The sequence below is a fragment of the Lutra lutra genome, chromosome 2, assembly GCF_902655055.1.
Source record: "Lutra lutra chromosome 2, mLutLut1.2, whole genome shotgun sequence".
In the NCBI taxonomy this organism is placed as follows: Eukaryota; Metazoa; Chordata; class Mammalia; order Carnivora; family Mustelidae; genus Lutra; species Lutra lutra.
The window spans coordinates 60,841,532-60,913,620 of NC_062279.1; positions in this window are offsets into that span (position 1 = coordinate 60,841,532).

Below are 72,089 nucleotides of genomic sequence, written 5' to 3' on the forward strand. Positions count from 1 at the left end.
TCTCATTCCTGTGGTAAAGGTAACGATGGTAATAATAATTATGCTAAGAATGAGGGGGGGTGAGGAAGGAAGGCGGGGAAGAGAAGGAGGAGGAAGAGGAAAAAGAGAAAGAATAAGGAAGAAGAGAATGGGGAAGAGGTGCCCAAGGGATCGCCCATCCTCACTTTCACCTTGAGGACAAAAATCTCAGAATTTATGCTGCATGAGAACTCCCTGAGAGCTGTCTTTCTAAAATGAAGATTTCTCTGTTCCACCCCCAGATATTCTGATACAGCATGTCTGAAGTGGGGCCTGGGAATCTGCACTTAAAATATAAGTGCTTGGGTCTATGGACACCCTCTTGAGAAATGCGGCTCTGCAATTTTAGAAAATGAGAGAGTCCTGTCTCAAGTCTACTCCTAGAGGCAGCCTCTGACAGCTGTCTGCACTTCTGACTCTGCTGACGGCCACCACTTACCTCATGACCACGGGCCACCCGCCATGCTGCGCTCCTTCTCTTCATGGCATTGGTGCACGGGCACATGTGCAGCTGTGCACATATTCTCTTCCTGCTCACTGTTGTGCATTTCCCCTTACCACACACCACTAATGTGGGGTAGGGAAGCATCCCAGACTTCAGGGAAGGGCTGAAGTCCACTAAGGGAAACAAAGACACAGGTTGTAAACACAAAGTATGTGGTTTCTAAGCTGCCTGGTAGCTCTTTTCCAAGAGAAGAGAACACGTGTCAAAATTAACCCTCTCTCAAGCATACCCTTGTAGACAGACCCCGGTTCCCAGCGACTGTCCTTCAGACTTGCCCCAAACGTCCCTGGACATTTCTTTTTTTCTTTTTTTTTTTTTTAAAGATTTTACTTATTTATTTGACAGAGAGACAGAGATCACAAGTAGGCAGGGAGGCAGGCAGAGAGAGAGGGGAAAGCAGGCTCCCCACTGAGCAGAGAGCCTGATGCGGGGCTCGATCCCAAGACTTTGGGATCATGACCTGAGCTGAAGGCAGAGGCTTTAAGCCACTGAGCCACCCAGGCGCCCCCCGTCCACCCCCCCCATTCTTCTTAAGGACACATCCACACCTCTCCCACAAGTATATTGTTGTCTGATGACTCATTCCTCTCCCTTTATCTAGCGCTCCCAAAGTACAGTGTCCCCAGAAGAGCATCCTTGGTTTCTGAAACTGGAGTACAGCAGTTTAGCCTCACTGGCAGAGTGTGGATGAGGAGGAATAGTGACTTCCTACAGCAGGCGAATGCAAGGTCAGCTTGGACACTTCAGGTCCTGGCTCCTTAAAAAGGTCCCAAAGCAGTTATAGGTGGAGCATGATGAATGTATCTAGTCATTTCTAGTCATTTGGAGCATGCTTACACACCACAGACACCACACAGGCTCAGGCACACACAGCTCACAAAAAGAAACACCTGAATTCACACAGACATTGCAAGCTAGACTCTAGATCCATCTGAAGAAAGCAAACAAATCCCTGTGAGTAATATGACCTGCACAAGACCACCACCTAGGGTGTGACCAGTCGGGTAATGCCAGTCCTCTTTTTGATTAGGCTTTATGGGGGGCATGACAAGTATATAAGAATTGGTGCTCATTCCTGAACTGTCTACTCACAGACACTAACATCCAGATACAGTGGAAACTTTCAGATTACACATCAGGACACATTTCTAGGTTTGCTGTGAGCAGAAGAGATGCAATATGATTTGTGACCTTCCTGTAGAGAGCAGTTCCTCAGGGTTTGAAATCTGGTTTAGCTTATAGTTCCAGTTTTAGTTACTAAAGCTTTACATGCCTTCAGTGTTTTTGACTTATTATTTATAATATTATATATTATATATTGTATACTATTATTTTAATATTATTTTTACATTAACATACAGCAAAATTAACCTTTATTTTTGGTTTTAATTTCTATGGATTTTAACACATGGATGGATTGTGTAACCATTAACAAAACGGGATCCAGAGCAGGTCCATGACCTCCAAATCCTCCTCATGCTACATCTCTGTAGTCACACCCTCCTTCTCACCCAACCCCTGACTGCCACTGATCTATTCTATGTCATGTGATTTTGTCCCTTTGAGAGTGTCACACAAATAGAATGATGTAGTATATACTCCTTTGAGACAGGTTCTTTCAGAAAATGCTTTGAGAGACACTCAGGTTTTTGCTTGTATCACTGATTTGCTTTTTTACTGCTGAATAAACTTCTATTGTATGGACAAACCACTTATGAAGGACATTTGAGTCATTTCCACATTTTAGCTATTATGAATAGAGCGGCCATAAGTACCCATGTATAGGTTTTTGTTTGAATACAAATTGTCATTTCTTTTAAGTAAATATGTAGGAGTTGGGCTGCAGAGTGACATGGGAAGTGTATGTTTAAATTTATGAGAAACTGCCAAATTGTTTTCCAGAATGGCTTGTACGTTATACTTTCCCACCAGCTTTGTCTGAGAGTTCCATACTCCCCTTGTGATCTCTAGGTACCATCAGTATTTTTCTTTTTAGCACCTCTAATAGGTATATTAGAGGTATCTAACCTATCTAGTAATATAGCTAGGGATATATTAGTGTTATCTCACCATCATTTTAATTTGCATCATTTCCCTAGTGGCTACAGATGTCATTCTTTTCTTCTTTTGAATATAGCTTTCTTTGCAACTCTTGCATTTTCCATTTTAGGAACACCACTCAAGGATGAATGAGGTGCTGGGCATAGAGGGATGAATTAGGGGATGAAGGCCGAGTTCCTGCTCCCAGGAAACTCACAATATGGTGGTAAGTACAAATCCGGATCATGATACCATAGATTTGTACACAATGTAAATTAAGAACAAAATTATGAAAAGATGACTAAATAATTGTAAGATTTTTCCTAAAGAGTTAAAAAAATATTGATGCTTCTCTCTGCTGTCTATTAACACACATATATATATAATTATTGTTGTTTACAGATAGTAAAGAAAGAAGGAGTAATGAGGGGAAGGGGAAACAGAAGGGGAGGAAGGGAGAGAGAGAGAGAGAGAGCTTGCATACGTTTAAAAAGTACTTGAATAATAACAATGGAATCGTATGGGAAATACCTGTAGAAAAGGAGAAGGGGAAGAAAGGGAAAATCTCAAGCTATGACCTGTTGTTGTCATAATTTCCTCTCCTTACTCCATTTCTCAGTGTGTGACTCCTGTCCTGTAGCAATCCTCTCCCCTATCAGAATATCTAACCTGCCTCTTCACCGCCCTGCTCCATGTAGAGCTCTAAGACTGATCATGACATAACAGAAGTGGTGGATAGGATTTGGGAATTGATGGAGACAAGAAAGGAAAACAAAGAGAAGGGAAAGCTACTTCTTTCATAAACTCCTGGAATTCCTTTCAATGTATGTGTATTTCATCTGCCGATAAATCCTCCTCCAGATCAAAATTGTTCAACGGGTAGTTAAATTTGGAGGGAATGACACCCTCTTCCAATTCCATGCCATGCTGCTGTTTGACACATTTGGCAAGATCTCATGCCAAAGAATCTCCTGATCTTCTCTCCTGCCCATCAGCATTTGAACAATATCCATCCTGTTATCTCAGAGCTCTTTGTATTCTCAGCTTTCACTTAAGCCACAGTCTAGGAAAGAATGCTTTGTTAATGTGTTCCAGAAACTATTCTGCCTAAGGTCACCAATGATCTTTCTTAATATCAGAATCATTTTATGTTATTTTTTCCAGCCCTACTTTATTTTTTTTAAACTAGAGTATAATTTACCTACAGTATAGTGTATAGAACTGAGGAGTTGGATCAAATTTGACACATACAAAGGTAACCTATATCCTATCAAGATACAGAATGGTTCTATCATTTCAGAAGGTTCCATTGTGTCCCTCTCAATCTCCCTTGCAGAAGCAACCATGGTTCTGGTTTTTATCATCATCAATTGTTCTCTATTACCTATTTTAGAACTTCATGTAAACAGAATCATACACCACGTATACTTTTTGTGCCTGGCTTCTTTTACTCAGTATTTTGTGTTTTGAGATTTAATATTTATTGAATACTCAGTAGTTCATTCTTTTTGTTGCTAAGTAATAGGCCATAATATGAACATTCCATAGTTTATTAATTCTCCTGTTGATAGACACCTGGGCATACAGTTTTTCAGTTATGAATAAAGCAGGTATGAAAATTTATTTAGAAGGTTTCTGTGAACATATGTTTTCATTGTTCTTTCTTTATTTTAAAAGACTTTATTTGTTTATTAGAGAGAGAATGAGAGCACAAGCCAGGGGTAGAGACAAAGGGAGAGGGAGAAGCAGGCTCCTCATTCAGCAGGAGCCCAGTGTGGGGCTGGATCCTAGGACCTAGAGCTCATGACATGAGCTGAAGGTAGATGATTGACTGAGCCACCCAAGCACCCCTTCATTTTTCTTGATAAACAAATAGGAGTGGGATGTTGGGTCATAGGATAGAGATATGTTTCACTGCTCAAGAAACTGGCAAACAGTTTTACAAAGCAGTTTTAACATTTTACCCCCAAACCAGCAATATATAAGAGTTCCAGATGGTCTGCATACAAAGACAGTATTGCCCGTCTTTCTCAACTGGTTATTACTTGATGTAAAATGCTATCTTGTCATTTGAATTTAGTTTTCTGACAAGTAATTATGTTGATTCCATTTTCATAAACTTATTAGGTATTTGTGTACTTTTTTTTGGTCAGTATTTCTCCTTTGCTCTTTTTTTCTTTTATAAAAAGACTTTATTAGGGATGAAGGGAAATGGCAGATATACAGACTCCCAATTATGGAATGAATAAGTTATGGGAATAAAAGGCACAATATAAAGAATAAAGTCAATGATATTGTAACAGTGTTGTATGATGTAACAGTGTTGTATGTTGTATGATGACAGATGTTAGCTACACCTGTGGTAAGTGTAGCATAATGTTTAAACTTGTAGAACCACGAGGTTGTATACCTGAAAGTAATATAATGTTGTGTGTCAACTATACTCAAATAAAAAATAAATTAAAAAATAAATAACTAAAATATTTTTTCCCATTAAAAAAAAATGTGTTTTTTTTGTTTTTTGTTTTTTTGTTTTTTGTTTATTTTTTGCTTTTTATTGTCAAGTTTAGTTCTTTACATATTCTGGCTGCAAGTCTTTTGTCAGATACATGTTGCAAATATTTTCTCCCACTCAGTGGTTTTTGTGGTTTCTTCTAATAACCAAAAGTTTTAAATTTTGATGAACTTAAATTTAATAATTATATCTTATATATTTAGTATTTTCTATATTCTTTTTAAGAAATTTTCAGATTCCCAAGACCATGAAAGTAATATCTTATATATGTAATGCTTTCTGTATTCTTTTTAAGAAATTATCACTGATTCCCAAGGCCATTACAGTTCTAGCTCTTAACATTTAAGTATGTGATCCTTTTAGAATTAATTTTATGTATGGTATGAGGAAAAGGATTAAGTTACTTTTCCACGTAAATATTTAGGTATTCCAGTACCATTTGTTGAAATTTGCTTTTTTTCATTGACTTGCTTTGGTAGCCTTGTAAAAATAATTTCACCTAGGACTTACTAGATACTTTTCTCGGTTCTCTTTTTTCTTCTATTAGTCTACTTGTCTGTCTGTTCACCAATACCACAGTGTCTTGATTACTGCAGCTTTATCCTAGGTTTTGAAACCATGCAGTATAGGTCTTCTGACTGTTCTTTTTCAATGTTGTTTGTAAATTCTAGTTCCTTTGCATTTCTATATTAGTTTGAAGTTGTCACTTTCTTTAAAAAAAAAAGGCTACTTCAATTTTTATGGGGATTGCATTAGATCTATAGAATAATTTAGGGAAAATTGATCTGAACATATTGACTCTTCCATTCCATGAACATGGTATATGTATGTTATGGATTAAATTGTGTTCCCAAACAAGATGTGTTAACTCCTAATTCCAGTACCTTAGAATATAACCTTCTTTGGAAATAGGGTCATTGTAGGTGTAAATACTTAAGATGAGATCACACTGGAATAGAGAGAGCCCTTAATCCAAGCTGTAACTGATGTCCTTGCGAGAAAAGGAAATAGACACCTGGGGCTCTGTGTGATGACAGACAAAAATTAAAGCACTGCAGTTGCAAGTCATAGAATGTCAATGATTGTTGGCCAACCATCAGAAGTTAGGAAGAGACAAGAAAAGATTCCCCCTTCCAGATTTCAAGGGAAGCATGGCCCTGCAGTCACTTTGATTATGGACTTCAGGCCTCACATTCCCAAAATGTTTATCTTTTTCTGTTATTTTCTACTCCCCTTTTCAAACCCTGTCGATTTTCCCTTTTTGTGCTATCAATTCTTATTAGAAAACACTTAGCTCAAATAATTTATTTGATTAACATTGCTTCTTGATTTATTTTTCTTCTTCAGCTTGATATTTTAGTTGGCAATTTGTTATTCATATATATCCATGATGCTATTCATCTGGTCAATCGTGTTTTTAAATTACAAATTTAGCAATTACATTTTTCACTTTTGTAACTGTTAATTCTTCTTTCTTGGATTAAGGTAATATCTACCTTTTCCTACCCCAAAATATTACCTATATTTATTTAAAGTCCAATTTTGGACCCTCCATTAACTGAGGTGTAAATTCTCCTGTTTGTTTCTTTCTTTGATGGTATTGATCATAAATGATATACCACATACACATTAAAAATGGCTTTCTCGGGCGCCTGGGTGGCTCAGTGGGTTAAGCTGCTGCCTTCAGCTCAGGTCATGATCTCAGGGTCCTGGAATCGAGTCCCGCATCGGGCTCTCTGCTCAGCAAGAAGCCTGCTTCCCTCTCTCTCTCTCTCTCTGCCTGCTTCTCCGTCTACTTGTGATCTCTCTCTGTCAAATAAATAAATAAAATCTTTAAAAAAAAATGGCTTTCTCCCTGAAATCAGTGAAAAGACTCCTCAACTTTGTGACTGAAATTTTCTACTACATGGTCAGCTCCCTCTCCTTAACCAGCCTGTCTAGGAGGAGTGGTAAAAGAAACTGCTTGCCAGAGCTTTGGTTCTTTGCTATTTTTTGATGAAAGAGAAGAACTGATGAGAGATATGCTGCATAATGAAGAGCCTTTGCAGGTGTTTTTCTGTGCTAAACTGAAACTGTTCCTTCCTAGTGTTATCAGCCTCCAGGTCACTGCTTTGCAACTTGCCTTATGCACCTTGACCACTGGAAGGTAGATATTCCTGTTGCAGCTTCTCAGTCTACAGGGTTGTCAGTACAAAATGGCTTGGCTGATACCATTATGGTTCTCCAATTCATCCTTTTTAATTTGCTCCTCAGCCTCTTTTTCTCTCTTCTTCTGCCATGCTCAGGACAAATTTCCCTTGATGTTGCCATTCTACAGCAGGGACTTGGCCTGTCGTCTCCTAAATCATTCCCAGTTCTCTAAGTTTTATCTCTCTCTCCTTTTTTTTTTTTTGACTATGTAATCACTTGAGAAATGTTCTCTATCATATCTTGAGTTTTGTATAAGGAGGGAGACAGTACTGTATTCTTTTTATCATCTAGAAACTAAAAGACTACTTCTGAACTCTCTGAATTTTACCCAAGTTAGAGACTTAGAGGTCATCCAAAAAAAAAAAAAAAAAACTCAAAGGCTAAAAAAATTTAGCAAACAATAATTTTGTTCTATGCACACTTCTAAGATATGAATATAAATTGATTGAAGTACAATATAACTTGGAGGAAATCGGGATATTATAATAAATGTTAGGCATATAAAAACTGCTTTATATTTATTTTTGTATATACAAATATTATATACCATGTTAATGAACATGAATTAATCATTTATTTCTAAGAGATAATGCATAAAAGCATTTTATAAAATAAAAATGCTGACTGTAATGATTTTTTATATTAATGGTAATTTAAGATCTTATTTTCATAAAAAATAAATTTAACAAAATTTTGAAAGGTTTAACTACAGATGTTTTTGAAAGTTCTTGCTTCATCTAAACTGATTGGTACCCAATCTACTTTCAGACTTTTCCTAGTGTTTTCTTTTCTGCCTTCTACTCAACATGCTCCTATTATTTGATCTTTTAATTCTTTTCTTTCTGCTAGGTCAGCTTGCCATTTTGGTAACAGCATTATTCAATTTTATTTTTCTGAAGATCCTATTATATTACATCATCACAGCAATCATCATAGTCAATACTCATTGAACACTTACTGTTTAAAACTGCACAGGCTAACAGTAAGAATTATGATAATAATAGCACATTTATTTACAGAATGTTTACTACTGTACTAAGCACTTCTCATGTAACATCTGATTGAATTCTCACAAAGATAGAAACTAAGGCTAGAAGGTTTATATTGACTTGCCTAAATTTATAAAGATAAGAATGGCAGAAGAGGATTTGAACCCGAATCTTTTTTACTTCATCACCTTGCACATAGTCGATGATTATTTGGTTTCTTTTTATTTCTCATTATTTTTCTTTCTTTATCACCTAAGTTCCATTTTTATTCTAAATGTCTGTTATCATGTTAATGTAAGTTTCACTTGTGAGTTTTCTTCCTGGCAAATTTAATTCCAAAAAGCAGAGCTTAATCTCACAAAATTTCAAATTAAACACTTTTGCTAACAATCATGCTAACACAAGTTTAAGTTACACCCTTGATTTTCTTTCTAACTCTTTAAATGATAAATAAGTAAATAAATTTAAATAAGATTTAACTATGTAGGATAAAATTATACATCTGTGAGAAAACTTATGGGTAGCTCTTAAAGGACAAACTTCTTGGTTGACATAATATTTATATTGTTTCCACTGCATTTTCATTTATATTCTTTCTCTGAAACTAAATTGTGTAATACTCAGGGGGGTTAAATAACCTGTCCAGAAGCACAGAGTAGGAAGCAATAGACCCTGTGAGTGGACCACAGATCTTCCTACTTTCTTCCCAGTTCTGAATGCTTTTCTGTGCACCATTATCACTCTGCCCTGTGGGCTTGCTCCAGAGGCTCATGCTGAGCACACTGATCTGTCTTCTCTGAACCACTTCAGAGCACTTTGATATAAGAAATTGCTTTACCTATGCCATTATTCATATCCATCCTCTTTTTGCTAAAATATGGGTAGGCTGTTTTGTGCTATTAGTAGTTCCAAAGAGTTTATAGGGTCAACAAGTGTGTCCAATATATATGTTCTCCTTACCATCATTTGCTACTTTGAGGTCCTGTTTGGTGATGTCTGTGTTCTCAATTTATCACAGGTTCTTGTAGATCTTACATTACTCTCTATACTTCCTCCACAGAAGGCTTAGGTGACATTAGAAGGGAGGTGACCCAGGAGAGTTACAAACTTATCACCCTAATTAAAGAGTAGTTATCAAACATATGGTGTTTTTCACCATAAATAAATGTAGAAGATACTTACTGACTTGCATTTATTTGCCCTTGTATATCTTGGGTGGATTTGTCTGCGATAGATAATGAAGTAAAATATGTGACTACAGTAAGACACTAACTTTCTTCCCGCCCCCCCCTTTTAACATAGTAATAATCATGACCTCTTCTCATTAATATTCCTACAAACTTCAAACATACACTAAGATTTTGTTCCACTTCATCAATTTTTCTACATATGAAATGGTCTTTGAAGTTAGTTGAAACCCTCCATATTGAAGTGAGGTGAGGGTACACAGTGGGGTCCACCACAGAACTTGTGATAATTTCCTTCGCAGGACCAGTCATGTTCTAATCACTGTCCAGAGAGCTGTGCATGCAAGAGAGGCCTGAGGGGCAATATATTACAGACACAACTGGGTGCAGTGGGTAAGTACAATGATCCAAATATGAAAAACAGACCCTTTTGTTTCTCTGATGAGTGTAATACCACTAAATAGTTGACCTGGATGTAGAAAGAAATCGGACAAATCATATTCATTTTTAAGCTAACAAATAGATGATACACATTAGAGCAGTGGTTTATAGTTATAAATTATCAATCATTCCATCTACCCATGTCTAAACTAAATATCCATACAACTAAATATTATGACACATCCTTTGAGGAAATATAGTAGCCTCTGACTACGAGAATATCTTTCTAATTAAATCTTTTGCTCTGCTTATTGATCAGTAGTTTGTTACATGGACTAAGTTGTTTGGTTCTAAAACAAGAAGGTTTCTTTCAGCTTGTGAAATTTATTTATTAATTCTTCAACAATAATTTATTAAGCATATAATATGTGTTGAACATGGCATTAGTCACTTGGTATTCAATAGGAACAAAGTAGAAATGGAGCTTGTAGTCTGTCTCCTTGAATGAAGTCGATTAATGGCTATATTTTGGTTCAGAAGTTATGTTGTAGCAATTTTTAGTGATAAAAATGTGTTATCTAACACTTGAATTATTAAGATCCAATTTATTATTTTATTATTATTCATTTCTAGTACATCTTATGGCAAAGAATCTTCCTCACATTATCTCATTTAATTCTTTGAACAATACTCAGTCACTCAGGCACCCACAGGTACCGGATAGGTAAGGGAAATCCCAGTAGAAATTTCACCTTTGAATGTTTCCTTATTGATATTCTGTTTCCTTGCTCTTCATCTTACTCTGAAATCTCTGTGAGTTTGAGGCCAGGATGGTTCTGTTGTCCTAAGTCTGGTGCCAAACATAGTATCTCTTATGTACCGGGGCTTAATAAATATCTACTGGATAAGTAAATCATTAGGACAAAGAGACTAATAAAATATTTTTGTGTCTTATTTAGGTTTAAAAGATTGCACAGGGGAATGAAAGATACACCATGAAGAATATGGCCAGTGGTATTGTAACAGCATAGTGTGGTGGCAGATGGTAGCTACATTTGTGAAGAATGGAGCATCATGTCGAAAGTCATTTAGTCTCTATGTTGTACACCTGAAACTAATGTAACATTATTTGTCAACCATACTTCAATTAAAAAAAAATTCTGAAGCATGGGAACTATTAGAGTCATTGAGTGCATGCCAAGTGCCATGCCACATACTTGTGTATATCATCTAATTCAATCAGTACAACAGCTGAAAGAGTAGTTATTTTTGTCCCTATTTTACACACAGGGAAACAGATTGGGATAGATCACATAGCTAGAAAATACTAGAACCATTCTTCCTATTGAGGCCTGTGTGTGTACTGAGACCATGCTGACCCTCGTGCAGTCCAGTCTCTCACACATTGTTTGATCAAGAGGTGCCTGATAATTATGTTGATTTAAAAATTTAAAACATCAGTGGGGCATCTGGGTGACTCAGTTGGTTAAGCATCTGCCTTCAGCTCAGGTCATGATCTCTGGGTGCTAGGATTGAGCCCAGCCTGGAGTCTGCTCTTCCCTCTTCTTCTGTCCCTCCCCACTACCTCCCACTCATGCTCCTGATCTTTCTCTCTCTCAAATGAATAAATAAAATCTTTAAAAAAAAAAAAGACTTCAAGTTTTGAAACTGGACTAGATTATTTAGGAGGTATAATCACTAGACTTCCAACCAACCCAGTGAACTAAGGTTTGCCTAATTTTCTTTCAACTATCATAGTCTCTCACAGTACATCCAGCATCCTCCTTCACTTGGTAGTCAGGGAAACAACCCCAAGTTCTATAGAGACAGTCCCATTTTGTGTCTATTGTCCTGGTGAGATTATAAATAGCACCCTCTTTCACTCTCAAAAGTGTTGTATTTAATTTTTTAATATATTTTCTATTTTTTTAAGTAAGAGACACCACACCCAATACAGAGCCGAACTCAGGACTTGAACTCACAACTGTGAGATCAAGAATTGAGCTGAGATCAAGATTCAGATGCTCAACTGACTGAGCCACCCAAGTGCCCCAAAGTGTTGCATTTTATTTCCCGGAGTCCATAGTCTCTCATGGTTCATCTCCCACTCCGATCCAGAGCCCCCTTCATTTTTCCCTTCCTTCTCCTAATGTACTGTAGACTAACATAACATAATAAATAAACAAATAAATAAGTGTATGATGGGGAGAGGTGTTGCATTTTAGATGTGTATCTCACCTTTCATGGTCTCTTGAACTCTACCTTCTCAGGATCCAATGTGGTTGCATTGCTTGGGGCCCAAACTATGATATCACTTGCTAGGAACTTTGACGTGCATCATGCTCTTTATCAAAGCTACTTGCCCCAGAAAAGCACTTCCCTCAGGCCTTACTCTCTATTGCCAGCTATTCTCTATTACCATGCTCTGCTTAACTTAAAGTTCCACCCTTCTCAGAGGACACCAGTATAACATAAATAGAGCTTCTTAGATACACAGATATATATATTTTTAAAACCCAAAGTAAGTCAGCCCTTCTAATTACACTATGTTATAGCGGCTGCCTTAATTAATCTACTTTAACATGAAAGCTGCTTTGAACATGTCTCCAATGTTCAGCAATTCTGGGTTTTCTGCACCTAATACTAAAGCTTCATAAGCAGTTTTCTCTTAGGGAAAAGAGTTATATTTTCTCTCTACCAATATGATCACTTTCTTTGGAGCGCCTTTCATTTTAGGCTTTCTATAATCTTATAAAAGCCATAAGCAAAAAATGCCTTGGTAAACCCAGCTTAGGGTGAAGTGTTACCCCAGTTCCAGAAGAATGAGTCAGATCAGCATGTCTCATTTGTGCCTCTTTCCCACTGACGCTATATTGTACTCTTTTCTTCCAGAGTTCAGCTCAATTTTAAATGACTCAAATGAACAATCCTTCACAATTTCTTGTGACATAGCAACTCATATGATCCATAAATCTACTATTATTTTATTCAGCGTTTTCAGAAAATCTAAGTAATACAGTTAATTTGTTAGAATCTTAGAAATGTTTTGTCAAAATTAAAATGCCCTTTTTTTAAAAAGATTTTTTTATTTACTTATTTGACAAAGAGAGACACACAGAGAGAGGGAATACAAACAGGCCTCCTGCCAAACAGGGAGCCCGATACGGGGCTCAATCTCATGACTCTAGGATCATGACCTGAGCTGAAGGGAGATGCCTAGTAACCAAGTCACCCAGGTTGCCCACCTTTATTATTTTTAAGAGAAAATTATGCATCCAGTGATACAATTAGTTCTCAAAATAGAGTTCATTGTTGTATGAAATAAAACTATAATGAGTTTATACTTTGAAAAAATTAATATTTAAAATATAATCAAAATTCTCTGTTACTTCAAAGGACATATTGTTTTCCTTACTGGGACTCTTATAGTTATCATGATAAATAACAATGATGCAAAGAATTCTTTTTATCATAAATTAGCTAGTATTTTTTCTTCCTTTCCCCAAGACAAATATGAGGATTTTTAAAATTAAATTAACACCTTTTAACTGAAGTCACTTTTCAAAATGGATCTTAAAATTTCTTCCTTTAAAAAAAAAAAAAATCCATCTATTCCTTTAAAAAAAAAAAAAAGGCAAAAATTATCTATTCAGGTTTCTCTGCTCCAAAAAGATGGTTCAGAGACAAGTGGGACACTTGGGACACAAGAGGGACACACAGGACAGAGAGGAATTGGTACCATTTTAAAAAGTAGTATTAAGTCTAACATCTGGGCCTGCATCCTATCTTACAAATTCAGAAGTGTGCCCCTTACTCTTTGTTAATTGTAAAACAATAACCAATATAGTCCAGGTCAAGAGTTTTTCAACATCACCAGAATCACCCAGGAACTTGTTAGAAATGCCAATTAGTAGGTCCTACCCTTGACCAACTGAAACAGAAACTCTATGGGTGGGACTTAGCAACCCATGCTGTAACAAGCCCCCAGGGGATTCTGACATACCTCAAGTCTGAGGATTGTTGTTCCAGAATAAAGCTTCCAAAGTAGATGCGGTAGACAGGCAAGAATGTAAAAATAACTGCTATTCTCAAAGAACTTACCATCTGGTTGGGAAAAAAAAAAAAACACACAAAAAACGCCAACTGGGTGGAAAGATCATTCATGATTCCAACACAGCTAAATACTATCTCCCAGTCTGTGCAGGACCAGAGATAGACATCCTGTCTGGCTGGGTGATGGGAAACTTGAGATTTGACATGGGTTTGTGTGGCTGAGACTACTAGCTGTTCACAAAAACCCTGTTTCCTTTCTTCCTTGGCACATAGCAGGGCCATATTCCCACTTTCCTTTACTGTTACTGTAGCCAAAAGATCAATTTTTCTCAGTGTAACACGAGAAGACGTGATATGTGCTGCCTTTGAGCCACAGCTTTTCAGAAGTGTTGTTTTCCGTCTATGGGCTCTCTCTTTTTCTTTCTGTAGGCTGCAAACAAGTGCAAATGTCAAGACTCTAGGAATGGTGGATTCGCACATGGAAGAGATTGGGTTTCTTGACTTATTACATCTTTGTATGATTATGTGCATAAGAAGTAAACCTCTAAGGAATTTAAGCAATTATATTTTTTGAGTCTATTTAATACAGAAGCTTAGTCTACCCTAATAGATAGGATTATAGTACAATACTGGAAGTGAAAAAAATTGTTCTTCCACTGAGAGAGAAAATATTAGTAAAATCGTGGAGGTATCACCAGGGATGGCAAATAGTTAGGAGTAACTATAACATCAGTAGGGCCTATGTGGATAAAATTACTGGTTTTAGAGGATGGAACAGGGAAGATTGAGCAGATTGTGGAATGCTATATAAATTAAGATGCTTTGGTTGCAAGTGACAGAGAACTGATATTGGATTTTTTTTAAAAGACAGCTTATTATCTAATACATCAAGGAATTCTGAGGAATCAAGCAAGCTCTGAGTATATTTACTAAGCCTTCGTGTAATGGAGTCTCTTATCTCTTTCATCGTCCATGTGTTGACTTCACCCTCAGGTTTGAAATGAGAGGGCTGTAGTAGTTCAGGGTAAGATATCCAGATCTAACAGCATCCAGGGGCCAAAAAGATCATTTCCTCCTTATCCAGTATTTTGAGTGAGGGAAATTCTCCTAGAATCATGTTCCCACATATGTAGACTTCTCCTAGTGTCTCATTAGGATGTCCTGCCGTATAATATTGGCAAGAGGAAATGAGTTCACTGTAGGTGGCATAGATCACAAGTCTCAATCCTGTTTTTCCATGTTAGACCCTCCAGAGAGCTCACCTAAAAAGCTGATGCTCAACAACAACCAATGATTAATGGTCTGGCTTCAGCAATGGTCCTCCCTAAGATATTCTAGGGTGCCCCCAGAAATGAGAAATGCTAACTTCGATGGATAGAGTTGGAATAGGTGTTGGGAAGTAAATGACAGAAAACACTACAAATTCCTTATTTTAGTTTGAATCTTTACCTTATTTTCTAGGCCAAGGGAAGCCATGACTGAGGCTGCATAATCAAAAGGTAACTGTGAGCTCTGAGCCTCATCACCTAGCAGTGAGCCTGTCCAAGCCCTCAGGAGATATTCAATCAACAATCACTAGATGATTGAATGGATGGAGGATGATGGGGACAAGGACACTGGTTTGAAGGTTTAGCCCTTGCATCCACAGAGCATGTGAAACAGAACAAATGAAAGATCCCCCAGATATTCTGTTTTTATGTCCATTATAAGCAAACCTATGACTGTTCTGGAAATCTGGATACATAATCAGATATTTCATTTTTAGATAATTATTTTATGTCCTTAAATGCAGATTTTGGGTCTTTTTAAGCTACAGGCCTATCTCGTTTTATTGAGCTTTGCATATATTACATATTTTACAAATCAAAGTTTTGTGGCATTTTGTGTTAAGTGAGACAATCAGTGTTGTTTTTTCCAATGACATCTGCTTACTTCATGTCTCTGTGTCACATTTCAGTAATTCTTGAAATATTTCAAACATTTTCATTATTATTACATTTGTTAGGGTTATCTTTAATAACCCTATTTTAATTGTTTTGGGGTGCCATGACATTCACATTAATATAAGGCAGTGAACTTAAACAATAAATGTGTGTGTGTGTTCTGACTGCTCCAGTGAACAGCCATTCCTCCATCTTTCTCCTCTCCTCAGGCCATCTTGTTCCCTGAGACATAACAGTCTTGAAGTTAGGTCAGTTAATAACCATATAATAGCCTCTAAGTGTTCAAGTAAGAGGAATAGTTGCATAGCCCTCACTTCAGATCAAAAACTAGAAATGATTACACTTAGTGAGGAAGACAAAATAAAGTCAGGACAGGCCAAAATTTGAGCTTATTATGTCAAACAACCAAATTGAGAGTGCAAAAGAAAAGTTCTTGAAGGACATAAAAAGTGCTACTCTAGTGAATGCGAATGCTAGGAAAGTGAAACTGCCTTATTGCTGATATGGAGCGAGTTTGAGTGGTCTGGATAGAAGGTCAAACCAGCCACATCACTCCCTTGTGCCAATGCCTGATCCAGAGCAAGGCCCTAACACTCCTCAATTCTGTGAGGACTGAGAGAGGTGAGGAAGCTGCAGAAGAAAAGTTTGGAGCAAGCAGAGGTTGGGTCATGAGGTTTAAAGAAAGAAACTGTTTCCAAAACATCAAAGTGCAAGGTGAAGCAGCAGGTGCAGATGTAGAAGCGACCGCAAGTTCTCTTGAAGATCCAGCTAGAATAATTAATGAAGGTGGCTATACTAAACAACAAATTTTCAGTGTAGACAAAACAATCTTATATTGGAAGTAAATGCCACCTAGGACTTTCCAGCTAGACAGGAGAAATCAATGCCTGGCTTTAAAGCTTCAAAGTTCAAAGACAGCCTGACTTTCTTGTTAAGGGTTAATGTAGCTGGTGACTTTTGGGTGAAGCCAGTGCTCACCTACCATTCTGAAAATCCTAGGGCCCTTAAAAATTATGTTAACTCTACTCTCCCTGTGCTTTATCAATGGAACAACAAAGCCTGGAGGACAGTGCATCTATTTATAACATAATTTACTGAATATTATAAGCCAACTGTTGAGACCTACTGCTCAGAAAAAGGATCCCTTTCAAAATATCACTGCTCATTGACAATGCATCTGGTCACTCAAGAGCTCTGATGGGCATGGACAGCAAGGTGAAAATTATTTTCAGGCCTGCTAACACAACATCCATTGTGCAGTTCATGGATCAAGAAATCATTTTGACTTCAGGTCTTATTATTTAAGAAATACATTTCAGGGGCAACTGGGTAGCTCATTGGGTTAACCCTCTGCCTTCGGCTCAGGTCATGGTCTCAGAGTCCTGGGATTGAGCCCTGCATCGGGCTCTCTGCTTAGCGGGGAGCCAACTTCCCCCTCTCTCTCTCTCTGCCCGCCTCTCTGCCTACTTGTGATCTCTCTCTCTCTCTCAAATAAATAAAATCTTAAAAAAAAAAAAGAGAGATACAGTTCATAAAGCTGTACCTGCCATACGTAGTGATTTTTCTGATAGATCTGGGCCAAGTAAATTGAAACCCTTCTGGAAAGGATTCACCATTCTAGAAGCCATTAAGAACATTCATGGGAGAAGATCAAAATATCAATTTTAAAGGGAGTTTGGAAGAATCTGATTCCAACCTCATCCATGATTTTGAGGAGTTCCAGACTTCAGAAGAGGGAGTAATCTCAGATATGGTGGGAACAGCAGGGAACTAGAATAAGAAGTGGAGCTTGAATCTGTGACTGACTTGCTGCGATCTCATGATATAACGTGAATGAATGAGGAGTTACTTCTGATGGATGAGCAAAGAAAGTGATTTCTTGAGATGGACTCTACTTCTGGTGAAGATGATGTGAATATTGTTGAGATGACAATAAAGGATTTAGAATATACCATAAGCTTAGCAGATACGGCAGCAACAGGTTTTGAGAGGATTGAAGGAGTTTCTACTGTGAGTAAAACTTTGTCCATCATTATCACATGCTACAGTGATATCATTCATGCAAGGGAAGAGTTAATCAATGCACCAAGTTCATTGTTGTCTTGTTTTAAGACATTGCCACAGCCACCTTAACCTTCAGCAGCCTCCACCCTGATCATTCAGCAGCTGTCAGCATCGAGGTAAGACTTTCCACCAGCAAGATTATACTCACTGAAAACTCAGATGACAGTTCAAAGTTTTTAGCAATAAAGTATTTTTAAACCAAGGTATATACTTTCTTTTTCTTTTAGGATGTAATGCTATTGTACCTTTAATAGACTACAGCGTAAATTTAACTTTTATATGTGCTGGGAAACCAAAAAATTCATTTGACTCACTTTTTTGCAATATCCACTTTATTGTGGTGGTCTAGAACCAAATTCACAATATGTCTGAGGTCTGCCTGTAATTCTGTTCTCAGGGCTGAATGTTCCTCAAACTTCCTTGGATTACCCCGTGGAACCATCTTCTGAAACACTGGTTCTCACTCCGGGATGACTTCTTCCCCACCCCCAGGGCATCCTGGGCAATGTCTGGAGACAGTTTATGCTGTCTCAACTGGGAGGGTGCTACTAGCATCTAGCAGGAAGACTCCAGGGATGCTGCTAAACATTTTACAGGGCACAGGAGTCACAAAACATTTTACAGGGCACAGGAGTCACAAAAAAATTATCTGGCCCCAAATGTCGGTAGTGCTGTGGTTGAGAAACCCTGCTCTAGGATGTTAATCAAGTACATTTTTGCAAACACCCTATCAAGGATGCTGCAGTTGTTTTGAAATATCCTAGGACTTCAGGAATTCTTGAAGAGAAGTTAATATTGGTAAAGACTCAGAGACCAGATCTTGACTATTTTGGGTAGATCTAGCCTTTGTGAAACCTTCAAACAAACTGTTCCAAGCTTTGAAGACCCGAGACAGGGCCACAGTGAGGCTCCCTTCACTAGCTGGCAACCCTGTTGATGAGGTTGTATGCAAGCAATGCCAGCCAGATGATTTTACCCTAATCAGGATTTGTATGAACATGACATTCTGTTTATTCTGTTGCCTTTTTGTTCTTCTGATTCATAAACAGCAATAGCAGAGCAGAACAATTATCCCTTCTTGTTACAGACACAGATGTGTAGATGCGTGGAGGCTTTCAGTGAAGCCAGTGATGCCAAAACAATTCATATTATACTTCATCTACTTCCCCATAAGATTTCAGACAACAAAAGTGTGCAAAACACTGTAACCCTCTATATTTATATTCAAGTGTGCTTGGGAGTGGCCTCATGGCATTCTGTGTAGGCACACACTTTCAACACTTGTGTTAAAATCATCAAAACGCCACAGGCTCAGATCAAACTTTCTTGATTTAACTCCAGTGGAAAATGTCCCATCATAGTAAAACATAAGTTCAAAGTCTTGATCCAAAAACTTGTGTCCAGTTCTCCCTTCTCTGAAACTAGGAAGAAGGGTAACACTTTGAACACTTAACTAGCTGCAAATAGGAAGTGTAAGGGCTAAACAATGCAATATTGTGCAGATGCATTTCAACCTATTATGTAAGGTAAGTGTCAGCAAGCTTTTGGCAAAGGGCCAGATGGCAAATATCAGGCTTTGTGGGCCCTATAGTTTCTTTTGCAACTGCTCTTGTAGCATGAAAATAGTCCTAGACAATATGTAAATAAAGGAATGCACATGTGCTCATGACTTATTTGTGGACTCTGAAATTTGAATTACATCAAATTCTCATATGTCATAAAATATTTTTTTTTCCTTTTTTCAACCTTTTTAAAAATAGAAAAACCATTCTCAGCTCATGGGCCACAGAATAGGCAATGGGTTGGAACTGGCCCACAAGCCACAGTTTACTCACCCCTGATCTAAGGGACATGCCTGTGTATAAAGAAAAACATAAAATATAACACCAAGCAGAAGAAAGATGATTATGGAAAAAATAGGAGACCTACTTCAATTTTTCATCTTTGGCCTAGAAATATCTTAAATACTTCATTCTAATAATAACAAAGCATTCTAATTCAGTATAAAAATAATTTGATTTTTTAAAATGAAGATATTACAGTAAATCTGCTATCATCCTCTTTTATTAAATAAAAATGTTTAAGAAGGTTTAAATTCTTTGACAGTATTCAATTTTTTGTTCGGAATGATGACAGCTTGGAAAATAACCAGAGAAATTCAACTGGGACATTTTCTAGATACTTTAAAGTCTTTCCCCCATAATTTCTTAATGCATTATGTGCTCAAGGGTTTGGTTCACGGTACATCTACTTAATTAGTACGTAGTATTATTGTTATAAATAATAGTAAATTTGTTCCTAAATCCATTTTACACAAGTGTCAGTGTTATTCATTATTTAGAATAAGAGGAAATTCAGTGAATATATTTTATTTTTTTAGTTTACCTAAATCTGGTACGTAAGTCCTAAAATGTGAAAGTATCTAAAGTTTTAAGAAAAGTGTTTCACATATTAGCCATTCCCTTTCTTCTCTATAAAAGAAAAAAAAAAAAGTCCTGTATAGTCCTTTCAAAGACAATCACTTGGGTAAGTACTCCTTTGATCTGAAAAGACTTGCCTCAAAAGGAACCATTAGAATAAGTGAGAGTAATCCTTCCCTAAACAAATATCCATCTAAGGAGCATCCCTCCTTCCTCTCCTTCCCCTCAGCTAAATCTTGAAAGTAGCAGTATTTGGAAGCCTGTAATATCCAAGCCTGTACTATTCCAAGGCTTCTGATGCCCATTATACCATTTGAAGCTGTGTCAATTCCTTTCATGTTTCGTTCTGCTGCTGCTCCTGCCTGAAGGCCCTTCTCTCTTATTGTTCAAGAGTAACCCAAATATAAATCTCCTTTAAGAAATATTTTGGGCACTTGCCCTACTTTCTTATACTGCAGTGGTCTTTACCATATGGTAACACTTATACCGTTTCATGCATTTACTGGTTTACCTATTCTGGCTCCCCGCATTGTGCTATAAGCTCTTTGAGGGCAGAAGTTTTGTATCTTCGGCACCCAGACAAAAGCTGGGTGTACATGTAGAGTAATATTAAACATTTAGGGTGTTCTCGATAACTCAGAGGGCAATCAGAAGTTTGGTCTTATTGGCTCTCTCTCATGTTTTGGATATCTACAAGGAGGTTTCTTCACTGAGGCTAATTGTTACCCTGACTTGGTGTCAGGCCCTCCTGAGGAGCCAAAGCCCTTTACCCTGCTGGAGCCCAGAAGAGCATGGAGCACATCCCCTTTTCTCTTAACCCACAGGCAGCTCCAGAATGTCACACTGAAGAAACTTAGAAGTAGAAATCTACTAAGAAAATGGGAATAAGGGTCCCACCTGGGCTCTCCACTCAGTGGGGAGGGGAGTATGCTTCTGCCTTTGTTGCTCCCCGCCCCCATCCCCACTCCTGCTCTCTCTCACTCTATCAAATACATAAATAAAATCTTTAAAAAAATGAAAGAAAGAAAATGGGAATAAGGAGGGGACCTAGACAGTGTGTCCTGAAGTAACATTTGCAGAGCAGGAACAATATTTTTATTATGGTTTTTTGTTTGTTTGTTTTTTTGTTTTGTTTTGTTGGAGTGGCTTATAGGAGATTTCAGAGATCATAGGGGGATGGGCTTAAAACGCCTCCTGCTAATTCTTTATACCACCCACTGCTCTTGCCTCAAAGTCCTTTCTACTTCTACCAGCATGACATTCTGAGGTGCAAGACATAAACATTTGTCCTCCATAGCAAGTGAAATCTCAGAAGGAGGTTAAACTATAAGAAATTTTCTAGCTAATTTGGACCTTCTCTTGCATTGCTCCAAGAAGTCTGACAAATAAGTTATCAGAAAGGAACTTCTTTACTTTCTCCCAGCCAAATCTGTATGCTTCCATCTATACTTTTGGTGGATTTAAAATTTCTCCAAAATTTTTTTGATTCCTCTCTTTAAGAGGTAAACCTTACTTCATTATTCCTTCAATGTGGGCTGGACTTTGACTGCTTCTAACATACAATATGGTGGAAGTAACAGTATGTCACTTTGGATTTGGGTCATAAAAAGCACTACAGCCTCTTTCTCTCTTGAATCACTTTCTCTGGAAAAGTAGGTGACATGTAAAAAATACAAAGGGGCCCTCTGGAGAGGTCCATGTGGAAAGGAAGTAAGAATTCCTACCACTAGCCATGTGAATAAGGCATTTTAAAGAGGGTCCTCCAGCCTCAGTCAAGCTTTCAAGAGACTGTGGGCCTGGGCAACAAGTTGACTGTAGCCTCAGGAGGGACTGTGAGAAGAAACCCCCTAAATTACTGACTCTTTAAAACTGTGAGATAATAACTGTTTGTTTTTCTAAACAGTTATTTGGGATATTTTGTAATAAAATAATAGATAATTAACATAGTATTTATATTATCTCACTTTCCTATGAAATGCTGAAAAATCAGTCATGATACACGAAGAAAAATTAGTCTGCAAACAGTAAACGTTTAACAGTAACATTTAACATAAAATGACCAATAACTGAGTTTGTTCTCAATTCTTGAATAACTACTTAGCAATAAAGTGATATAGGTGAACTGAGAATCTCCTTTTAGTTTCAGACTCATATCTAATTGTCTACATGAGTTTTCCACTAAGATGTTTCTGGTAGATTGCCTTTAAAGATGGCAGCAACAATTTTTCCCATGATTCTTTGCCTCGTGACTGTGGTGCTTTTCCCAACAAGAGCTGGAGTCTGTTTGTCCATCCCTTGAATGTGGGCTGATCTCTGACTTGCTTTGACCTACAGAATGTGGTAAAAATATAAGATCCAGTTGTCAGTCCCAAGAGGTCTTGCAGCATCCAATTTTATTTTCTTAGATGGCTAGCCTGAGAGATCGCCATGTAAGGAAGCCAGTCTAACCGACTGGAGGATGAGAGACCAGGAAGAAAACAGGTTTCCCAGGCAGCAGCAAGTGCCAACTTCGAGATATATGAATGAAATCTTCAGTGATCTCAGAACTCCTAGACCATAAAATTATCCACCTGAGTGTAGCCACATGAGTTAGGTCACATGAGACCAGCAGGAGAGCCAGCCAGCCAGTTTGCCAGCCCTCAGAATTGTGAGAAATGATAAACTGCTGTTGTTCTATGCCAGTATGTTTTAGAGGGACTTCTTACACAATAAAAAAGTAACTGATACAGAGTCTATAGGTTCACTAAACTTAAGATGTATGAAAATGAACTCTTTATTTCTCCTCAAATCCAACCTTCATTTTGTACTTTCTTCTTAATGCTACCTAGTTGATCAAGCTAAATCCCTTGGTGTCATTTTTATTGCCTTCCCTTTTTTATATTCCCATACAATCTATTCAGCAATTCTTATCAGTTCTCCTTCCAAAATATGTCTTCAATATGTCATCTTTTACCACCCTTAATTTTTTTTTTTTTTTTACTACTTTGATCCTAGTCTAAAACATCATCAACTCTTGCATGAATTCCCAAAGTAGCCTCTTTGGAGATGTCAGTGTTTCTCCCTGTCTAATTCATTCTCCATACATTAGCCAGTATTATCTTTTGGAAACATTAATCAGATCATAGAACGATCCCTGCTTCATACCATCTGATGGCTTCCTCTCACACATATTTTAAAACCCAAATCCTTTGTCATAAGCTGATTCCTACCAATCTCTCTAATCGCATCTGTACTAAAAGTCCCCTTTCGGGTCCCTGTCATGCAAAATGCAAGCACTTTTAGCCATAGGATGTTTGCACTTATTAGTTCCCCTACCTAGAAAGCCTTTCTCTTGGCTCTTCCCAGGCTGGTTCTTTCTATTTCTTAAGGTCTCAGTCCAAATTATTCCTCAAAGAGGATTCTTGACAAACAACTCAGAAGTCCCTCATCACAGTCAGCATTCAGTTGCAAACATCAAAATTTACTTATGCTGCATTAAAATGAAAGCCATTAGATACTATACCAAAATATTGGAATGGCCAGAGTAGGAGGTTCTATATTAGTCCCCCAACTCATTATAAAAGCAACACATACCAACAGAACCAATAGAAAATTGTTCTTGCACATTGTGCAAACCAGAAGATCAGGAAGCACTATCACAACTGATGGCTGCAAAATCCTACCATCTTACTGCACATCTAGGGACTACAAAGGGATGGCTGCAATTGTCATCTCTTAGGAACACACTTGTCATAACTGTTGGCTTACGAGCCACTCTGCACCCACTAGAAATTTACCAGAAAAATAAGTGCCTCATGACCACTGCCTTGCACTTACCTCATGTCTGAGTTCAAGTCTTTTATGAGTACATATGATTGGTAGAAACTATATCACATCCAGAAATCTGGCTTCTGAGGAGTCTAAAAATAAAATTTTTAATTTTTGTTCTGTGCAGCTAGAAGGCACACTGGAAGAAGGTTGGAAGTGACTTTGCATGAGCCAATCTGCCAAGTCTGCCGTTGTTCCCCGCCACACTCCTACTGCCTCCTAATGCTCCCTGTTAATTACTTCATGAAATGTCTCACAATAGAAAATCACACACGAGTGTATGTGTGTGCATATATAAAATTTTTCATTTTCCTTTCACTGTGTCATGACAGAAACCTGCCCAGAAGTACAGGAACATTGTTCACAGAAGCACTCATAGGAATTCCTCAATGTTTAGAACAAAGGCATTGCTCATAAAATAAACAAATAAATAAATGTCATTTTAAAAACAATAGTCATTTTATGATACAGACTTTCCGAGGGAGGGAGGATGTCCCTATAGATGTCACTTCTCCTTCCAACATGGCTTTTCCGCCCTCGGGTTTAACTCCAGCCTGCAAACACTTCCTTCCAGTCTCCTACTTTACAACCCCATCAGCACCTCCAACCCTTCCCCTTTCAAGAAGGTTCTCTCACTCCTTGGTAAAGTCTTTTACAGCATGATGGCAGCCAAGGCATTAGCTGGATAAGGACTAATGCTCCTCTGTATTTCACTTTAAAACTGTGTATAGGAGAATAATAGTAGGGAAGGACTGAATCCAGCTCATGAGCAAAAATAATTATGTTACTCCCATCTCTGCTTCAATCTTCCCACGAATGAGAGGTGTCACAGATTCTTATTGAGGACTATTTATTATCATGTCTTCTAAATATAAGAATTACTTATCATCTTAGAAACATTTTGAAGAAAGAATATTCCTCTTATTTGCAGAACTTTGGCCCTTCCCAACAGATTTCATAATTTCGCATAATTCAACTGAAGAATATCAGATTCTTTTCTTTTCTCTCTGGAGACCAGTGGCATCAACCAAGAACTATGGTGACTTTTAACAATTTCTTTCTTTTCTATCAGGGCATGATGAAGGTTCTGATTGAATCTTTTGGATATATCCTGGCAAATTTGTGGGGTTAGGAGTAATGGGGTTCCATTACTTTCTTATCAGAACACCAATAAGGAAGGTCAGAGGATAGTTGTCTAGAGTTCATCCTGCACAGTCAAACATTGGCCATTGGTCCCTTAACCTGTGGAATCAGGTTTATTTTGTGTCTTTCTGTAAGAGAAGCATTAGGAGAAGTAAAAGCTGATGATCTTCTTCATTTCTGCGTCTATTGTCAATTGGACAAATGAGTTAGTTATTTTGTGTCCTCTTCCTTATCTCTAATCACAAGCCTCACTGCACTTCAACATAGTAGAGAAAATATCTTCATTCCTTTGAATCACTCTTCAGTGTCTAATGCAATATTTTATGGAAATATATTTGACATATAACATTATATAAATTAAAGGTATACAACATGTTGATTTGATATATTTGTTTATTATAATTGCCATGGTAAAGATAATACAACCTCTATCATGTCACATAATTATCACTTTTTTTTAGCAGTTTGAATAATTAAGATCTAGTTTCTTAATTTAACCTCTATAAATCTGATCTATAATGTGATACTACCCTAAGTCATAGAAAAAGGAAACAGAAGAATAGTAGCCAAGTACGTGGTTTAGAAAAATAAAAAAGAATAAAGTTTTAAGTAGGAAGATGAAACATTGGAAGGACAAGCCTACTGTTGTTGCCTCAGACTCAAGAGAAACAAAATAATTCTATCTTTGTTCCTAAATTATGGTCAATCCCACTTTGCAAACAGGTTCAGATGCAAGTCTATAATTAAGGATAGGAAAAAAGGTGAACAATTCACCTTTTTTTTTTTTAAGATTATTTATTTATTTATTTATTTATTTGACAGACAGAGATCACAAGTAGGCAGAGAGGCAGGCAAAGAGAGGGGGAAGCAGGCTCTCTGCTGAGCAGAGAGCCCAATGCAGGGCTTGATCCCAGGACCCTGGGATCATGACCTGAGCCAAAGGCAGAGGCTTTAACCCACTGAGCCACCCAAGTGCCCCAACAATTCACCTTTTTAACTGGAATATAATACAGTGATGAGAATGGTGATCTGTTCTTAGAGACTAAGCAAAAGAAAGTTAAGACAAATCCAATAGGCATAACTTAAAGAAAGAAAAACGTTGTTTCAAATGTCCACATAAGCAGAGAATGTCTGCTAATCCTGTGACTGTAAAATTGTAGCCCAAATGCCTGGAAAAGGCTCACGTCTTATGATGCCATTTTGGAGGACCGGTCCTACGTTTAGCTTGGTATGTGACAGGGGAACTATCACTGTATCATGGGAGGCGAAGGCCAGTGTCATGAGGCTCTATTCTCTTAGAGCAGTCAGAGAGAGCAACGAGAATGAGGACTTCCAAGGCTTAGGCTTTGGTCAAAGTGGGTAGATATTAAAATAAATATTGATCTTTGGTGTTAAAGGGAACCTCGGGAGCTTACTATACAAAACTGGGAAGAGTCCTTGAAGCTTTTAACCTTCTTTTCAGAGTCTAGAAGTCACACATATGAGGCTTTAAGTTTATTCTAAACTCTTCAGTCTGTGATAGACAATAATGTGGTTTCTGTTTTTGCTTGCTATATTGTCTGCCTGTGTTTATTTGTGGGTTGCGGCTAACTGATCACACACCATATCTGTTCCATTGCGGTAGACCAGCACTATTTGCTTTGTTATTTTCCTGGAGGTTGTTTGTAAAGTGTTTCCAGACGTCAAACAAATGAGTTATTCCAAGCACTCTTGTTTTCTAAGCATTTAATGCACCTCCTTCAGTGACTTGGATTGAAAATGTAATCTATTGATTGAGGTTGCTAGAGTAGATAGATGGAAGATATGTAGATGGATGGACAGATAGGACAGATATAGAAGATATATATGGATGAACTCATTTTTTAAAATAATTTGTCTATATATGTCTCAAGAATTAATTCTGTAGTTGTATATTAGGATGGGGAAGGGAGGATGTGGATAATGAGTACAAAAGGACATAAAAGGGAAAGAGAGGGAGAGAGACACCAAGAAACAGAGTGAAAGTCAGTTCAAGTGGGTGACTATAACCTCTGGCAAGAGATCAGACAAACAAGTTCAACCCAAAGTCAATTTAACTTTATTGGACCACACTGTCTCAGGCAATTAGAAAAATATTTGTAAAACAACAGATGAGAAAAAGGAATGTGGAGCCCAATAATGCAAAACAATGTTTATAAGAGAGAAATCATGAAGTGGGAAGAGTAAACACAATTATTCTATCAGCACCTCCTGTTCTTCTAAAGATTACTTAACTTATGTGTAGAGAACTCCTCTGAACAAACAGATGAAATAGTTTCTTTAGAGCATACTCCTGCCCCTAAAGTGGTTAGTTTTAAGCCCCCTCAAGACTCCCCCAAACCAAAAACCTTGAGGAATTTTCAATTTGGAGGAATTAAAAATAATGACATACTAGATTCCATGAGATTATGAATTATTTTTAGGCCAATTGATAACATCAAGCCAAAGGGAAGTAAAAATTATTGTTATAGTTCTTATTTTGTCTTGCATTTTATTTTAAGTGAAAAACTGATGGACAGTGCACAAGTGATAGCTCTGAAGTTGAGCCTGTAATTATAGGCTTATTTGGAGAAGAGATTGCCCTTTAACTCCTTACCCAACTGGGCTTTTGAGGTTCTTAATTCAACTCAGTGTGTTATTAGATAGTTTGGCCTGTTATATCAAGTCTTACATACTGAAATAGCCGAGTATGTTGTGAAGCAGAAAACATGAAGCGCTGTAGGATTTACCATCTTTCATCACACACTCACACACACTACTCCTGGTCTGTACCTAATTCATGTCCATGTTCAATAAATGGTAGTTCTGGATATCTTCTTCCTCCAAGTTCTTCTTTTCCACCAGGGCCCATTCTTTCAACAGGACTTTGTCATTACCTATCTTTTATTCTTATTTGATCCCTCCTAATCACCAAATTCTATGTCAGCCATTTAAAAAAAAAAAAAACGGTCATATAGTTTTCTTATCAGCTCACACACATAAAATACTATCTATTTAAAAAAAAATTGAGGTTTATGGTGGCCTTTCACTTCTGCCATGGACATTCCAGTTCCTATGTCAACCCTCAAGTCCTGCTTCCTTGGAAAAGATTCATGTACAAAAATATATGTCAGGTTCTCTTTATTTTAAAAACTATTATGAAATGAACACAAAAGTATTTTTCATATATACTCTTAGAGAAGTATTAGGGAATAAAAATTCAGATTTCTGATATTTCTAGTACTGATTATATTCTTGAACATTTCTAGGATGGGACTTCATTCGTAATCATCATTATTCCTTGAAGTCCAATGAGCCCCTTGACTTTTTAACAATGTCTTTAAGGGAAAAGAGAACTGTTATCTATGCATTTATTCTGATTTTGAACAATTAGTAGGAGAATTTGGGGACTAACAGAAGGGATGGCTACACGCCTGTAGTGAGACAATACTCAGAAGTAGAAATACCAACTAAATGATAAGTTGGAATCCATATACGTGTGTGTGTGTGTTTGTCCATGAGCATATTTGTGTGTGTGAGTATGCTTCCTTCTGCATCATTCTGCTTTGAATAGTTTTAGAATTTGGAGTATTTATTATGCCTCCCAGCCAAAACAGTGGAAGAAGGAAGCTTCCATGGGCATCTGGTCACTTTTTAAGTACTGTTATTGAATCAGTGTTCTTGGAAGAGACTGATGTGGTGAACTGTTCTGTTAATTTCCCTTGAAGAATGTCACATTGGGTAATGTTCTGTGGGTGGTCATGTAATGAGACACTGGTGTCTGTCTGTGACACATACTGTATATGAAAGGAGACATAGATAAAGGTAACGTGAATTCCATCCCTCTCAGTGTTTATTTGATGCTTATCACCATGCTATCTAGACACCCAGACTAGAAGCTTTAGAACAAGAAAAATTTCCACCTTCATTCAATTGAAATCAGTGGACAGTGAGTCTGGGCAAGCTCTTGAAGGGTTAATATGCACACATGCGTCTGGGTAGTCAGAGATGAAAATGGACTGACCCAAATGGCAACAATTTCCCCATTTCCAATAATGTAAGCAACTGCTTCAGTGAAATACCACTGGAAATGAATCTTCTATATTATAAACATATTCTAAGTGTATTTGCAGGCATCTAGCTATTTAAATTGTTTTTACCTAAACCAGCGACTTTTGTAAAAATATGTCTATTCACAGCCCTAGTTTATTTTGAAGAGTAATGGCATGGAAAATTTCAAAGGAAAACATTTAGCTATTTTTCCTGTAGGAGAAAGCAAGTGTTGCACTGATTCTGAGTATATATGTGTTGTGTGTATGTATACATATGTATATTATATGTATGTTATTTTTAAATAAAAAGAATTAAAAGTACATATTCTTCTTTTGTATATAAATATAACTTTTAATAAAATTGGCCCCAAGATAATTCCTTTTCCCTGTCCTGTGATGGAATTGACACAATAGAGCTTGTTGTTGATTAAGACTAAACATCACCAAGTCCAATTGGACTTTTTACAAAGTCAAATTATAACAATAATGAGACTCTTAGAACATCTGTATTTTCTTTTGGAGAGTCTTTCACTTCCTTCCTCTTTCTAGCCCCTAACTTCCTTTGTTTTCTTTTAGTCTTGAACTGTAACCGGGACATTCTGGAACATAGATTTATTCATCTTGACCTCAGCTGTGATTAATCCACCCGAGACAAAGATCAACTTCCGGCAAACACTGGTTCCCTCTCCTTTATAGCAATAATGCCAACTCACCTGGTTGTTTGCAGTATCTGCTCTAGGTGTGACTGAAAAAGAAAATCCAGGGAGCAAAAAATGCAAAAATTATCTGATCCATTTAATAAACACATATTGGGTACCATTTATGCACAGACACTGGGTAGGCAGTATCCTCAATTAATAGGTATCATTTTTACCCTACTTGAAACTCTGAAATGTGAATGAGGTTTAAGAGGATGATGAACAGCTTACAGTCCACATTTGTAAGTCCTGTCCTTGTTGCACCACCATATGGTATAGAAGCAAAATTATAATTATCTCTGGTTGGGAGGAGTCCTAGTGTACATTAATCAAATGCACTGGCAGCTGAGATGAATGAAACCTTAGCTAATACAAAAGCCTCACTGGAACCATTAGTTCTGACCTCTTTATCAAAACTTACTCAGGCTGCTAACAATTAACAAAATTGATGAATCTAAGTTTCAGCCTCTGCCTTTCTTCTCCTGGTCATTAGTCAATCAGTAGCATTTATTGAGAATTCACCATATACAGAATACTGTGCAGACCTGGAGCCTCCAAACCTGGCTAAGGGAAAACCGGTTGAAGAAGTATTAATAGGCTTCTTGAGACAAAGTTGTCACTATTGCAAACAAGTTATCTCAATGGCTATGAAATGGGTTTCTTTTGACCACAGGCCTTCTCAGCTTTGCATCTTCTAACACATTGTTAATATCTAAGAAGAGGATTTAGTATTCAGCACTACCCTTCACTATCCTTTGTTATCCAAGCACCAATTAATGTTTATTGGAAATACTTTTCTGTGAATCTCAATAGAAACTTTTTGAATTCAAAAGGTGAGGTTGATACCTCTCTTGTAGAATTTATTATGGAACCATACATTTTTAGAGTAAAGAACATCAGAGATCAATTCATCCAGGGTTCCCAAACCAAAGTCACTGTTAAATTTTCCTTGGCAGTCATTAAAAAATGTGAATTCTCAAAGTCTGCTCCTACCCTCCAGACTTACTGACTTAGAATGTGGATAGATAGAACTAGAACTCCCAAGGTTCTGAGTTGACTCTAACGCTGAGCCATGTGAGGAAAACAATCTCCAGGCCAAACCAATCAATGCCTGGGTGAGAATGATATCCTTTCAAAGAATCTCTAAGCCTCATTGCTGAGGCATTGCTATTCAGTAGCAGATGACTACTTCCCTGATCTCTCTCCAGTATATTAGAGAAGCTCCCTGGACCTGTGGGCTGGCAATATTAACACCGACAATGATGCAGACTGCAAAGATGAGCTACACCAATGGACTTCTCTCAGTCAGCATTTTGTACTAGAAAATAGAGATGATGGGGTCACTGTGCCAAGGGCACTGATGTTGAGGACATACAGGAAAGATTCGTGAGAAATTGAAACCATGATGAGTATTAAAGTTAAGAAGAGGCAGAAGCTAGAAATTAAAAAAAAAAAAAAAAGAAACAACAACAACATAAAAAAACCAACCGAACAAAAAAGCACAATAAACAATATATGGAGGACTAAGCATTTCTAAAACTGTGGTGTACACATTTAATACCAAATCAGACGACTCCGTAGGATATCCCATGGGAAGATGGGCACATGCAGTCTGCCTTGCTTTCATTCATGGCCTGCAGACTCATGTCTCTGAAGTGCTTTCAAAGTAGAGGGACTGAGGGAGGGATATCTATCATACAGTGGTCTTCAGCCTTCACAACACATTACAACCACCTAGGGCTTTAAAAGTACTGATGCCCAAACCTCACCACAAGATAATCTCTTTAAGTACTTTCTAGGCAAAGGTGTTTTTAAATCATTCAGGTGGTTCTAAAATGTAACCAAGATTAGGACCAGCTACTGGGGGGAAGAGAGACAAGGAGAGGAATATCTGTTGATTCCCTTTGCTCATCAAGATGAAGACAGAAGTGACCCATGGAATGAGGATGTCATTGTATTCATTCTTCCTGTGTTACAAGGCTAGTGTACTGAATAAAAAGTGAGTTGATTTAAAAAACAAACAAACAAACAAACTAGCAACTAAAAGAGCAGGTGATAATCCAACATGGCAAAAATTGGGGTCATGGGATATAGATGAATGGGGTTTGGCAAAATGTGTCAGCAGTGAGAGCAGAGAGGAGCAAACATGTTGAGGGGAGCAGAGTCACAGTACTGATGACCCAGGAAACAAGATCCTGCTGCTCCAGGTTCCTAGAACTCCTATTCTTCTGTAGCTTTTCCTTAGTTCCCATATGAAAGAATCCAAATGACTACCCTCTCCTCTATACCTGTGAATAGGCTTCTTTCTCACAAGCAAAAAAAACTTCCTAAAATAACTTCCTTTGTAATTACACTCTATGTGGGACCATATAGATAATGAATGTATTTATTGTTCTTAAGTATGGGTCTCTATTTTATAGCTATAATATTTAAGCATGAGATCATATCCAAATGTGTATTTTTAAAGTTTAAAAGAGGGTCTCTGGCCGCTCCTTCACTGTCCAAGGCCACTCTGGCAATCAGCTGACCAGACCAAATCTTGCCTGGCTCCCATAATGGCACTTCTGCACATGGTCTACATTGGAAACATTGTTCTTCTAGATTAAAAAGAAGCTAGATAAAAAAAAAAAAATCCTGTATAAGTATATATCATATACGTACACACACACACACACACACACACATACACATACACATACACATACACACACACACTATAAAACAAAGCAAGTATAACCAAACTGCAGCAGTCCAATTGAGTAGAACAATAAATGGGTGAAAATTAGCATCTTACCTATGGGCAAGATCTCACGAAACAGCTAAAATAATAATCAGTATTTGCAAAAATGGCAAAACAGTTTTGGTGAAGGACAGGATAGGACTTCAGGGAGCAGCAAGGACATTGGTGATAAATGCATGAGCAAATGAGGTGATGGCTTTGTCTGATTGAAGGAAGACAGTAAAGAGCCAAATAAGGAAACATTTATTGGCTGGTGCCTTGCCATAAAATTCATGACCCAGATTTTAAATATGGTTCAGGAATGATGTAGGAAACCTATTAGCACGATGAAATGTTATTATTTTAAAGCTAACATGTATTAAAAACAAACTATGTTTAAGGCACAGCGTCAGAGTACTTTCTACCCTTTGACTCATTTATTTCTTGTAGCACATTCACAAAGTCACGATGAACATGTCCCTTAAGATGCTAGGAAAGAAATGGAAGCCTAAAGCTGTCCATTTTGCCCACGGTTGGTAAGTGTTAAGGCTAGGATTTAAACACAGGCCCTAATCCTTAGGCTATACTGTGAGTGTTATAAATATTTTCAGTAGTCAAAATACATGTGAACCAGTGTCGGTGGAAAAGAGAAATCAAGTGGCCCCATTAATCCACGTCGTGGATCCTGAAATTTGTTTTGCAAGACTTATTTTTCTCTCCTTAAAGTTGATACAATAAAAATATGCTAGAACAGAAATTTGGAAAAGACCCTGAAGGTTATGAAAACTACGCTATAGGAATTTAGAGAATCTGAGGTGTTGCAATGATTAGAAATGTGTGTTTTATAAAACATGTATTAAAATTGGAAATGTTTATTGTTTAGTTAGAAGTTAATGATTTAAATTGATAAATTAGCTAAAACACTGCCACTAAGGAAGCTGTTTTAAGCACATTCCTTAAAAACTTCCAAAGATCATGTTTTTTCTGAAAATATATAACTAAATATATTGTATAGGGGAAAAAATGACTAATGAATACATGCCAACCATTTTTCATATTAGTCCATCCTTTCAAATCCTTCATATCCTTGTCTCAAGGTAACTTATATGCTTAGTAAAATTCTCCATTTTCCTAAAGGACTTGAAAGGAATTATACTTACTGGATCTTGCAGCAAAAGAAACAAAGATTTAGTGGGAAAATATCCGTTGACAGGAGGTATTGTTCAGGTAGAAACTCTTTAAGGAAGGAGGTGATAATCACCTTCCTGGGTAAAGGCACATGGGGATAAACTTGGGAGAAGAGCTTTATAGCTTAAGCATCTATGATCATTTCTCACTTCTACCTTCATCAGTCTATTCTGATCTCATTGATGTTGTGTTTGCTGAAGTTCATAGCATAGAAAAGAAAAGGAAAAAAATTGTAAGGGTCTAGAAGCATTTTTCAAATCCTTTGTATTTCTGCTAATTTTCATGTTTGCATCAATGGAAACACACAAAGATCCAGAATCTTCCATCTCTTTTTGAGTTAAGGTACATTTTTTTAAATTTAATTTTATCTTTTTAGGGATTTTGTTTATTTATTTGACAGAGAGAAAGAGATCACAAGTAAGCAGAAAGGCAGGCAGAGAGAGAGGAGGAAGCAGGCTCCCTGCTGAGCAGAGAGCCCAATGAAGGGCTTGAACCCAGGACATCATGACCTGAGCCAAAGGCAGAGGCTTAACCCACTGAGCCACCCAGGCTCCCCAAGATACATTTTTAAAGATATTTTTTTTTCTGGGTTATGGAAACATTAACAAATAAATGAAAAAAAAGAGAAAGAACAGAAGTTCTCTGAGAGGTTAGCTCACATGAACTCGGATGATTCCAATTACCTTGCCATGTTTGAATTTATCTCTGAATACTAAAAAGCCATGTGCTTTGGAAAACCTCTATAATAATACGCCACATATAATCATAATTACATAATTATACAATATAAAAACGATTACTTAAATAACATTACCGGTTAACCTTGGTAATTACCTGTACATGTATGTGGGTAAATAGGCAATTTCACTACAGAAGACAGCTTTGTTTGAAAATTTTTTATGATGAAATTGTAGCAGTTTCAAAAAAAAAAAAAACTCTCAAAACTAAAAAGGCACAGCTTTGATTGCTTGGCCTGTGAATAAACTTTCCAGAGTGCTTTTCAGATTTGGCACAGAATAATGTTGCAAACCAAAGAATCAAAGACAACTTGCTGAAGAAAATTTATGTTGGATTGGTAAATAATTCACAAGACTTTTTAGGTTGGTTTGAAACTTTACACAGGAGATATTGTAATTGAGAGTAAAGTTGGAGAACTAGATGGGTTACAAGTGAACTCATGCTTGCCTCAACTAATAATAGGGTTATACTCACCAGATAAGTTCCTCTGGAGTTCCTACCACACAGGAACTGGACCAGGAACAGGAGCAGACCCAGGAAGATACAGAAGCTCAGAGCTCTTCTCTGAGAAAGGAACATCTCACTCATTCCTAACCCTGAGAAACAGCGTCCTCCAAAAATAGTTAAATGCTATGAGTGCACAATAGGTTGTGTGATCCACTTGGTTAATTTAGTTGAATGAGGTAGCTGTTTTTCAAGGAAAAAAAGAAACAATCTCATCAATTTAGTGACAAATAAGTTGAATGATTTGATTGAATTGACCTTCACTCAGTCACTGAGGAACCCAGTAGTTGGCAGGGGATATAGACTTAGAGTGTGAGGCCATCCCCTACAATTTTCTTGGTGCTCTATCAAGGGCGAAACCTTATGAACAAGTGTAATTTTTGACAGAAGTTGAACGAAAAGATGATACGTCAATAAATGCAGAGAATAAAACATTCATGGTAACTATAGGGTAAGAAAGAACTCTGTCAGTGGAAAGCTTTAAAAACTGTTTTTTCAAAAAAAAACAAAAACAAAAACCTGTTTTTTCCTGCTTTACTTTGCTTTTCATAAATAAGCTTCCTCTTAAAATGTGGCTGCAAACATAATTTGTTTTTTCTCTTTTCTCCTAAGCTTGTTGAGAGGTAGACTGATCTACCTGGAACTGTGACTAGAGATCAATATATAGTATCAAAGGGAAAAAAAAAAGATGATTTATCAAAGAGAGACTAACTTTTCTCCCTCATAATTTTGTTCTCTGATCTATCACTATACCACAAGTTTCTTAGAATCTCTCAGCTAAAAAAAATGCGTAACAATATATATTTATTTTAATAAGAATATCTCTCTGTAAGGAATGGCAAAAACGGAAAGATAAGCTAAGCATACCAAGCGCAGTAACTTGATAAATCAAGTTACATTTGGCTGAAGAGAAGTTTATAAAGTTGACGCTCAGCCCTAAACTAGCCCTTGAATTACCAAAAAGACACAAATGCAAACATCACATAGAGCGAATTACCAACACTGAGTGCCAGTTCTTTCCAGCTGTTTAGGTATGTGGCAATGAAATGATCCATGGACAAGAAAAATACACACGTTGGTTCTGCACTATGCACTAAGTAATCTGAAGCACGAACAGCCACACAAGCTCTAACACTTGTGTGTTCACAGAGGGATTCCACGGAAAGGGGGTTAAGAAGGCACAGGGGGATAGATTGATCTTTTGGGGAAAAGAAAAAAAATAATAAAAGAATGAGGTTTGAAATTCTCCAGATACTAGCACATGAACTCCATTTTTTTTTTTTTCAAGGAATAAAAGCCAAATAAAGTCATCTTTGTCTCACTAATAAAAGCTTCAGGAAACACAACCACTAAAAACAGAGGTCCATCCCAGAAAGATAAAGAAAACCAACAAAAAGCTTACTGGAGACATTGAGATTTAAAGGATACTCACTTTTCCCTTTGATTTTGAACGATTAATTACTTTAAACTTATTTTAAAGAAACTCTAGTGCCTGGTTAAGTCATTTGTAGGCAATTTTGTCATGTTGCTAGGTGAATAATAAAACTTCGGTGGAAGATCTAATGTTTACCTTTTCAATGCCATAAATCATTCCACTTTCCAAAGTTTTGAATTACGATGGCAAAACTTTTGGCCAGGTCTGATTTTGTAAAATTGATGTTCAGTAATGATGACGGCAGGATTTAAGCTTAGCTGCAAAGGGAAATCTGTGTCGTAGAAGCCCAGAGCAAAATCAGATTAGACTCACAAAATGCCTTACACATTAATAAGCATGACTTGGTTGTGCTAGCACTTTATAATCTTCAAGGATGTCACTTTTTTTTTTTTTAATGCTCAAAACAATTCTGTTATGTTGAAGAAGATCATGATCATCTCTACTTCACAAACAACTTACCAAGTTCAGGGAATCTAAGCAGTCATCCATTCTCTCAGATCTCTTCTTGGAGGCCAAAGGCCTGTGGTTGAGGGTTTAGGGCATGTTCAGGGGGCACCAGCCCCCTGGACACCAGGTCAGGGCTCTGAACAACGTCAGTCATTTGAGGGGGCACTGTGGGTTACAGGTCTGTTCACCTAGCCTTCATTAAGATGCAGTCTCTGGCACCAAACACATTATGGAGTAGAGTAAGGACCATGGAAGAAGTCTGAGCTGAGACTGGGGGTTGATGCTTAGAATCTAGTCAGATAAATATAGACACCATGAGGCCAGGGGAGTCTGTCCCAACCTTTCTGCTAAGCTGATAATTCAGTTAGACATAATATTTAATTTTTTCAAAGTAAGTTTTTGGTATTATCTTTTAATGATTTAGAGGACTGTCCGATTCCCCTGAAATGAAATCTCCCCAAGGAAATGCTTGATGAGTCCATCATATTATAATTAAGCCACAGATTATGTTTTGCCTGATAATTTCAAGTAAGTTTTGCTGAATAACCATGAAACTGTCTCATCCCAGAAAGGGTAAGGGGGTTAGTTCTGGAATCAAATCACCTTGTATTTGAATCTCAGACATACTGCTTGGTAACTGACTGTTTTTTGGTAAATTATCCCATCTCTTTTTCTTTAGTTTTCACTTCTGAAAAATGGGAATCATAAAAAGAATACCTATGTCACAGTGTTTTTGTGAGGATTAAATAAAATAATTCACATAAAGCATTTAATGAGAGAATTTTAACATGAGCTCTTATTTGGAAGGCTTTTTGGAGACCCAAGCAAAATTCTCTATGTGATGGAACATAACTATATCTTAATCACTGTCCTCATACAAGCCCCAGACAAACACCACTTTACTTTCTGTCTCTATAAGTGATCTGCCTTTTCTGGACATTTAATATAAATATGGGGCCTTTGTGCCTGGCTTCTTTCCCTTTGAATAATGTTTTCAAGGTCATACACGTTGTAGCATGTATTGTAGTTCATTCCTTTTTACAGCTGAATAACTTTCCATTGTATAGACATACGGCATTTTGTTTAATCATTTATCAGTTGATGGACATTTGGACTGTTTCTACATTTGGACTACTATGAATAATATAGCTACAAATACCCATGTACCAGTTTTTATGTAAATATATATTTTTTCAATTCTTTAGTGTATATACCTATGTATAGAATTACTGAGGTAGATGATAACTCCATTTTTTAACTTTTTAAGAAATCCCAAGCTCTTTCTAAAGGTGGTTGCACCTTGTTATGTTCCTACCAGTGGTGTATGAGGATTCCGGTTTCTCCACATCCTCCCCAACACTTATTATCCTTTTTTTTTAAGTACAACTATTCTAGTGAGTATGAAGAAGTATTTCACTGTGATTTTGCTTTGCATTTCCCTACAGACTAATGATGTTGAGCATCTTGTCATGTGCTTATTGGCTATTTGTATATCTTCTTCAAAGAACTGTATATATTCAAATCCTTCATCCATTAAAAAAAATTCCTTTTTGTCTTTTTATTTTTGAGTTGTAAAGGTTCTTTATATAGTCTACATACTAGATCCTTATGAAATATATTATTTGGAAATAATCCTTCCCATTCTATGGACTTGGTTGGTGGTGTCCTTTGAAGCACAAACATTTTTTTAAATTTCCAAAAAGTCTCATTTACTTGTTTTTTTTAGGTGTCTAAAGAGACACCTAAGGTGTCTGAGGTGTCTAAGAGACCAGTTCTTAGTCCAAGGTCACAAGATGTACACATACTTTCTCTCTAGGCGTTCATTACATTTAAGTATTTGCTTCACCTTGATTTGCTACATATTATATGAGGCAAGGGCCCACCTTCATTTTTTTTTACATGTAGATATTCAGCTGTCTTATCACCATTTGTTAAAAAGATGATTCTTTGCCCACTGGCTTATCTTGCCATGTGTAAAATTAGTTGACCATAAATGTATGGGTTTATTTTATTTTTATTTTTTTAAGATTTTATTTATTTATTTGAGAGAGAGAGAGACAGAGACAAGCAGGGGAAGCAACAGAGGGAGACGGAGAAGCAGGCTCTCTGCTGAACAAGGAGCCCAACATGGGGCTTGATCACAGAACCCTGGAATCATGACCTGAGCTGAAGGCAGCCACTTAACAGACTGGGTCACCCAGGTGCCCCTGTATGGGTTTATTTATAAATATAATCCACTTTGAGCTGATTTCTGAGTACGGTGTGGGATAAGAGTCTAAGTTCATCCTTCCAAGTATGACTATCCAAATGTCTTAGGGCCCATTTTTCAAAAGAGATCTATCCCTTCACTATTGAAATTGCTTTGGCACCTTTGTCAAAAATCAGTTGATCATAAATACAAGGGTTTATTTCTGAACTCTCAGTTCTTTTCCAGTGATCTATGTGTCTGTCGTTAAGACTTGGTTATTTTAAAATTTTGTCGGTTGACATGCACAGTGAAGGAGCATGTTCTGCTCACATAGGTAATTACACGTCACTTTCTCTTATAAAGAAACTAAAATAAGGCAGAAGTTAAACTAAATAAATAAATAAATAAATAAAGTAAGGCACAGGTTAAGTGAAATAATGGGCTACTAGAAGAAGAGCCCTGGAGATCATAGGAAATAAATGTGAACTTTAACTAGCAGAGTTAACATAATGGGAATTCGCAGTGGATAGCTTCCCATTTTCCCTAAATAAAGAAAGAAGATTGATAAGCAACATGGAAAAAAATAAAATTTGCAAGAGCAGAGGTTCGGGTAGGGACTCTATCAGTACTGATCATAGACAGTACCAAAGACTACATCCTGCCACCAAATGCGTCTTTATGATTCCCTTGGCAGTGAGCTAAATTAAAGAGCAGGGAAAAGGAAAGAATTGTTGGCAGAATTCTACATGTAGTCAATGGTAGCCAGTGTCCCGGGAAGGAGGACTCACGGAACATTACCATTCTTGATGCAATGCACATGTTGTACTCGGAAAGGAATGTGGAGAAAACTCTTGACAAGCAAAATAGGATTTGCATATGCTGGCTTAGTTGATGGACAGTAGAGGCTCCTATACCTGCCTCAGGCATTTTCGTTCTACTTGTGGTCAGCCTTAAGGAATTCTGCCTACGGAATGTGGGAGACCAGGAAAAAAAGAAAAAAAAAAAAATATATATATATATATATATATCAGGCTAAAAGAAATGCAGCAGGAAGGACACTCATATACTCTTCTTCTCCCAACAGATCTGATAGAGAAAACATTGGGAGAAACCACTGTAGGAAAGATGGATAACTAGGTTTCATTTTTTCCAGTTTGGCCTAAATTTCTAGTCATTTTTATTTAATAGTGTGATACAAACAGAGGATAAACATACTGGAAAATATCATAGAGTCGAAACTAGAAATGTGTTAGTTTGATACGAAAAAACAATGAGTAAACAAGAGATTCATTCTGTGCTCTGAAGGGTGAGATAATGGCACTTGCTCTCATAGGGAGAGAGCAGAAGAGGTTTCAAGAGTCGTGTGACTATATAATAAACTTTACCTAGCTACTTCAAAAAAATATTTCAGAACAGCCACCATAAAACCCCAAACAACTAGGGGCAGAAGAGTGGAGTGGTTAAGAGAATGGACACGAGGGCAAGACTCCCTGAGCATGATTTCCAGATTTGTTGCTGACTGTTAGCTCTGCGAATTTAGGCAAGGAATGTAACCTCTCCCAGCCTCTGTAGCCTCTTCCATAAAAGGGGTGAACACTGTCAATACCTCACAGACTTGTAGTAAAGATTAAATAGATCACTAAGTGGAAAGCATTTATGAATATTTGAAACATTGAGGGCTATGTGGGTGCTTGCTATTATAATACCTTGTTTTCTTTCATTATACATTCTTTTCAATTTCAGCTGAAAATACAGGAGGTAACAAAAGCCTAAAGATACCAGTTCATCCCACTTTTGTAGTAGGGTTAGCGATAAAGTGGTGTCAGTATTATTCTAATAAGAAATCTAATTTGATGGTTAGTGGAGTATTAAAAATGCTAATTATATGGTTTTCTTGACTTATAGTGAAATCAGCACTCTGAAAAGAAGATTAAATTGTAGATAAAACTTCAAAATGAAAAATAAATCTGTAATTATGGAGCTAATAAATATGTATTACTTTTGAAACTTTTGCATATAAGTGACTTTTTATCAAATAGTTCTTAGGAAAATGGAACAGGGAAAGTCAAGTTTACACGATTCTCATAGTAGATGTGTTACAGAGAAGTTATATACAAGCAGGATATTTGAAAATTTAACAGAGTATTAATGGTCTCTTTTGTGAAGGGACAGATCCTTTCTGTCATGTGAAAACCCTTGCTAATGTAATTTGCATACACAGACAAGTGTTTAGAATTTAGAGTAAGATCAAGGAACATTTGTGTAAATGGAGGTTAATGTGTGGTTTCTAGATGTCTTGGCATTTCTAGGGGATTAGGAGAATCAACGTCCCTTTTCTTTGTGGTCACTGAAGCTCTGGACCAGCTATGGGAGAAATAGATGCCCTCCCAGGATCTGGCCAATGTTGAAGTCAAGGCATGGTATGGGACCGTGTCTCATGGCCAATGGAGTTTGGGACTAAGCAAATCATATCCCCTTTTCCATAGGCTAGAGATGGGCTACCAGTGGCTCCCTCATGAAGCCATGCCATCTTGTTCAAGTGCATGCTGTCACTGAAGCCAGTGACTTTGTCTTTACATGTAACCTAGTCCTCCTTTACGTTCTGCTTTTGCCTCTTATTCCCTATCATACCTACATGTGTGGAATCTCGTGTTTAAGAATGTTTCCTAAGGTAATCTTAGCTTCCCCACTTTCCTTCTCCATTCCTCACCATGCCCCTATCTTTGCCATAAAGTCAGTTTCTATTTACCCCTCTCCCCAAGCTGGCTGCTAGAGTTCCTCCAGCCATCCTGTCAGAGTTTTATGGTTTGTTTGCACCTATGGCATGTAATGCTACACTGTTCATTATGGTTGCCAAGCAATGGCATGTCATTAAGCCCCAAGGGAATCCTAAGTTCCAAACACATTCATTCAAGAAGGTCACCCTCAAGACATCTGTCTTCCTTTCTGACCTGCTGCCGATAGACAACAGCTGTTGGGCCATACTCAGCTCCTATCATGTCCATTGTCTACTGAAATTATTACAGTTCCACCAAATCCCATGCTTCCTACAGGCTGATATAATTGTTCTGAGAAGCTAACCACAACCACAGCAGCTGGGTCTATTTGTGGGCAGAGTAATTCCCCTTGAGGAGTGCTGGTCACTGTTCCCAAGAATGCTATCATCTAGAGAAACTATAAACCACCAGTAAGGAAACACCTTTCCCTAGGCAATCCTGGGGTCATCCTTGCCTACAGTACCCATGGCAATTCAAAGCTCTCATCCTAACAACTCTCTATGGTCAAGCTCAAGGGAATAGACCTCAAAACTCTTGTCTGGTGTGCAATGTCCACCTCAAGCTCCATTGTTATTAATCCTGGTCTTGGGCAAATCAATGTATTAGTGTATTAATTCCCTCTACACAGCCTGCCTCTTGTCTACTTTTGCTCACAATCGTTCACTTGCAGAGCATCCCCCTTCAGTTGCTCCTCACTAGCCTCAGTCCAATCATCTTTCAAATTCAAGCCCAAGTCTCACTACCTTCCATGGACTCTGTCCCCAACTGACCCAGCCCTGTGAGATTTAGTCCCTTCTCAATTGCCTTTAGTGCTTTTGCTACCACTGATTTGACCATTATCACATTTCCTCTATAGAATCCCAATATTTTAGAGATGGAAGGGACCTTAGATAATAATATATCTGCTCTTTTAAACAAATGATTAACTGAAACCCAGAGAATCCAAGTGACTTTTGCTAGGGCCTACCCTCTCTTCCTCTGACCCTTAGGGGATCTGATCTCTGCTTCTTCATGGCTGGGATCTTGACATTGAAGAGTAAGGCACTGGCTGAAGCTTTAAATATAGAGAAAGGAGAGCCTAAGTCTGAGTCGTCAATGAAGGAGGGCTCAGGAAGACTAAAAGTTTTAATTCCAAGGAAATAGACCGAGACCAACAAGCGGCCACCAAATAAAGGGTTAAGCACAGGAAGTAATCACATTTGAGTGCCTATTTGGGGAGGTGAATCAGGAAATATCTACTGTGGCCATGGTATCCAAAGGCATTAAAAACCTTCTAAAAATAATTAGAAAATTCATCTTAGGGAAGAAGCTATTAGAAATTACATTCCAGTTTATACACAAAACTGACACAGTGGCAGTGACTATATATATATACACATATACATATGTGTATATATATACATATATACACACACATTCATACACATATGTATGTACGTGTGTGTGCACGTGTGTGTATGTGCCAGGTACATATATATGCACATCTGTGTATCTCATATATGAATATGTCTTCTGTTATGCCTGATTGGACATTCTTGACTATCTTTGATACATTAGCATTTGGATCAACTAGCTGTACCTCATTCATGGTAAGCACACATTAAAGGTGGTTGTCTATGATAGTAAGTTTCATTTGGTCTTTAGAAAATTTTCTCATGTAGAATAAGGAATAAGATGAGGGCCTTATGAGTATGAACTGTCCTGAGACTTCCTTTTTTATTTCTGAGTATTCGCTATTGTTAGCTTCCTACCCCACGGTTGTTTTGAATGCCACACTCAAGCACCAAGTTTACATCTGACTACAAGATGACATCCCAAGGCCTCCTGAGGTTCCAGAGGCCAATCAATGGGGAATCTGAACATCAAGGTCTCTCTGTGGCCTTTGGAAATCCCATTTGATGTGGTGGTCTCCTGGCAAGAAAATTGACATGATCTGCCTAGACAGGCCCATGTTGGATTCAAACTAACTAGCGCAGACAAGTTAGCTGTAGTTTGAAATTTTTAAGATTCATTTACAATTATAGTTGTCCCCTCTTACCTGCAGGGGATCTGTTCCAAGACACCCAGTGGATGCCTGAAACCACGGACCCTATGTATACTATACTTTTCCAATATATACTTAACCTATGATAAAGATTAATTTGTAAATTAGGCACAGGAAGAGATTAACGACAGTAACTAATAGGAAATAGAACAATTATAATGACATTCTGTTAAAAACTTACATGAATATTGTCCCTCAAAATATCATACTGTTCTCACTCACCCTTCTTGTGATGATAGGAGTTGATAAAATGCCTACAAACTAGATGAAGTGAGATGAGCGATGGCGGTCTTGTGATGTCGTATTAGGCTACTACTGACCTTCTGACCTTATGTCAGAGGAGAATCATCTGCTTCTGGACTGCAGTTGAATGCGGGTAACTAAAACCACAGAAAGCAAAACCATGCATAAGGGGACACTACTGTCCAATGCGAGGGCCATTCAGAGAGAATGATGTTGAAATTTTCAGAGTAGGCCTGCCTCAAGTCCTCGTCTCCACTGCTCTCACTCCCGGGACCCCTCAACCTCTCCTGTGTCTCCTTGTGGTCCCGTACCTGTTGTTCTTTGGAGCACGCACTCCTGACTCTGCCCAGGCAGAGCTTGCCTAGGTGGCATTCTCAACTCACCATCATCTACTCTCCTGCCAGAACTAGTCTCCTCCCAGGCTAAAATCCAGGGACAAAAATGCTTTGAATTAAGTGGAACACACCAGCTGCCTGCTGCTCAGTGAAGAACAGCAAGACCACACCTGTCCTGAGACAAGGCAAACATGGCTATGAAGGGACAGGGAAATTTTAGCACTCACACCTCTTTCTGAAAATATGCATAAGATGACATTCCTGTTCTGAAATAGCAAGGGGGCGGACCCGGATCATTTGGGAAATTTGATAGGCATGAGAAAGCACTTCCAAGGCCCCTCTGACCCCTGACGCTCTGTTCTGCTCATACCCCAGGAAGGGATGTGACTACAGCCAACTGTCGCTCATCCACAGTGATTGGGGTGGGGGAGCATGACTAATGGAGGTCCTTTGTGAATTCTCAAGCCTTGTTTTAGTCATTAGTTTCATCCTTCTTCCCCATCAGAACTTTTACCAGAGGGCTGAGTGGCCAGGATGGAGTCTCAATCCTCAGTCTGCTCTCCGTTGAGGTCCTAATTCAATTGGGATAGACGCCTTAGCTCAGGTTCAAGGACACAGTAGATGAATGAAAAGAAACACTGAGAGATTCTTCAAAGTCAAGAGAGTCCCAGCTTCCTGGGAAAGGCTATGATAACTGAAAATAGGGCAAGCTGTGCCAGACAGAAGCATATCACCTAATGTCAGGATTTAAGTACATGTCCTGGCCTCATCTTTACAGGTCCTGGGAAGCCCCCAAAATTCACTTACGGGTGGAAGGAAACTGTCCCTACTTCTACCTCATGATTAAATTCCTTCTTTAGATATAACTAGTGTTGACGGTAGAAGAAACATAAATGTATTCCTTTATAAAGAGTCAGGAAGAAAACCTGAGCCTAGGGAATGCCACCTGAGCTGAGACCCATGGAGCATGGCATCCTATGATATATCATTGGCTTTGGTGTTTTCGGGGGCCTGTGTGGAGCAGAAGCCTCTGGAGTTTCCCTGTCAGCTGTTGGCATCAGGGCATGAAAACGCTTAAAAACAAATCAATGAGTCCTGTGCATTCATGTTCAATGGACAGAGTCCTCTGCTATTAGCTTAGTGTGAGGCCCTCAGATATTACCAGTCCTCCATAGTCTCTCCCAACCCTTGTAATTGTAGATCCTTTTCACAGGCGAAAATAGGCTTCCCATTAATAATGGAAAGATTTTTGCTTCTCTCACAGCTGTCTCTTCCTAAGTCTGTAGAAGAGCCAACTTTGTGGGGGACCAAATGATGTCATATTAGTCATGGCATCATTTTTCAACTGGTGAAAAAACTCCCTTCACCTGCAAAAATAAAATCGATATCATTCTCCATTTTTATATCATGTCTTAGTTTTAAAAAAGAATCTACCACCCAAACTCTTGACTCTCACTTTATCCAGTGGTTGAAAAATGATGCTATGACTAAAAGGTGCCCATAAAGGAGTAAAATTTAAGGAGAAAGCAGATCAAGAGAAAAACATCAAAGAAATGCTCTTCTCACGTACCTTTCCCAAAGAGCACTGACACTTTTATGTGAAGTGCCACAAAAATGACATTTAAAATTCCTTTCGATCTTGGTCACAGTTTTAAAAGTTCCAAAAAGGAATTCCCCCAAATATAAAATACCTCCAAAATGTCTGTAGCCTGTCTTTTCCATATTATGTAAGTACATGAGGACAGGCATGACGTCTTTTCCTTATTGTATACACTGCCTGTTTTGTCAACTAGAAACTGATAATCATCTCCAAGGTATTGACAGCAATCCTGCATTTCATTTTGTTGATGTTAAATTTTCCTTATGGTTACGATAAATGCATCTAAAGTAGTAATACTTCTCTTGACCCCTTAAGTTGAGTTCCACTGATTATAATACAGTAGACAAGAAGGAGATTGACAGCCTTTCCTAGGATCTACATTCCTCTCTAGCTGTATGTTAAGCAGGGGGGAGGCTGCATCAGAGGGTGAGTAATAGCATAATTAGATGCAGGCTGGCTATCTCACTCTGGAAAATTGGCTGGATGTGGAAAACTTAATTTTGGCAAACTTAAGAAAAATAATGGAACTGAATCCAATGTACTGATAGACACTCTTCATTGTTCACAGGCAGACAAGGGTGGTTAAAAGAACTTTGAAATTCCACACTACCAGTATTCGCAAGTCTGAGAACCAGAGTACAAGGAAGAGGTAACAAATATTTTAGGCAGTCTGTGGTCATTTTGGTTAAATGCTCACAACCAAACCACAAGGATTTTACCAAGTTCACAACAAACGTTCAAGGTCAATTTCTTTTGCAGATAGATACACAGAAGCCTTTTACTTAGATAGTTTAGATCATTAATTCAATCAAGAACAAGTTAAAATTTGTAATCCCATGACAAGCCAAATCCAGATTTAAACCAGTTTATAAGTCTTTACACAAAATAATTTTGGGAAAACAAACCAGTCTTTCTTTGTGCTTTTTTGTATCTTTGTTGTTTATTTCTTCACTGGAGTTTTCTCCTAAATGACTGTCTTTAAATTCCTTTTATAGTGTACAAGCTGCCACTTGTCTGGGAAAAGATCTTAGAAGATCCCTAATTTCCTTTTACAGTCTTAGCCATGAGAATCAGTCCAATTCAAAATACATCAAAAATTAGAGGAAAAAAAGAAGAATTTCATTGTCAGAGGAAAATAACAGATAAAAAACAAATTATAACCTCAGACAGACAATTGGTTTCATCTTTGGGGGCAGTGCTGAGACAATTCTGATCAAATATCTATGTGAAATCACCGAACAAAGCAACAGTTCTATTGAAATGATCCATTCTTTTTTATAGCTTATGGGAAGAATTAGAAAGAACCCAACTCTGTTAGAAGACATGAAGCGATTCTTTCAGAGTATGATTAGTGTTTGAAAATGTATGACAAAGTCAAGTTTACACAGAACCATTGGGCTCTCTCCTTCCAACATGTAAGATGCCCCAGACTTGAACAAAATCTTTGCACAAAATATATGCTGCTGTCTCTTTTCCTACCATGGATCCCACCTGACTTTCATAGCTTCCCCGATGCTTAATCTTTTCTGAATTCCTTGTCATTATTAAAACTCACCTGCCCTAGGCCTCTTTCTCTCAATGTCTTTGAGAATTAAGGTTTTACTTCTCACACTGCAGTACTAATACCTCCTGGAGGTCTGTAGATTTGGTCAGAAGGCACTAGAGCTTAGGTAAGGGTGTGTGCTTTGGGGATTTTCCTTTCTGTAAGCTTTTGAGGTAGATAGTCCTCTTCCATTGATAAGGGAAATCTGTGTTCCAAAGTGGTAGACCAGTCCATCAGGGGAATCCCAGTCCCAGCCCCAGGGCCATTCTGGGTTTCCCCCCATCCCCCACTCCCACCCCACTGGCAGCAGGCGCCAAGAGTGGCACAGATAAGGAAGTAAATGTGTATAAACTACTCCCTTTGTTTGTGCTTAGGGCTCAGACCTTGGGAGATTACTCTCCTCTGAGCCTGCCAGCATTAAATAAATCTCCCGATCCTCCAAGGTCTCCACATGCCACTTGGTTCTTCCGTCAGGATCCAGTCCAGATTCTGTAACACCATCACAAAAATCCTTTAAAAAAATTTTTTTAACAATATTGATAGACCCCACTTGGTTATAATAAAGTCTCACAGATGTGAGAGCTATTTATTGTATTCCTAAAGTGACTTTCCCAACCTATAACCTGACCCACTTGCAGATTTCCCATTTAACTTTCAGAAGGAAATCTATTTATTTTACTTAAAGAAAGGCCTCACAGTGATTCCCCTACTGCCTACTACTTTTATAAGAACTAAAAATTAGAAGTATGTTAAGAATGAAATGAAAATATGGGCTGCGGCAAGTAAACTATTCAAGGTTAATATGCATTTTCTACTAATGAAGAAATTAAAAACTCAACCATGGTTTGACCCAGATAACCTTTAGGATCCTCTACAACTCCTAGTATCTATGATTCTAACGTATTTTTTTTTCACAAGTATAAGCCCTTGCTTAATAATTTCAGTTATTGTAGACAAAAATCACAGTAGACAAAGGCCTTAGGACAACTAGTTCAAAATCTAGCATGATTTTCTCATTTTGTGGAAGAAAAATAATTGCATATGTAAAGTCCCATAGCTAGTAATTTAGCCCAGATATGTTTCTGCTGTTTCATACATTCTATCCGGCCTCTAGAAATGTTTACGAAACATTAGAAAAATTAAAACACTTGAGGTCTATATTTTAAGTGGTTTCCATTAAATTTTTAGCATAAGTACTTGACATAAATTTATTGCATTTGCCTTCTTCTCATCTTCCTGAAATCTTTCTTGCTCTGAAATACATCTCTTAGTGTTCATTTTGTTGCTGTTTTAGTGAGGGTCTGTCTGGGAGTGATAAATATTCTTAGTGCTTACCTAAAAATGTCTTTATTTAGCCTTCATTATTGAGCGATAATTTCTCTGGACTTAAATCCTTAATGGAAAATTATTGTCCCTCAGAATGTAGACGATGTGATTACATTGTCTTCTTTGATGCAAAGTCTGCTGCCAGTCAAAAGGACACTACTTTTGTAGGTAATTTACCTTTTCTCTTGGATTTCTTTTACAACTCTGGATAATGTTTATCTAGTATCTCTTTGAAGATTATTTTCCCCATATATATCTTGACCTTCTTGGAATTCTTAAATATAAACATACAACTTTTTGTTTCTATGCACTATTTATTCTGTGTATTTTCCCAAGACCTATCTGCTAGTTCACTGATTCTCTCTTTGGTTATATCTAATTTACTTCATCACTTATCTGATACATTTTTAATTTTGTTAAGATTTATTTATTTATTTAAGAAAGCTTACAAGCGGAGAGAAGGGCAGTGAGAAAAGGAGAAGCAGACTCCCTGCTGAGCAGGAAGCCCAAGCCAAAGGCAGATGCTTAACCAACTGAGCCACTCAGGTGCCCCTAATAAATTTTTAATTTTAGTGACTATATATGTCAAACATATTTTGTTTTAAAGATTTTACTCATTTATGAGAAAGAGAGAGAGAGAGATCGATCAAAAATAGGGAGGAAGGGAGAGGGAGAAGCAGACTCCTGGGTGAGCCGAGAGCCTGAGCTGGGACTCGATATCAAGACCTTGGGATCATGACCTGAGCTGAAGGCAGACACTTAACCTACTGAGCCACCCAAGGACCCATCAAACATCTTCTTAATGTTAAGTTTGAATCTATTCAAACCTGCCTGTTTGTTTTTCATGCAGATCTATTTTATCACGGGTTCTATTTCTTTTTTTTCCTTCATCATCATTAAGACATATTTATTTTATAATATTTTTCAGATTATTCTATTAACTCTAGTTCTTGGGGAACTAACTTTATTATCTATTAAATGTTAATAGTCCCTCAATAATTAATGTCTTCTTGCAGTTTATATATTTTTACTGGGAGCATTCTCTTATGCAAACTCTCTCTTCCCTCTCTCAGAAAAGTGTGAGAGTCTCACAACTTGTGAATACCTCTAGAAATTGGTTTCAAGTTTCCTTTTACCTGGGGTCCTCTGGCCTCATGTTTTATATTAACTTCTTATGTATAGCATTTATTTATTTTAAAATATATCTATATTAATATCTTTTTTTGGGAAACTCCACACAATTAGGGTAGTGTCATCCCAAATCCCTAAGTTTTGCTGAGTATTGCCCTTTGATTTCTTGTAGGTGCCATTTTTTTCTTTTTCTTACCCATAGTCCCAGAAGGGTGCCTTTATTGCTGAATTCCTAGGAAGTGGAAAAGCTTTACTCGTTCCCTTTTCATGGTCTGAACTGTTTTTGGTTTTGTGCAAGGGGCTTTATTCCTGATCTCTACCTTCTTGGATTCAAGACTTCATCTACAATTCCCTGAAAGATGCTAAAAACCCCAGTATCCAATGTCTAGGGCCCATATCCGTGAATGATACCTTCAGCCCCAGATTCTCTATTTTTTTATTATTATTCATTATTTCTTCTCACCTGGAGATTTTCTTTTGTTTCAAGTTTATTGTTATTTTATATTTTATTAAAGTTTATTTTGCTTTAATTTTTAACAGAATTGGGCAAAAAGGTGGTCATTTATATTAGTGTTATCAAACATCCTAAAGCATTTAAAAGAGATTTTCTACAGGTCCAGTTCATACATTTTCTCATTCTATTTTACTTGTGATTCTGAAATCATTTGCTGATGTCCAATTTCCCAGAACCTAAGGAAATCAGTAGACTTATATTACCAACTGGCTCAATTAGCTCTTTAGTTCTTTTAATGTTAATTTTTAACAACACCAATAACATAATATCTCAGAAAATAGCACATTCCATATTTAACTGTAGCCAATTTCTTCATGCAGGGTCAAAAACTTTGTGAAGTCTTATTGTCAAAATCTTAAAGAAAGGTGTATGCTCTCACCAGGCAGAGAAAAAGTATTTCTGGCATAGGTAGGAGGATGACTTAAGATATGGACATAAAAAGGTATATCAAGATCAGAGAACTACAAGTAGTTCTGTAGACAAAAGCAAAGGTAAGTTTGAAGATAGAGAGAAAATGAAAACATTGAGAATTGAAGCCAAAGAGGTGAACAAGATCAATTTGTGGTGGTTCTTTATACCAAGCTAAGGAATTTGAACTATGTTCCTATGGGAAATAGTGAACAAAGTTTTGAGTTGATCAGCTTTGTGCTTTAGAAAGATTTGTTTTAAAAACTATTGTGGAGAATAATCAGAAAAGAAGAAGAAAACTAATTAGGAATTCATTGCAGAATAGGAGAAACCGAAATAAATAAAGAATAATAAGAATGAAAAGGAAATAAACATATACACAGATTAATGAGCAAGAATTGGCCAGACTTAGTCATGTTTAAATGATGCTTTCCACCATGACTTGAAATAGAGAAACAAATTTGAAGACATGATAATGAGTACCTTTAAATATGTTGATTTGGAGGCACCTATAGGACATAGAAAATTAGAGCTATTAGAAAATTTATCTGGTTTGGATATACATTTTGATAGAATCAAAAAGTTCTTTTTTATTTTTTTATTTTTTAGATTTTATTTATGTATTTGAGAGAGAGAGAGAGAGCATGAGCAGAGGGAGAGGGAGAAGCAGACTCCCTGATGAGCAGGAAGCCCAACATTGGGCTAGATCTCAGGACACTGGGATCATGACCTGAGGCCAAGACAGATGCTTAACAGACCAAGCCACCCCGATGCCCCCAGAAAGTTCTTTCTCCATTGGGCTGAAAGCTCTCTTGTAGCTTTTGCTAAAGAAGACCATTGGCTCTTTAATGATTTCTTATGCTGCATTTATTTTTTCATTTATGCAGTAAACTAGTATTTATTTAGAACCTGCTCTGTGCTGGCATTTCAGTCTTCACAGGAGATCTAACAGTGCACAAAAAGCCATGATTTCTGCAGCCTTCCTCCCCTCCACAGAGCTTACACTTAAATAGTAGAGAGATAATAAAGCAGTGAATAAATGGATAAATACAGTAATTACAGATTAAGATAAAGAGTATAGAGTAAGTAATGATGTTATTTATAAAGAAAAATGATCTAAGGGCTGATTTTGATGATTATGAAAAACCTATCTTTGGACATCTGTTAAAAATTATACCTGAAAAATTGAGAAAAGTCCACGCAAAATGCCAGAAAGTTCCCAGCAGAAGGAATAGCAAGAATAAATCCCTAGGGGAAGAAAAAAATATCAATGTGGCCTAGGAGATATCAGAACCTCAGTCAGCCTGGAAAATACAGGCTTAAGATAATGATGGAGAAATTAGCAGAAAAAAGATCATGTAAGAAAAAAATTTACAGATGCCTCATCATTGTGAAGTTCATAGCAGAAATAAATTTTATAGTCACAAAAATAAAGTGTCCAAAATTGTAACTTTCTTATTTTTCTCTATCCCTGGTTTATAGTTATTCTTAAGGGTTTATTTCCACTTGTGATATGAAATTTAATCTTGATAATTCAGGCCAAACTTTTTCAATTTGTTTTCACCTTCTTTTGGGTAGAAGTCAGTCACTTTAGAGGTTATCCCTTTGCCATTTTCATTCTCTTATCTCTGCTAATGATTTAGATTATTGAGTAGGTAGGGATGAGAATAAGAGAATGTGTGTGTGTGTGTGTGTGTGTGTGTGTGTGTGTGTGTGTCTGCATGTGTGTATTAATTGTATACCCTAATTTGCCTGCTACTATCTTGGCTTATTTCTTTGCTCTGGAGTCCAATCTCATTTAGCAATTACCCTAAAGTTTAAAATTTTAATGAGGTAGTATTAATAATAACTGTATTCAAATAATCTGGGGGGGCAGCACCTGGAGACCTTAACCGACTGGTTTAGCATCTGTCTTCAGCTCAGGTCATGATCTCAGGGTCTGGGATGGAGTCCCACATAAAGCTCCCTACTCAGCAGGGGGGTTTACTTCTCCTTCTCCCTCTGCCCCTACTCCTGTGCTCTCTCTCTCTCTCTCTCACTCTCTCAAATGAACAAATAAATAAATAAATAAAAATCTTTTTTAAAAATAAAATAAAATAAAAATCTGGAATGGGTTTGGTGGACCTGCCCTTTGTACTTTGGCTTCTTGTAATAGTGTACGATACATATACATGGTGAACAGTTTTTATGTGGTAAATCTGAAGATGACCAGCCATAATCTGCCTCTATATTTTTTTAACCTTTTCCAGACCCAGGGAAACTAACATTTTCATCTCAAGATCATCATGGGAGGTATGTCACCAATAAGATGAAATGCACTGGATCATGAACAACTTAGGAAGAGGGCTTGGTTATCTCAGTGTGTGGCTCTGCTGCCCCTGCTGGTCACTTGGTGTAACAGCCAGTTGGGCAATAGTCACCGCCGGAGACATACGCAAAATCACCTAATAAGGATGTCAGAGCAGAATGAAGCTGTAAAAAATATACAATAGTACGCCTCATGAAAGATGTGCAGAAAGTAGAGGTTAAGTGTTTTTGCTATAGAACACATAGCATTGCTTACTGTGGTTTTATTTATTGTATGTTGTAAAGCTAAACCAGGTTTTTCAAATTAGTTTTTGATATGTCAATCAAGAAACAGATATAACACCAGTTATCTAAAGAGCTACTTACTATAAATGATTTTTAACTGGATTAAATTGTTAACTAGGTTACTAAGAGTGTTAAACAAACAAAAGCAAACAAACAAAAAGCCTGTAGGATAACACTGAGAAAATAACTTCAGAAAGTATTTAATTCCTCTGAGGCTGAAGGGACAAAGAAAAGAGGTTGGAACTATTAAAACTTAGAAATTTAGGAGTGCCTGGGTGGCTCAGGTGGTTAAGCATCAGCTTTTGACTCAGGTCATGATTCTAGGATCCTGGGATCAAGTCCAACATTGGGGCTTTCTGCTCAGCGGGGAGTCTGCTTCTCCCTCTGCCCCTGCCCCCTACTCTCTCTGCTCTCTCTCTCTCTCTCTTTCAAAAATAAATAAAATCTTAAAAAAAAAAAAAAAACTTAGAAATTTAGAGGTGGAGCTCCCAGAGAGCTGAAACTCCAGTGTCTGAGGAGGAAGCTCTTCTCAGATAAAACTGATTAAAAAACACACAGATTGTAACGACAAACTCAGGCCACAAGGTTACTTGATGTCCTCTGATTGTGTGTACCAACACACAAGGTCCTCTTTACAAGCCAGGAGCTGCTTGTTCTCAAAAGGTGTTACCTACAGAAGACAGCTGGATTTGCCCCCAATCCCAAATGTTTGTGATGTGAGTCTCTTCTTAGTGTTTGCTGGAGGTTCCATACAGCATCCATACTTGCCTCAAACACTCCTCATACATTCCTTAGATGCTCCAGATTTCAGAAGTGTTGAAACACAAGGGCCAAGGGGAATAGCAGCTTACACTACAGTCTGAACTTAATGCAGCAGCTTCTCCTGTTCCTGTCTCTACTCAGAAAAGTCAGTATTATGGATCACCTAGCAAATTAGTCAAAATGGCGCACTGAAGTATGGTATATGTTTAAGTACTCAAAATTTTTTAAAAATATATCCAACCAAATGCCATGCCTCAGTTTTAGTGGTAGGTGTTCAATATACAGCAAATTATTTTTAATCTTGAAGAGGATGTCTCAACATGTGTCAGACTCCTTGACTCCCATGAACTCCACTAAGGTTGAGAGCTACTTAACTTTCTTGGAGTTATTCTCTCATCTTCTGTGTTGCATATGTCTTCCTGAGGTATCTAAAGTACTTTTAGTAAAAACAGATATAATCAGAAGAATGTCATCACTATCCTGGGCCAGTGGGGCATTCTGTGGAAGGGAAAGATAATCAAGATGCCTGTAGATGACTTTAAAGTTGAGAGTAGCAAACTTGGGCTCCTGGGTGGCTCAGTTAATCGCCTATCTTTGGCTCAGGTCATGATCCTGGGGTCCTGGGATGGAACCCCACATCAGGCTTCCTGCTAGGCAGAAAGCCTGCTTCTTTTCCCCCTCTTCCCTTCCCCCTCCAACCCCCAGCTCATGCTTGTCTCTTTCTCTCAGATAAATAAAGATAAAATCTTTAAAGAAAAAAGAGTAGCAAATCTGATACAGCCCTGAGGCAAGATTGTGACAGTATACTGTTGGTCATGCCAAGTCAAAACAAAAACCAAAGCAAAACCTGCCTCTTGAGGTTCTTACACACTGGTGTGGAGGAAAGTGCATTTCCTAAGCAGTAGCTTTGTATCAGCTGCCAGAAAACTCTGCTGATTGCTTCAGTAAAGACATTAGACCTGGACCATAACTGCAACAGAGGTTACCACCTAATAAAGTCTGCAATAATCCACAGACATTATCTAAGATTTATCTGCTTTCTTACTAAAGCAAATAAGCAAGTAAAATGAGGTTATGTTGGATATCACTACACTGCATCTTTTGAGTCTTAGATGGTAGCACTAATCTTTACATTTTCCCCAGGGATGTGATATTGTTTTTGATTTACTGTCTTGTTAGGGAGGGGAAGTTCAAGGTTCCATTTGGCCCTTTGTAGGTCAGAGAACTAATGTGAGAATTCTGTCAGTTGTCAAGTATATCTATTCCAACCATAAATCCAGAAACTGGGAAAATAACCACAGAGAGGTTTTGTGGACCTACTGGGCCTAGTGTGATTCACACTTGGGCTAAGAATCCATTTAGTTGCTTGACCACCATAAATCCCCATTGTGACTAACGGACCAGAGTGGAATTTGGAGTTTTAAGAAATTACCATTATTTCAGTGTTGGTATGTGGTATCAACAAATGTATATATATATATTTCCTTTTACAGACATTCTAGTAAATAGCTACAGGTTCCTTGGAAGATGATTTATACCATATTTGTAACAGTATCATAGGGTTTTTCCTCACAAGTGAGCAGATTTCCCATCAAAGAGAAAGCTTTAGGTTTGTCTATAAATAGGCTTAAGTCTGAAAACTGGGTGAGAGACCACAGTTCTCCACCATAGTGACTTAAGTAGGATTTTGGTCACTAGATTTGGAGTCTTTTTTGTTATATACATGAAGAAGTATTTTTAGAAAGCTATCCATCTATATAATTTCTAGGGAAACTGACAAATTAGTTCCTATAGGTCAAAACATTTTTATTACCTTATACCCCTAATACCCTTTTTTTGAATACAACCACCTCATCCTTGGCTTTTAAGAGCTTTTGACCTCTGTTACCCTAAGATTGAAATCAGGGCACCCATTTTGATGGCAACATTCCCCACTTTCATATCTAGCCAACAGAGGATAATCACCAGAAATCTTTTCAATGGTGCAGATGTCCTCTCACTAATTTATTTCTCAAGGTCTTAGTGAAAGGGTCATCCTGTGGGTCTTCTCATACAATGGAATTGAAGAGTGGGAGTACAGACTGCAAGTAATGAATCTACTCCAAAATTCCCATCTCCTAAACCTTTGAATTCCTTTGTTTACATTATGCCAGGGAAGTTTTGGCATAGGCCAGTGTTGAATCTAAAGGGTAGTCAACTAGCCAAATAGGTGGCTAGAATCATTTCCATTCTGTATTCGTGTATCACTGAGGCTTCAATAAGAGAAACAGAAGCAGTACAGATGATACAGAATATGAGATTTATTGTCCAACCTTGACCTTATGCAATTGTGGGAGCTAGTTCAACAGTTTGTATGTGCCTGTTACTTATGGACTGGTGCCAGGCCCAAGGTCAGTAGGGCAGACGTTGGTGAGGAAAGGTGAATAGTGAAGCAAGGGAGAGCAGAAAAAAAATTGGAATCCTTGAGAATGATCTGGAACCCACATGGGTTTGTGTACAAAGCATAAAAATTACACCCCCAAAGATATCTACATACTAACACCTAGAACCTATGACTGTGTTACATTACATGGCAAAAGAGAATTACGTGTGTAGATAGAATCAATGATGTTAACATGGCGATATTAAGATAGAGAGATGAAATGGAAGAAAGACAGGAGGGATGAGATGTGAGAGCAAACTGACCCACTGTGTGGAGCTTTGAAGGTGCAGGAAGGGGGCCCAGAGCCAAGGAATGCGGACAGCCTTTAGAAGCCGGGAATGGCTCTAACCAGGCAGCTGCAAAGAAATGGGGGCTTCAATACTACGACAGATAGGAAATGAACTACGCCAACAACCTGAACGGGCAAGGAAAGAGATTATCTCTGGAACCTTTAGAAAAGAATACAGTCCAGCCAATATTAGGCCAGATTTCCAGCTTATAGAATTTCGTATTGAGATAACAAAATTGTATTGTTTTAAGCCACTAAGTTTGTGGCCATTTGTCATGACAGCAATACAAAAGTAATACAATCTGTCACCACTTCCAAACTTTCCACTTGGATCCTGTGGCCTACAGCAAAGCTGACACTCATTACTATGGCACTTGGTCCAGAATTCAGAAAAACTGAGGGAGAAGGTGAAGCTAGATGCCACAAGTTGACCCAGCAGATCTGTGACAGTATGAGCGAGCAGCAGGGACCTGGGATCTTCACTGAGCTTCCTAGCATTAAAAGAAAATAGCTGCTACTTCTCAACCACTTTACAAATCTCAGGTACCATTTGTCATTTGGCCCACACTAATCCAGATCTGTTCATGGAAAGTAGCTCTGATAAATGTAGTTCCAGCTTAGCTAAGTGAATCTGGTATCAATCTGCCAGAAAGAGTGAGCACATTCAATCTGGAATCATTGGTACAAAAAACGCTGACCCAATTTGGTGTTCTATTCTATCCTGCTTGGTCTAACAGCTTGAAGACTTATTCCCACACATATTTATTCCTCAGGTTTCTTTCAATATAAACCTGCAATTTTCTTGGTATAAAAGTTATTTCCTTCTAGTTCAAAATTTATAATTTCTTTCCTGGAGCAGCACAATGAAATCTGACCTTATTTGTGAGTATAGAGGAAACAAGTGTATTTGGAAGTGTCTTAAGGAGATGGTGCATCCCCTTGCATGACAAAAACCCTAGGTGAAGTCATTAGAGGCTTTTCCAACACAGGGAAAGATGTTATTCTCAGACATGGAAGACAAGCTATTTCCACTGACAAAAAAACCTCAGCATGACTCAGGGGTTCCAACTTCTCAGCTTCATCTGAGTCCAAACAGATGTCCTTCTTCCTAGTTTCAAAGCCCCACTCCTGCCCGACCAATGGCTTAACTTTCACATGACATATTTGGAAAAACTGTGAATTCAATTGACATTGTAATTCTGCAACCACACAATTAAATTTTGGGTGTAATTTTCTATCAATATTTCTATCAATATTGGCCATGTTACTATTAAAAATAAGAAATATCTGCTATCGGAGCACCTGGGTGGCTCGGTGGATTGGGCCACTGCCTTTGGCTCAGGTCATGATCTCAGGGTCCTGGGATTGAGTCCCGCATCGGGCTCTCTGCTCAGCAGGGTGCCTGCTTCCCTCTCTCTCTCTCTCTGCCTGCCTCTCTGTCTACTTGTGATCTCTCTCTGTCAAATAAATAAATAAAATCTAAAAAAAAAAAGAAATATCTGCTATTAAAAATAGGACTGTCAAAGAAATTCTATTTTGTTTTGTTTTTCTAATTTTGAGCAAGAGCTTAAAACCTGAACTTGTCATTTTCTTTTTATAAGTGTTCCTCTGCATTCAGAAGAATCCATCCTGTGCCAAAGACCTTCTATAGCCATAACGGTCAAGTAAAAACTTCATTTCCCCCCTAAATAATTTCTTCAGTAGGAATATTATTACAACTAACCACAGGTGGATTCATTTGATTAATCATGATGCACTACATGCAATAAATTAATAGGGCCCCATTTTGTACTGGGAAGGTGCTCAACATTTCCTTCAAGTCCAAAACCAGAGCCAAACCATTTCCCAAATCCCATCATCCAGGGTCTGCTTTTAAAGTCTACTTCTTATAGCAATTATTGTACCAGTCAGGGTCCAGTCAAGAGAGTTGATAACAAACATGTGTACTGCACAAAATGCTTTTGACTCCATGGAGTCTATAGAGATAAAACTAGTCATATAAAAAAAAAAAAAACCATGAAAACTGGAAGAAATAAATATGCTGAAGATACCAGGATCTATTTTTCTTTCTTTCTTTCTTTTTTTAAAGATTTTTTATTTATTTAATGAGAGAGAGGGCACAAGCACACAAGGGGGTGGTGTAGGAGAAGTAGACTCCCACTGAGCAGGCAGCTCCACATGGGGCTGGATGCCAGGACCTAGAGGTAATGACCTGAGCTGAAGTCAGACACTTAACTGGCTGGGGCACCCAGGTGCTCTGCAGCATCAATTTTTAAAGATAATAATAATAATTATTATTATTATTTTTAAAGATTTTATTTATTTATTTGACAGAGATCACAACCAGGCAGAGAGGCAGGCAGAGAGAGAGGAGAAAGCAGGCTCCCCGCCAAGCAGAGAGCCTGATGCGGGGCTCGATCCCAGGATCCTAGGATCATGACCTGAGCTGAAGGCAGAGGCTTTAACCCACGGAGCCACTCAGGCGCCCCAATAATAATTATTTTTAGAAAATCATGCCCAAATATATCAATTTCACAGGTACATCAGCAGAAAGTGTGTTTATAAAAAACTCTAAAGCAGGATTTTTTATTGAAATCAAATGACTTCACTTCTAAATTGATTTCATTCATTTTTTTAAAAGATTTTATTTTATTTATTTAGAGAAAGCACACACATGACCATGGGGAAAGGGCAGAGGCAGAGGGAGAGAGAGACTCCCAAGCAGACCCTGCACTGAGTGCATAGATGCAGGGCTTGATCTCATGACCCTGAGATTCATGACCTGAGCCAAAATTGAGAGTCTGACCCTTAACCCACCCAGCCACCCAGGCGTCCTTCATTCATTTTTTGAATCCAAGTGTTTCCGGTACACCTTGGAAAGTGAAGTGATAAGTGTAATCTGTTGGTTTTATTGGCACAGGGAAAGGTCTGTAAACAGTTAAAGGGTTCCATTTTATAAACATTTCATCACATGCTTCATGCAGAAAATCAGTTACTTCTACTATTGGTTGGGTTTCTTTCATTAAATTCACATAACAAACCAGTCTGTGGAAGATAGATCTATTGTATGTTCAGTTAAAAAGTTCAACATTAAATATATAATTATTTGTTTTTGCAATATTAATATGGATACAAATTTAGCAGAGAATGGCACATCATGGTTAAAATAATGGTCATTAAACTAAGAAACTTACAGAGGAAAAATACTCTTAGAATTGACTTTGACACACAAATAAGTTATAACTTTATCCAATAAACTGTCAATAGTCTACCATTTGAAAGAGAAATTAGATGTCAAAATTTACAAACATTAAAGTACTATAAAAAATTCATGATGAAGCTTATGATAAGTACCCAAAATATACCTTTGCAAGGTCATAAGCACTTTCTCTCTTGCTGTTCATCCTCAGGTTTTAGAAATGTTTCAGCCTTCAAGAGAATTTCTTTGTAAATCAACCTACAAATCCTATAATTTCATTGCATAGTTTCTTAACTCTGCATTGAAGAAAAAAAATGGTTGGGAATCTATTATCAAAATATCCAATGAATTGGAAGCCTGAAAACTTTAGTTTTTGCAATAGCTGCAAACAAAGGCAAATTTATTCCTATAAAAACAGCGACAAGAACAAATTAAATGATGAGGCCTCAAACTGTGCAAGATTTAATTTTAAAATTCTATAAAAGCCTTCGAAATGACTTGCAGAAAAAAATATTTTGATCCAGTTCCTTTTTTTTAAAATAATTGGATTATATGATGTACTGAAATGCAATGAAATTGAAAAGACCTATGATTTTACAGCATCTGTTTGGCAAAACACTAAAATTATTATAAATAGAGAATTTATTTTATGAACTTTATAGGGTATATTTTTATAGGGTAAAGCTTTATAGGGTATATTTGTAAAAAAGAAAAACTCTAAAGACAGTGCCTAAAAATACTTGAGCTGATACATTTATGCATTTCATAAAAATTAGAATTGAGACCTATCCTCCATTTAGAATTTTCTCTGAACTTAGTAGGTAATTCAGAACCTCTAAATATTTCCTCAGTTAAAATGTTATATAGTCTATAGGAAAAAGTAAGTATGTGTCCTTTTCAAGTGTGTACATATAAAATGTAACTGAGGATCTTAGGCAATTTTTGAAAAATTAAAAAGATCAGACCATATTGAAATAATAACACATCCTGCAGAAAAATATTAGAGGAAGATATGGTTTGTGCTCATTTTTTTATGTTCAGGCAATCAATATAATTTTTATATTTTGCTTTACAAGAATGTATGTTATTTTACTTTTTAGAAATACTTTTATTTTTGAAAATAATTTTTACAAAAACTATTTTATGCATCAGCCAATATAAATAATATACTGAATTAGTTGTTCAATGAATAAATATTTCAAACATTAAATTCTAATTAATTTTAACATACCCTTTCATTGTCAAAAGTGTCTTGATGTGGTGTCTAATTCCGCTTGGGTTACCATAACAAAATATTATGGACTGGATGGCTCAAACAACAGATATTTATTTTTCCACAGTTCTGGAGGCTGGAAGTCTGAGATCAGGGTGCCCACGTGTTTGGGTTCTGGATTGTGGTGAAAGATTTCTTCCTACCTTGCAGATGGCTGCCTTGTCTCTCTATGCTCATATGGCAGAGAGAGAGACCAAGCTCTGTGTGTTTCTTCTTCTGGGTCACTGATCCCATCATGAGGGCCCCACCCTCATGACTTCATCTAAATATAAATACCTCTCAAAGGCCCCATCTTCAAAACCACTGCATTGTGGGTTAGGTTTTCAGGAAGACACAATTCAGTCCATATCACTTGGACACTAAATTTGGAGGCCCCATACTTAGGAATCTTATTATCATGGAGTAAAGAACATCTGGTCCGTTGCCATTGGATTCCAGATGCACAGTTCTGGCTCATCTTTGGTTGTCAACACCTAGTTCCACAGCATCCAAATCCAAGTTGACATATTTGCCTTTAATCCCTTTTCCAAGAACAGCTCATTTTTAATCCTCTTCTCTCTGTCTGTGAAATATCTCTACTCTTCTGGCCCTCTCAGCCACTTCTGTGTTCCTTTTGGGGATACAGTCCCTCCTTTCCATCTTGTAGGGAGTATGAGATTCTGGGAGGCTGCCCTCAGGCATTTTGCCTAAACAGGTCATTCTACCATTGCCACTCTACTGCTCAGACGCCATCATGCATGTTGTGTTTCTCCATGAGGCTTGCAACCTCCTGAGGAAATTAGCCATTGGTTCTCTGTGGTCTGGGAAACCCTTAAAATAATTTGAGGTTTCTATTGGTCCTCCCCACTCCTGGGGCTTGCTTGAGGAGATGGCCCTGGGATCCTATTCGGGGATTTATCACTGTCTAAAATCTGGTCACAACCCCTCTTATTTCTCCTTCCCAAGAAGTTGACTTTATCTCTTTTTGGTGAAAAACCAGCTCTCAAATCATTCCGTAGTATTTACGTAGATGTAGTTTAAATTTTGGCTGTCATATTTTTGGAAACCTCTATCAAATAGCATCACACTTGCAATCAAATGCCTTGGGTTTCAAGATTATTGTGGCTGAAATGAGTTTAAAAACAACAATAAAAATTCAAATTACTTTATTTACTGTGTTTACCCTTGTTCTGAATAACAAAAGCTAGAGGCTCCATGGGGGAGGGCAACAACAGGAATGCTGGAAGGACAAACCTTAGTTATTACCTCAAAATGTCCTGCCAAAAATGTTGGAATTTTAAGACTGAACAAAATCCTTATAAATTATTCATCAAGTCCACCCTTTTGTTTTATAGATGTCCTGTGGAAAGTGAAACCAGAGAGATCAAATGATTTTCTTGTGAGACTGCACTGATTTTAAACCACAGAAGTAGGACTACAGTGAACTTAACCTCCACCAAGTACACAATTCCTCTCACTGATTTACATGATGTCCATATGTGTATAAGGAATTTATATATATCTAAATTTCTCTTAAAAAAAAGTGGTATCAAAAATTGGACTCATCCCTTCGAGTGGGTTCAAAATATGGTAGAATTCTGATAGTCTGCTGACTGTTGGATGCTACATTTCTCTAAGTGCCAAATAAGACTCCCCTTTTGCATTTTGATGGTGTCTCTTCTCAGTGGTGATTTGTTGTAAGCACATGCATTTATGCTGGCAATGCTAGCAAGCCAGTTCTCCTCTTTCTGTATCGTGTGTGTGTGTGTGTGTGTGTGTGTGTGTGTGTGTAGAGAGAGAGCACAAGCAGGGGAAAAGGCAGAGGGAGAGGGAGAAGCAGACTACCTGCCGAGTAGGGAGCCCAATGCGGAGCTCTGTCCCAGGACCTGGAGATCATGACCTGAGCCCAAGGCAGATGCCCAACCATATGACCCACCCAGGCACCCCAACTCTATCATGTGTTTAATTTGTGAAATTGCATTCAAACTTCAGGGCATCAGAGTTTCGGAGTATAAAGTTGCTTTAGTAATTTATATCACTAAGGAAAAAGAAAGTGAATTATACTGTAAAAATGAAGGCTTTTCCAATTAGTGTATAATCTAAGCCTTTACTGCCTACTAAAAACATTTTTCTCACAGTGTTGAAAACTCTTCCAAAGGTTTTCCATTTTAAGTAGAACTTTTCAGGTACAGATGCGTTCTGAACCACATTCTTTCTGGCTGGAGGACCCCAGCATTTTAACTGTCCCGTGAGACACTTCACATCTTGGCAAAAACTGAAACATACCAGAATTTTTAGGGAAAATAGTTCTAAAACTGTCTTACGAGGCCAATGCTACATCTATGTATAAGCAAGTTTTAATGGTCTTTGAAAGCATGGGTTCGTTTCTGTAAGACACTTAATTGTTTCGGATCGTTTGGTCATCTAACACAGAGTTTTAAGAGGGATTACAATATCTGAGTGGTATCAACTTATTCTTTCTCTATTTGTGGTCCATAATGATAATCAACAAATAACAGTGTTCTCATCCTAAGAAATGCAGGTCCCGGGCAGCCAATGAATCTTCACTGTTTTATTACCTAAAAGGAAAGTTGGCTTATTTATTCCAGATTAATCAGGTAGCTTTGTTTTTCTGCTTTCTATATTAATCACATCTTTCTTAAACAATACGATCTTGAAACATACGTGCACACAAAGCAGATTCTCTTCATCTGTAAGAGAAAGGAAAAAAAAACCTGTTAAGGACAGTATTACAGTTTTCGGGCCTAAGCATAGTTATTTTAAAAGCATATGGAAACACAAATGAGCAATAGAAAATTTAATGCAAATGTAAGATAATTTTTATAATTATTTTCTGCAATGCTTCACCTTTTGTAATACGGTAATATAAGGGCGCTTGCTTTACTTTAAAAAACAATGCATTGTGTATAAAGCAGAAAGCATGCATAGCAGCTCTGTTTAGAAGATAACAAAGTACCATGTAAAAGGCCTCTGTGTACTTAGCCCACCCACCAACTAGAGGGAGAGCTTAAAAGAAAAAGGAGCGTCCAGTCCACGGAGCTGTTACCACGATGTCAAACCCAGGATTTTATTTTCTAAACAGTGCTCCCCAACTGGGCTCTTAGAGCAATTACTCAATACCTTTTTTCAGGGAGTACCTGATTTGAAAATTCAATCCAACGTAAATGTCCTTGGTTTTTGTTTTGTTTCTAAAATGTGTTTCCCCTGACAGAATGGGGTGAACTAGATGGAGAGATGGTTAGAAGTGATCACTCTATACCTTTTGCATTCCGTGCTCTAATGTTCACATTCTTTTGTTGTTCGTCTATGGAGGAGATGGTGCTGGAGGGAATTTGGCCCCAGGTAAAAATGACTAAAACAAGTTCCCTCAGCTTACACCTGACAGAGTGTATGATGATCTAGTTTTTCTGATTTTCTGACTTTTCTGACTTTCGGGTTTCTGCTTTTTCTGTTAAACAACACTAGGTACATAATGTTTGTATTTTTTTATTGCTTCAGTGAAACTGTATGCATGAAATAAAGTGATCATGAAGAGTTTATCCATTGCCCTGTGAAAACTGGGGTGCTGATGAGACCCCGAAACTTGATCGTCTGTTGCCTAGATTTCTGGCTCCCTGCCAGATACCCTGGGCACCCTCAAAATGAACGCATGGCAAACTAAACTCAGTGTCTCCTTCCAGTGAATTTCCTAGCTGTCATGCCGGGAACGTGGCGCATCAGTTTCGCCCTTACCCGGCAGAGAGCCCCAAGTAAAGGGCACAGTGCAGCAGCCAGTGGTGGGAGGGGGGCTTGTGGGAAGGGCAGCTCGCGGGAAGGAGTGACTGCCCCAGCTAACTGAGCTCTGCCCGCCTTCTGGCCTGCCACCATCACACAACCAGTCCCCAATAGCTCGGCCTGACCCGCATGACGTCCCACAGAGTTGACCTCAAATTTCAGCCCTTAGATGATTTCTTTTTCCCTTCCAAATTCCTACCTACAGTGTCCTTCCTGGCCCAACTCTTCCTGTCTACTCTGCAGGAACAAGCTCTCTGGTAGTCAGGATCCAGGACCTCTCCCTTTGGGTGCTCTGGATAGCTGGATCCAGAATGTTACATGACTCCGGGTCTCTTTGGTTGGCTCCTGAGGCCTGGAGAAAACAAGACTTGTTCTGCCTCCTGGCTAACCACATTCAATTAGTAGTTGTCTAATCTGGCTGTTTCCACCTCCGAGAGTCTACTGCAGTCAGTCTCCCTAGTCACCCTAAGCTCAAACCCCATCTTTCTTTGCCCAGACTCTACCCCTAAGAAGCCAATGTAAGTACAACCTGCCCATTTCACTTCAGGACATAGAAATGAAGGCAGGGTTCAGTGATTACCAGAAATAATCTAATCTTTCTTATAGCTAATTATGACTCATCACATTTAGAGGAAATAGAAAACATTTCCTTTGTCTTCCCACGGAATCTTTTTTGGGTTCATATGGAGTCTTCTTCATACGGACAGCTAGAATCCCACCCCACCCCCTAGATCACTTTCCTTCCTTCTTTTCCCACCTTGTCACTCCAGCCTTCCACCTTCATTCCATGCCTTACTGTGCCTGAAAAAGCCAGAAGCCAGACAGCCATTTTAGCCAAAGCAAACAAAACTTTATGCCCTGGGTTCTTACCCCTTTCTCAATGAAGCTCCTACACACACTTGTCCCTTGCTAACATTAATCACCACAGATTGTGTAAATTCATTGTGCATTATTATGCTTCCTTTAGAATTCCAGACTCATCTATCCCACTTCCCCCTCATCATCACTGCTTAAACATTATATCAGTCAGGGTTTAACTGGAGGAAAAAAAACAGTAGGAGATACACATTAAGAGATATATTACAAAGAACTGGCTTAAGCACAACTGTGGGTCTGGCTAGAGAAGTCTTAAAACCACAAGGCAGGTTGCCAGGAAGGGCAGGCTGGAACTCTCCCACCCAGACTGGAGATGAAGGACAGAGGAGGAATTTCTTCCTCAGGGAGGCCTCAGCTCTGCTCTTGACAAAGTCTTTCAACTGATTGAGTCAGGCCCACCCAGAAGATCCAAGTAATCTTATTGAACTCAATCAGTTAGGGACTTTACTCACATCCACAAAGTACCTTCACAGCAACACTCAGATTAGGGTTTGATTAAATACCTGGTAGCTATAGCTCAGCCAAGCTGATAACTCAAAAGACCGTTACAGAAATCTAATGGCTACACCTCAAAATTAACACGTCCCTCTCAAACGCCTGTTCTTCTCCACCCTCAGCACTTTTGAAACGGGTCCACTTGTAATGGCAACTGTGTCCTTTCAGTTGTTCAGGCCAAAAACGTAAAATTAAGCTCTCTTCTTCTCACACTCCATGCAGTAGGGTATATATGGGGACCATAACTATCTCCACGCCCCAATCCCCAGAATATTTTGTGGCTAAAGAGACTTTGCAGAGGTATCTAAACTGATCGGATTTTGAGATGAGAAGATTATCCTGGGTTACCTGGATTCCCAATATAATCACAACGGTCCTTACAAGAGGGACACAGGCAGAGTCAGAGGGGAAGGAGATCTAACAACGCGAAAAGGGTTTGGTGTGATGCACTTTGAAGATGGAGAAAGGGATCCCAAGCCGAGGAATACCGACAGCTTTCAGAAGCTGAAGGAGGCAAGGAATGAATTGTCCCTTCTGCCTCCAGCCTGAAACAGTCTTGCCAACATCTTGACTTTAGCCCCCTGAAACCGATGGCAGACTTCTGAGCTCCAGAATTGTAAGATGATAAGTTTATATCATTTGAAGCCACTGTGGTGCTTTATTATAGCAACAAAAGAGAACTAATACATCCACTCTCTCAGAAGATGTCCTGCTGACTTTGTCTTTAATATGTCTAGAATGGAGCCTCCTCTCACCACCTCCCCTGCTACCACCTGGTCCTAATAGCCTTCATAAGCTCTGTTCTAGATTATTTCAGTAGCATGCTAATTGTTCTCATCCACCAGTCTCCATTCTCCTGTCCCTGCCCCTCTACTCAGCCGCTGCTAGCTCATATGGCAGCTTCAGGAGAAATAGAAAAAGTATCCTCCTTTCAGGCAGAAATAATTCCATATACAGCATGGCAAGCAGAGTTGAGACTGAGGATCCTTATTCAGAATCCAGCCTCTGCATCTCTACACAGTAACCCTCTAACCGTCCTCTGCAACAGTGGGCTCAGTGGCCCCATTAACAGGCAAGTCAGACCATGCCACTATCCTGCTCAAACTCCCATAAGTTTGTCCATTTCACTCAGTCCTCACAAGGTGACTGTAAGTCCTGTGTCATCCAACCAGTTACCTCTCCAATTCTATCTCCTCCTGTTCTCCTTCTCACTTACTGTTCCAGCAAAACCAGCCTTCTTCTTGCTCCTCAAATGCCCCAGAAACATTTGCATCTCAGAGTCTTTGCTTTTGCTGTTCCTTTAGGCTGCAAAGACTTGTCTGCAATATCTAAATGACTCATTGTCTCACCTCCTTGGAGTGTTTGGTCAAATGCCCCTTTCTTAGTGACACCTACTCTGACCAGCCTATTAAAATTTGTAATTCACGGGGCGCCTGGGTGGCTCAGTGGGTTAAAGCCCCTGCCTTCGGCGCAGGTCATGATCCCAGGGTCCTGGGACCATGGGACCCCACATCAGGCTCTCTGCTCTGCGGGGAGCCTGCTTCCTCCTCTCTCTGTCTCTGCCTGCCTCTCTACCTACTTGTCTGTCAAATAAGTAAATAAAATCTTAAAAAAAAAAATTGTAATTCACGCCTTTACCCTTATACTCTCTAACCCTTTTATCTTGGCTTATTTTTCTCGATAGCATCTATAACCTTCTAGCATTCTATGTATAATTACTCAATTGTTGTATTTATTATAAGCTCTGAGAGCACAGGAATTTTTGTCTAAAGTGTTCATTCCTGTATCCTCAAATAATACCTTGTATCTAGTAGGTGCACAAAAAATATTTGAATGAATAAATAAAGAGTCATTTCTGTTTCAGTTTGGGCTCTCCAGAAGCTGACCCTCAGGCAGCAATCCAGGTACAAGCAGTTTATTTGGAAGGTGATCCCAGTAAACACTTCTAGGGGTATGGGGAAGTGAGACAGGGAAGGGAAGGCGGCCATGAAGGGTAATGTTTTCAAACCCTCTAGTGAAACTGTGGGGATCTAGAGCCTAAGCCCAGGGACGACACCCTGGAGACCACTGAAGAACATACACTTCTGAAGGGGAAGAAAGACTTCTCTTCTACTCTCTTACGTTCTATGGCTGAGCCTGAGATTTAAACTGACAAAAGACAGATTAGCAGGAGAAAAATGTACACATTCTATTTGAGGTTAATAACTTTATATGGCGTGAGACCCTTGGTAGAAAAGAAATGAAGGCAAAAAGAAGTAGATAGTCCTGAGAGCTTATGTACCAGTTTAACGAAGACTGTAACTTGTGGGCATGTGACAAGACAAAGGGCAATGGGGGTTGTGCTTTGAGGGGAGGCAAACTATGGGAAAGTGACTGAGAAACACAAGGGAAATGAATGAACAATAAAGGTCATTGTAGTTAAGTTTGTTTTTACAGCTTCATCTTGGCATCAACTTCCCATCTCAAGTGATAAGAATGTTCTCTCTTCCTGGTACAGGAGGGCACCTTCCTCATAGTAAATTTCCAGAAAGAGGAAGTCAGAGAACACTTTCTGCTTCTGCTGTTTCTCACTTGCCTTCAACTCGAAATAATATGTCCAAGTGGCACCTCACCTCAGAGTTACTCCACGCAGAAGGCAAGGACTGGATCTTTGTCCATCAAGCTCCAGGGGGCCCCTTGATTGTCTGGCACATCCCTTCTGCCACATGCACAGGGAAGAACTGACTCCATCCTCCAGAGGCTGCAAGTCAAAGAGATCATTGTAGATGGCAAAAGTCAAGCTCATTCCCTTGGAAAAAGTAGGGATTGAAGGCCCGAGACTGGTGTTTCAATAACATCTGCTGTGCTTCTCCACCAGAAATGAGAAGATGAACCCCACCCACCAAAGAAGCAAAGCTATGAATCTGGCCATGTGATGATCCAATTAAACACTGTCTTCAATTTGTGGTACCTGACGTGTCTTATCTGTCACAGGAGAGCAGGGAGTATGAGAGATCAGAGCACCTGGTGGCTGTCCTGTGGAACTCAAGCAGAGAAGGCCTTTCATTGCAGGGACTTTGAAAGAGAAGCTGAGTCAGAGTCCCATGGAACAGAAGGAATGATAGGTACTGGAAACACCCCCATGAGTTGGTGTTCTGGTTGCTTACAGTCAGCATCCTGATTGGTCGGTGTCCCTGCTATCCATGCTCTTCAATATTTTGAATATTAACCCTTCGAAGGGGCTTACTCATTAAGCCAGATCTGGAATCTCAAAGGGTTGCCAACATAATGCAGAAAGCTTGGAACAGACACAGGAATCTGGAATGCAGTAAGAGGCATCAAAGAGGAGGCAGGAATGGGTGGAGGGGATGCTGAGTGGGTGGGTGGTCCGGATAAATGCCTAAGATGAGACTTGTCCCCTTTAGAGGCTTTTCATGGATTTCTACAGCATCATGATGCAGATAGATCAGGTAGTTTCAGGGGCCTGGGAATGGGTAACTGAGGAAGACATCTTACAGACAGGACTGTCTTATCATGAAGACTTTTTTGATATTTCAATCCAGTAGGGTCAACACAGCCAGAATCTACAAAGCAAAAACTTCCCTAGTGACTCTCATGATGCAGATTCCATCCAGGACAGGTTGGCAAATGGTTATAGATGCCTCCAGAGCTATTTTGTCTTTTTGTCTAAGAAGCATCCCTTTGCCACATAAAGGGAGGATCAGAGCTACCCCCTCCCCAGTGTTAGCAGAATATCTTCAGACTTGATGTTATTTTTCTTCTAGACCTGTCCTCATTTTTTATTTTTTATGTGCCTAGCTGAAAGCATGGGCTAATTTGGATGACTGATAATGATGACAGTGAATGCTGTAAATAATGGAATATGGAGAAAAAAGTGAAAAAGAAGCAAGTGAGTAATGACAAACAGATCGCTTAAGTCCCGCAAAGAGACCTCTGCTAGAATGGTGGGAGTTAGTTAGGAAGCCCACGGCGGAAATAATGAAGTCCAGAATAAGAGGCTGTCACAGGCATTCCTTCCTGCTCCAGATAAGTTAAAACAGCTTCCAATGGTATAAAACATCACTTTGAATTCTCATCAAAGTAGGGAAACCACTGTCTCAGGATTAACGTTCCAAAGGTAGCCTGACCAGGGTAGCTTCACAACCATGACCATGTCTAAAACGGAAAGATGACTTTAGCAGCTGTTCTCACAAAATGGTTTCAACACTATGAGGTTATAATACAGAAAAGCTAGAGCTGAAAAAGTGAATATATATTCTCTTTAGAATAAAAGGAAATGACTACAAGCCTGGTAATAAATGTGGCAGCTTACTAGAAAGGCAGGTTTAAAGAATAAGGAAACTCATGTTGGAGCTTAAATTGAAAACAGGTGCCAGCCCTATTTCATGGAGTCATAGAATGTCAGAACTGGAGGAGACCCAGGGGTAACGTGTCCAATTCCCACATTTGATGTATCAGGAAACCCAGGTCACAAGAAATGAAGTGACTTGCTCAATGCCACACACAGTGTCAGATTTATCTCCCACTTCAAAAGTTAGTCTTTTTTTTCAGATATTTTAATGCCTCAGGCACAAAATTAAAAAAGAAACCCCTGCTTCTTTTTATAAGATCTATTTTAAATTTGAGTTCTAAATAATGATACCTATCTGACCATTTTCTCTACTATCACATCCTCTTAAACCTTGCACTTGCCCATATTCTCCGCAGAATGATAACAATGCTCAGTATCTTAGGTGGTTCAAAACCTTGACTGTTTTTTACCCCGCATTCATTTGATTCTTTCCTTCCTTCCTATAGCCAAAGAACCAGTATGAGCCCCCAGCATCTACATCTCCCCCAGTGTGTCAGGGGTCTTCTACTCTCTTTTTGGCTTCCAGCATAGCTTTTCCATTATCAACTGTAGACATTGGGATAATCATCACGTCATTTCTTTGTTTCTAAAAATCTCTAATATTCTTTTCATACTCAAAAGAGCAAGTAGACTTGTTAATAATCTCTTCAACTGACAATCTTTATCACCTAGTCACATCCTTCTTTATCCAATTAATAGCTGCTATAATTATCAAGGTCCTCCAGTACCTCCCACCTCTGGACTGTTTCAGAAATAAATGACACATACACCCTCCACACATAAATGCATACATACGACTCATGACCTTCCTCAACAGCAATGCTTTTTACTCTTCTCTATCCATCCAAATCCCACCTATTCTTCAAAGTCCAGAAAAAAAAAAAAGAAAGAAAAAGAAGAAGGCGAAGGAGAAG